The sequence below is a fragment of the Lycium ferocissimum genome, chromosome 4, assembly GCF_029784015.1.
Source record: "Lycium ferocissimum isolate CSIRO_LF1 chromosome 4, AGI_CSIRO_Lferr_CH_V1, whole genome shotgun sequence".
Classification (NCBI taxonomy): Eukaryota; Viridiplantae; Streptophyta; class Magnoliopsida; order Solanales; family Solanaceae; genus Lycium; species Lycium ferocissimum.
Genome location: NC_081345.1, coordinates 49,301,118 through 49,373,206, shown reverse-complemented (window position 1 = coordinate 49,373,206; position 72,089 = coordinate 49,301,118). Strand labels below are relative to the sequence as shown.

The 72,089-nt window shown below is 35.7% G+C and overlaps 4 protein-coding genes across 8 annotated transcripts; all 4 read right to left on the bottom strand.

The window, feature by feature from the left end:
* Positions 1–1,564: 1,564 nt before the first annotated feature.
* Positions 1,565–10,315, bottom strand: LOC132053433 (CBS domain-containing protein CBSX5-like). 2 transcript variants are annotated; one of them, XM_059445465.1, is made up of 3 exons: positions 9,953–10,315; positions 7,873–8,051; positions 1,565–2,600 (listed from the first exon to the last, which is right to left on the bottom strand). In XM_059445465.1, the coding sequence occupies exons 1-3, from the start codon at positions 10,112–10,114 to the stop codon at positions 1,754–1,756; spliced, it is 1,188 nt and encodes a 395-aa protein (XP_059301448.1). In that variant the 5' UTR covers positions 10,115–10,315; the 3' UTR covers positions 1,565–1,753. The 2 variants fall into 2 exon arrangements, with proteins under 2 accessions (XP_059301448.1, XP_059301449.1); XM_059445466.1 differs by having other exon boundaries at positions 7,873–8,048.
* Positions 10,316–22,845: 12,530 nt separating this feature from the next.
* LOC132053432 (snRNA-activating protein complex subunit) lies at positions 22,846–36,557 on the bottom strand. 4 transcript variants are annotated; one of them, XM_059445461.1, is made up of 12 exons: positions 36,406–36,557; positions 33,691–33,856; positions 33,391–33,446; positions 28,578–28,644; positions 28,391–28,446; positions 27,133–27,721; positions 26,187–26,275; positions 25,977–26,067; positions 24,730–24,825; positions 24,211–24,336; positions 23,858–24,118; positions 22,846–23,127 (listed from the first exon to the last, which is right to left on the bottom strand). In XM_059445461.1, exons 2-12 carry the CDS (start codon positions 33,823–33,825, stop codon positions 22,846–22,848), a joined length of 1,848 nt encoding a protein of 615 aa, XP_059301444.1. In that variant the 5' UTR covers positions 33,826–33,856; positions 36,406–36,557. The 4 variants fall into 4 exon arrangements, with proteins under 4 accessions (XP_059301444.1, XP_059301445.1, XP_059301446.1 ...); XM_059445462.1 differs by having other exon boundaries at positions 33,691–33,832; XM_059445463.1 differs by lacking the exon at positions 36,406–36,557 and adding an exon at positions 33,896–34,462 and having other exon boundaries at positions 33,691–33,832.
* Positions 36,558–38,088: 1,531 nt separating this feature from the next.
* On the bottom strand, positions 38,089–44,856 carry LOC132053430 (uncharacterized). The gene is made up of 12 exons (XM_059445459.1): positions 44,546–44,856; positions 42,611–42,695; positions 41,466–41,596; positions 41,273–41,375; positions 41,068–41,082; positions 40,498–40,643; positions 40,163–40,358; positions 40,020–40,094; positions 39,735–39,851; positions 39,366–39,410; positions 38,888–38,986; positions 38,089–38,340 (listed from the first exon to the last, which is right to left on the bottom strand). Exons 1-12 carry the CDS (start codon positions 44,854–44,856, stop codon positions 38,320–38,322), a joined length of 1,344 nt encoding a protein of 447 aa, XP_059301442.1. The 3' UTR covers positions 38,089–38,319.
* A 19,573-nt stretch (positions 44,857–64,429) lies between these two features.
* LOC132053429 (triose phosphate/phosphate translocator, chloroplastic) lies at positions 64,430–69,578 on the bottom strand. The gene is made up of 12 exons (XM_059445458.1): positions 69,165–69,578; positions 68,489–68,551; positions 68,311–68,376; positions 68,084–68,162; positions 67,023–67,143; positions 66,846–66,941; positions 66,323–66,435; positions 66,162–66,239; positions 65,944–66,060; positions 65,706–65,805; positions 65,517–65,617; positions 64,430–64,742 (listed from the first exon to the last, which is right to left on the bottom strand). Exons 1-12 carry the CDS (start codon positions 69,470–69,472, stop codon positions 64,725–64,727), a joined length of 1,260 nt encoding a protein of 419 aa, XP_059301441.1. The 5' UTR covers positions 69,473–69,578; the 3' UTR covers positions 64,430–64,724.
* Between the last annotated feature and the right edge of the window lie 2,511 nt (positions 69,579–72,089).

Below are 72,089 nucleotides of genomic sequence, written 5' to 3'. Positions count from 1 at the left end.
TACTAAAAAAATTGAAATAATATAACCTGATTCAAAAGGTTGATAACTTGATTTGAGAATACTTATTTGGTGCTTCAATATACCTCTTGCATTATTTGGTGCCCGAGAAAAAAACAAAAATAGCCAATTCATACGTTGTAGCTCGTGTCTTTCACAGCAATATAATCAAAGACTCTCTTGAAGAAACAAAGAAGAATATAAAAACGTTGAAGTATACTAAAGTTTAGAGAAAGGTTAAAAGTAGATTGAGTATTGTAGAGAAACCAATCAGAGGCCTTCTTTTTCATCAATATACTAAATATAGATTGAGTATTTATATACTATACGTTACTTACTGATTTAGGGGCCTTATTTTCTGTCAATTAATTAACTATTTGACTAAAAGTACTTAAAATACTTTATAATTTTTCAAAAACATAAATATATATTGATGAAAAATGGGGCCCCCTAAAATGAAAGGCCTTAAGCGGCTTAGAGGCTGCCCCTCATCCAGTAATGCCAGTCCCAGAACAGAGGAAGCCAAGATTGGAGGCATTTGATGTTTTAGTATCTGAGATTCCCTCTAAAGATGGATATAAAAGATATCCTGGTCTAAATATTTCTGTCTTTTTGATTTGCTGTTATTGTTCGTTTGTCCAGCAGGTTAATATGGCTGTTTATCGCCTACACCATTTGGAATAAGCCATAACAAAAACACATTTCACTTACAGGCGGATTCAGGTTTTAAAGTTTATGAGTACTAAATTTTTGTAGGTTATGAAGTTTATCATATATATTAAGCATATTTCTCAACAAATATACAGGATTTGGATCAAAACTATTAAGTTTTGTCTCGTACTTCCAGCTCCACCCCTAAATTTCCGCTAACGTATACTTAAATGTTAATTGTGATGTGTTGGTTTCATCATAAGTTACCTCATAAGTTAAAAAAAAAAAGTTTACGGAAACGAAATATACTACATGAAAGTTTACGTGCACTTCGACTAATTTAGGGTCACTTTGTCCGGTTCACAAGCACAAGTAGTCAAGGTAATCTTATCCACCAAGATTGGATCAGATGGACACACCAAATGTGTAACTAGGACTCGAATCTAGGATCTGTTTTTTTTAAAGTTGCCTGCAAGTGTTTGTACTCACTTTGGGGTCCAGATTAGTCCCGATTCACTCCGTGTGAGGCTCAAGAAGCACTCCCTACCAGAAACTTTTTCTAGTCCTAGAGCCCGAAGCTGAAGACTCCTATACTTTAATCACTACGTTTTTTTCTTCAAGTAGTTACTCCTAATTTTAATCACTAGGCTATCCCCTTGGGACTAGTACAATAAAATTCCTCGTTTCATCAATTCACTTTTTAATTGAAGTGTAGTTTACAGTGAAATGTTGCAACCGAAAACAGTATTTTCCTGTCCAAAAATTAGCTCTCCAAACAAGGCCAGTAAGTTAGGATTTCTTTTGTTATTAACAACATTAAATAGCTTCTGTCTTTCTTAGTGGACCAGTTAGTCCAATCAAAACTTAGTTTTATAGTGTTTTAATACTAGATTTATTGTACTGTGGAGATGGTCCATTGCAAAGCCATAAAATTGAAATATAGAGCTTCCCCTATGAGAATAACCAATAGACAAAACGACCATTGAGAACAACATATACAAGATTAAGTTCCAAAACTAACAACTACTTAAACACAACTTTTTCACTCACCACCCAAAAAGCCTGCCGTTCGTGCAAAATTTGTTAGTACTTCACTGAATTCTCCTTACATGGTTAAAGGCCTCACATTTGCAAGGCTCCTGAAAACTTTCAGAATTCCTTTAAAGGTTACGCATCCAATCAAAGTGTTATCCTCATCCATGACCCAAACGGAACTTGCACGATGTGCAAGTGCTTGAATCAGCACAGCCACCAATGAACTCCCGGGATAACAGGTGATCGCCTCTGACCTTCTAGCTGAAGAATATCGTCCTGAACCATTAATTCTGCAAACCCCTAACTCGTCATCAGAAGAACAACTAGAAGCTGAGGATGATGATGATGATGACGAAGACAAAGAAAACTCTTCATCCATTAGTTCCAATACTGCGCCAAGCTTTTTCTCTTGCAACCTCACCTTCACGAGCTCGACCAAGTCCTCTGGAGGACCACCACAGTCAATGTAAGCCATCAGATCACCAGCTGAAAGGGTCACGATTGCTGCTGCTGTGGTTTCATCACAGTAGGCAAGAGTGGAGGGGGAGATTTCACCAATTAATCTGTTGTGATCATCAACAACTGCCACTGAAGTTTGCTCAACGTGTGCGAGAGCAAGGGAATCTAAGGCAGAGATTGCAGGGTCATGGTAACGAATAGTCATGACGTTACAATCTATCATGTTGAGCGATTCAATTGAAAAAGTGGGCATAGGGGAGAAGACTCCAATGGAGTTGAGAAGGAAGCGGACAACATCTTCCTGCGTTAGCCAACAGTATTCAACTCCGCCGCGATGCTTGCAACTCAGGGGGGATGATTTACTCAGCGTTTTCCTTGAATTTGTGCTAATGTAATTTTGGATTGGTATAACTAGATTATGGGTGCCTTCAAGAATGTAATCTATTGCCTCCAGCAAGCTGAACAAACAAGATAAAAAGTTTGAGAAGAGAATCAATAACATGGAAACAACAAAAATAACCAGAATAAGACGTCCGGCAAAGCTTTAAATAGATGAAGAATGCAGCTACAGAGACATGGCAAGACTCAGTAAGGTGCTGCATACCTCTCAAAGTTCCGAAAGTTGTTCAAGAAAGAGTAACCAAACATATATACATACTTGATCCTAGACCTAGTGAACAAGTAGAACTAAAGCTTTGTAGAAGGACAAGAAATGATTACGTTGCAGCACCCACAGACAATTTGTGTAGCTAATGAGAAAAAGTTGGATGAAATGGGGTCGGGACTGGGGATATGATGAAAAAGAAAAGGTCAGAACAGATCGGGTTAGTAAAAAAAAGATTCATCTACAACAACATATCCAGTATAATCCCACCAGGTGGGTTCTGGGGAGGGTACTGTACGCAGACCTTACCCCTATCTTGTGAAGGTAAGGAGGCTGTTTTGATAGACCCTCAGCTCAAGAAGAGATAAAAAGGATTCATCTACCCAACTAAAAAATAGTTTTCTGTTTAGCATAGTAAGATTAATACGCGACCCTAACAAGTTTGTGATTGAGTGAATAATGCTGTTGATATTGTCTATTTGAAGTGTATTATTCGCACATTTAATGAAAATAATCATTCAAAGAAGTCCTCTTTCCTCCATTCCTCGGACGCTGCAGCTAAATTGGCGAGGGCCGAAAATGTAGCACTTTTTCCTCTCATTGAAAGTTAAAATTTATGTGAGCACTATAAGGACATCCTCCCAAATTTTGTTCTTTCCTCTGATTAGAATGAACATTGAACCATCTCAAAAGTAGAACGAACATTGAGTCATTAATATCCATGGCCCTCACCAAAATATAACCTTAATTTGTAAATCTCCCTTGGAACCATATAACCTCGATATTTCTTAATTTCTACGAAACAAATAAATACAAATAGAACATGAGGAATACTCATTCCAAGAAAATTATTAGAAGTGGGCTAAGAAGAGAAACTAAGCAGCTAACACTCATATGCAACATGTGTTTCCCAGGAAGGAAAAAATTGAACTGCAATCACCAGCTAGCATAGAAATTGAAATACTACTACTCTTTTCCCAATTTGTTTGTACATCACAATTTGAGAGTCCATCATTTTTCTTTGACTAAATCTTTTCAAACATTTAAAAAAAAAAAAAAAATTACTTTACAAAAGTGTGATATATAATACTTCTTTCATTTCAATTTATACGACACTTTTTCTTTGTTAAGATGCCGACATTTTTTAATACCTATATAACTTTCACAATTTTCATTAAATTATTCCTCTGTCAAATTGACTTTCAACATTAGTATTCCTTCCTACTATACTATAGAAATAAGCCTCACCTCCCTCCTGGCAGCAGAGAGAAAAGGTTTCAGCTTTTTTGTGGGTTGCATCTCCTAGAACTGAAGTGGCATTCTCCTTTTCACAATATACATTATGAAAATAGGGAGAAATCTTTCTTGCAGTGATACAATTCTTTATGGGTGAGTTTGGTCTGTCCTTTATTTCTTCTCCCACTTTTGAGTTAGCAAAGTAAGGAAAAACCACTAGATCTTAGCTCGTGATGTTTTGTTACACTCTCCATTTCTTTTCCTCACGCGCTTTAGAGATCTTCCTTTCTTCATTACAGTTTCTCCATACTCCGAGTTCACAAAGCAAGAGGAAATAACTCGTACTTTGTGTTCAACATATACCTTCTCACAATTTGGAACAAAATTTTTTTTTGTCTAAATTATGCATATTCTCACAAGAACTCTTTTTCTTTTAAACTGGTAAAGTTTAATTCTCACAAAAAACTCTTTCTGTCACAATTTTCTTTCCCGGGATGATTTAAATGATAGTGCTAATCAAAGAGCCAGATTCCAAAGTGGATTGATTTCATCCTTCCAGAGAAAGGATGTCAATCCCTTTATTGTCAAGATAAAGAATAGAGTTGTAGATGAGAGATAAGTGGAGTACAAACTTGTGACTCAAGTACATTCTTGTCATCTTCAGTTCTCTTTTTATCAGAATTGAAGTTTCCACCTTTATATGCAAACTGTGAAAAGAGATCATCAATATTATTGGTTACTTCATTATCACCATGATTAACCGCTACCGAAGCAACAGTAATACATCCCTTATCTAAATCACCAGATTTTTATTATCCTTCTCATTAATATCTTTGTTCGTCATGTCTTTAAATTTGGTATTAGATGGACCAATCAGGATGGGTTTTGCATCCATTTCTCTCTTATTTGCAACTCTATTCTCTGTCTTGACAATAAAGGCATTGACATCCTTTCTCTTGAAGGATCAAATTAATCCAAAAGACTTCGGAATCTGGCTCTTTGATTGGAACTGAGAATCATTTAAACCATCTTGGGAGAGAATGTTGTGGACCTAAAGCATAAAGCTGTGATCAGACCCTATGTATGTCAGAATCTGATGCATGAAAAGATGATTGAGACCAAAAGAGTTTTGTGTTTCAAAAAGTGAGAAGGTAAATAATGTACATGTTGAACACAAAGCAGGAGTTGTTTCCTCTTACTTTGCGAACTCGGAATACAGCGATAACAGAGAAATGGAAGGGAAGTTTATCCTGATAAGTCCATCTAATACCAAATTTGCAGACATGACAAGTAAAGATATTAACGAGAAGGATAATAAAAATCTGGTGATTTAGATGAGGGATGTATTACTGTTACTTCGATATCGGTTAATCATGGTGATAATGAAGTAACCAATAGTATTGATTATCTCTTTTCACGGTTTGCATATAAAGGTGAAAACTTCAATGCTGATAAAAAGAGAACTGAAGATGACAAGAATGTACATAAGTCACAGGTTTGTACTCCATTTCTCTCTTATGCACAACTCCATTCTTTGTCTTGACAATAAACGGATTGACATCCTTTCTCTGAAAGGATGAAATCAATCCAAAAGACTTCGGAATCTGGCTCTTTGATTAGAAGTGCCAATCATTTAAATCATACTGGGCAAGAAAATTGCGGACCTAAAGCTGGTAAAACTGTGTGCAGACCCTATGCACAGAGGCGGATCTACATGGTGTGGTTGGGGGCACGTGCACCCGTTAACTTTGGGAAAAACTCTGCATATATTTGTATATACCTTGAAGAACTACCATATATCTTAAGAGGACCGCTCAAGCATATCTGTTGAAGTGGGTCAGCATGCCCCTTAACTCCTTGAGTGTAAGCGCGTGACCCAAGTTCGAGTCCAGACTACTACATTTTTCTTAAGCTGACAGTTAAAAAAAAAAAGGAACAATACGTAGTGCTGGCAAGTTCCGAATAGAGAACCTAACGTGTATAACTTGACACCAAACCACCAGGCCAGCGAGCGAGCTCTAAACAATTATGCCATTTCATTTATATTTATTTTACATCGGTTCTATGGGTGTTTAACAAAATTTTCAAATGATGCGGTGTTGCAGGACATTGTGATTAGAGACGGACCCGGGATTTGAAGTGGATGCTTCAACTAACGTGCATCTTCCTTTGATGGTGCTCCCGTCGTCTTAAAATCCTGAGTCCGCCTCTGTGTGCAAGTCAAAATCTAATGGATGAAAAGATGATTGAAACAAAAGAGCTTGTGTTCCAAATTTTGAGAAGGTAAATGATGCATGTGTTAAACACAAAGTACAAGTTGTTTTCTCTTATGTTGTGAGCTCAGAATATGGAGAAACTGAAATGAAGAAAGGAAGGTCTCTAAAACGTGTGAGGAAAAAAATAGAGAATGCAACAAAACATTGCGAGCCAACGTTGGAGTAGTTCCCCTTACTTTGCTAACTCGACCTCAAAGAATTGTATCACTGAAAGAAAGATTTCTCCCAATTTTCATAATGCATATTGAGAAAAAAAGAATACAGCGATCAGTGGTGCTAGGAGGTGGAACACATACAATAAAGCTAAAAGAAGTTCTTTGATGTCCAGTCAACTCGACATTCCTTTTTTTTTTTGTCCAAGACGGAAAGATCATTGAATTGAATATGATGAGAACAGGACTCAAAAATATGGATAGAACGACACGACAAAACAAAGATCTATCATTAATTAAACGAAAAAGGGCCAAAAATTGAACTATTGAAAAAAAAAAAAACCCTCACTATGGTTTTTTGTCCAAAAATGTTTATGAACTATTGGAAATGGGATAAAAATGTCGTCGCCCTTAGCAAATTGGATGGGGACATGACTGGGCCAGTTTGTTAACGACAAAGACATTTTTGTCCTATTTCTAATATTTGAGACATTTATAGACCAAATTTCTAATAGTTTGAGACATTTTTGGACCAGAAATCAAACAGAAGGCATTTTTGTTCTCTTTCCAATAGTTCAAGAACATTTTTTTTTATAACCACGGTGTTCGCCCCAGCTTGTGCGAACCTCGACTAATTCGATGGATATCTGTCACCTTCCACTGGCAATAAGTATCAGGTAACTCTGTGTCTCTATCCATCAAGGTTAGAACAGATGGGAAGAAATAACCTGGATATGTTGTTGTTGTTGTTTGTACCTCAGGGTGCTCAACTCACTTTATTGACCACTAGGCCACACGCTTGGGTACAATAGTTCAGGAGCATTTTTTCGCTTATTTCCTTAATTTATTGTCGTTTGATTCTTGCTACTATATGTTGTTTCTTGTACCTTGAGTATCGTATTTATCTGTGGTAGCCACTGCTTCTTTTTTCTCAGATTGCTTTATCAGGGTTTTTTTTTGCTTTCGTTAGTTGCATTTTCATATTGCGTTGAGCTATTTGTGCCTATCTGACCTTTTCTTATCATGTTTTTTCTTGAGCCGAGGGTCTTCCGGAAACAACCTCCTTATCTTTCGAGGTAGGGGTAAAGTCTGCGTACACTTTACCCTCCCCGGACCCTACATTGTGGGATTTCACTGGGTATGTTGTTGTTGTTGTTCCTTAAATTAATACTTCATCTGTTCAATTTGCTTGTCCAACTTTCTTTTTTAATCCGTTTAAACAAAAAAAGAATGCGTCTTTACTTCGACAACTCTTTAAATTCAACTTTTCATAGGGCATGTTAAGACCAAAAGATTAAAGAGTATTTTGGTAGGTTCTACATATTTTTGATTTAAGACCACGAGGTTCAAAAGTCTTTCTTACTTTCTTAAACTTTGTGCCAAGTCAAAACCAGACAAACAAATTAAAACATAGGGATTAACCAAATAAGGTATCAAAATTCAAAGGAAAAGTATCACAAACCTCGAATTGGGCGCTAAATGCCTCACAATATGATTCTCTTTAGGCAAAATCTGTGAAACCGATGTCTCGAGAGCTTTCGAAGGATCATCCAAATTCTCACTTTTACATAGAAAACAAATCACATCAACCATGCAAATCTTCCCAACACAAAGGCACTCACAATTACCTTCCAGAACCTCCTGTTGGGAAACAAAGGTAAAAAACACAAGAGGAAATTAGTTAAAAGGGTTTTTACAAAATGGAGAGTTACAGGACACTCATATCACCCTCTGTATACATGGGGATTCTGCAATAATTCATTTGTTATATTTTGTATAGAGTGTTTAATCAAAATACAATAATAAATGTTACTATTTAGTAGCAAAATAATAGCACTAGAAAATTAAAATATTACTAAATAATATTTTTGAGTAAATATGCTTGAGTGGGCACTATCTTAAGCAACTATAATACTCCCTTCAGATATAAAAAAAAAAAAAAAAAAAAAAGAAAAAAAAGAAGAAGAGTCTTCTTAGCCTTTTTTTCTTGAATAAAAAATAAAATTTACTTAGCAAATCAAAAAAGAATTAACCTTATTTTTTCATATTTACCCCTATTAAGTGTTATCTGATCAAATCTCAATGCCTATTTAATAAGGGATAGTTTAGTCAAATTATCTGTTTTTATTTAGAAGTTAATATTTTCTTAAGGGGTGTACAAATGGCTAAGTGGATTTTTTTTTTTTTTTTTAATCCAGAGGGAGTAACAATATGAAATGTTTTTCAAGATTAAACTAGATCTATTACAGGAATCAACAAAATTAAATATTATCGGTAAGTTTCAGAATTAGAAAGAAAAAGAGAAAACAAATGAGATCGTGAAGAACCGGAAAGAGATGGGAAAACTTTCCGATATCTTTTGCTCTAAAAGAAGTGCCTATTTATAGGCTGAAAAATACACTCATCTACTCTCTCTAGGGGTCGTTTGGTACGGAATTAAGTTATTCTGGTATTATAGTCCTGGAATTAAAAATCTTAAACCAATTTATCTCATAGGAGGTGGGATAAAATAATACTAAATTTGATGGGATAAGATATCCTAAGATCACAGTTTGGGATAAATTTTATACATCGCTTGATTGAAGGTATAAATTTATCCTGGAATAACCTTCAACCACACAAGATAAATTTTACCCCAAACTTAATCTTGGGATATCCACCTTATCCTGAGTACCAAACCACTCCTAAATCCCTTGACTAGACATAGTTTCAGAAGGAAAATAAGACTTTTGAAATTTGTGGTCTAAAGCAAGTTATATATACTTGTGTAGCTGTAAATTATTTTATTAGAGTCAAAATATGTATTTTAAAGTTAAATTATTACTCCCTCCGTCCCATTTTATATGAGAGTGTTTGACGGGATACAAAGTTTAAGAAATAAAGTACTCCCTTCGTCCCAAATTATGTGGCACTTTTCGAGAGTCAATTTGGCTAAACTTTGAAGCTAAATTGAATTAGATTAACTCGATATTTTAACATTAAAATTTATATATTTGAAAATTACATGAAAAGTATTATAAATTACAACTTTTCTCACATCAATTTAATGAAAAAATACATCTTAAAATGATGGCCAAAATTCATACAGTTTAAATCTCGGGAAGAGAAAAATGCTACATAAATTGAAACAGAAGGAGTAATACTTTTAAAATTTGCAGTTTAAAACATATGATAGAAATTTCCGTTGCTGGAAATGAATCATTAAGGTTAAAAAAGTAAATTTAAAGTTATATTGTTACTCCCTCTGCTCAATTTATGTGATACACTTTTCTTTTTAGATTATTAAAAAAATAATACATTTTTATATTTAAAAATAATTTAACTTAAAATTTTCCTTTTATAGCTAATGAAGATTTAAAATGGCACAAACATTTGTGACTTATTTTAGACCATAAATTTCAATAGTTTCTTTCTTTCTTCAATTCAGTGCATAATCAAATATCACATAAATTGAGACGGAGGGACGTCTTCCTAGACTGACTAAAAAAAAGAAAGAATGTTATAACTTGCCACCATAAAGTTATATAAATGTCACTTGCCACCTTTTTGGAATGGTCACAGCTCCACACGCTCACATGAGGCTCGCCGGATTTTTTCAAAGCCGTTAACGCCTCCGCTACGGTGGCTGACGCCGGCAATGGCTTTAACGCCGGCTTACCTACGCACAAATCTGACACATTCCGATTAAGAAAAGTAACCGCCATGTAATAATGAGAAATAATCACAGGTATTTTTGGATTTTTGAATATGAATATAATGTATTGGAAGTAGATGAAGAAGAAGAATTATATGAAATTGTTTATATGTAAATGAATATATAGAGATAAAGGAGACGGCGGAGATGTAACGGAGAATTTTTTCCGTGACCGCCGTACACGGAAGAGACCCGGTGGTGCTTTTTTGGAAATGAGGATTAGGAAGAAAATGATGGCAAAAAGTTATATTTATAGTGGTGATTTATTACTGTGAGTGGTGATTAATTAGGATAACTTTTTCTCCACACATTTTTCTTTTCTGATACTCCGTATTTGGATGTTTGGTTCAGAAATTTAACGTTGGGACGATATTTGGTAGGAAGCTTTAAAAAACAAATTTAAAGTTGGAAAAGAATATACTTTCTCCGATTCAATTTAAGTGTCGTAATTTGACTAGACAAGTAGTTTAAGAAATAAAGAGAGGCTTTTGAATTTTGTGTCTTAAATTAAAAATGTATTCTGTAAATCTTGTGGTTGTAAACTTGCTATATATAATGTTGAAATTGAAAAACTTACAAAATATAGAAAGAGAGACTCTTTTCCGGTCATACCAAAAAGTAAAGTAAGACGCTTAAATTGAAACAGAGGGAGTATAAATGTCAAAGTTATATTTATGAGTAAAAATTATTACTCCTATATTTGAAATATTTTCCAAACAAACTTTTAATGTTTAGCTAGTATTTCAATTTACGAAGTTCATTATTTATAAATAGCGATGGTCATTGACTTAAAAAGTTCTTTTTTTGATTTCTCATACGGTGTTCGATATTTGCATAGGAGTTTCACTAAATTTGAATTCGCATTGCGAGGATCAAATTTCCATACCCAGGATTCAAATTGACTTAAGTAAGTCATGGCCAGATACTCGAGATTCGAAAAACTTATTTAAATTTGTGAACAGTAAATAATTAAGAGTCATAATAGTAAATAATTAAGTCAAATGTTCAAATGTATGTGGATTCAGAGTCATTATGTGATTGAAACATAAAAAACACACTTAATAATTAAGATTCAAACATAAAAACAAACGGATTTAATGGTTGAGACTTAAATGATTAAAATTAAGATCTTCATTATCATTAAGTGCAAACAAATACTCCCTCCGGATAAAAGAGCGTCCACTTATCAAATCAAGAAAGAATTAATCTTATTTTTCTAGATTTGTCCCTATTAAGTATTATGTGATCAAATTCTAATGCCTATTTAATTAGGGGCAGTTTAGTCAAATTACCTATTTTTGTCCAGGAGTTAGTATTTTCTTAAGGAATGTGCAAATCACTAAGTGGACACTCTTTTTGATCCTCTTTTTGATCCGGAGGAAGTAAGACTTAGTAAACTATATATAAAAAGAAGAAGAAATGTTCGTACTTTTTCTATGAAAGGCTCTATCTTCATATGCAATTAAGTAATAATTCAACAATGACGTTAGTATCTTACATAATTTATTTACATTTCATGTTCTAATTGGTAAATTTTCCACATGTATGCCTTGTTTCTTTTTTCGAACTCCTATACAGAGGAGTCAGATCTTGATGCAAGCTTCTTTCCATGGCTGTTATAAAATTAGACGAAGCTTTATTTGCATAGTTGGTTGTAGCTCGTCAATTTTAACCCTCGTCAATCCTCAATTTTTTGTATACTGACAATGAATATAACTTAAACTCTTAAAAAGTTTAACCAACATATCTACATTACATAGTTCAACGCACAATAGGATTCTTACTATTTTGTTAATGACAGGTAAATACTAAAATGCGTAATCATATGATTTGATCAAGCCTTTATTTATTTTTTTGGTGGACACGTGGCATCTATTTAGATGCCCATTGAACATTACTGGAGGATGTGGTACTGGAGGTGATCCGGACCCCAAATAACTATATAAGGGTTCTTTGGCACTAGAAATCCACTCCGATGATAACAATTACGGATAAGTTTGATACGACGAGAACTCTTTTCTAGTGTTTGATTGCCATAAAATATTTTTCTAAAAATGACTGAAACAAACTAGAATTCTCAACACAAATACTCAAGTATTATATAATCATTGATAGCCAGATTACAAGTGCAACACTTAAACTACTGAATTAGAAATAACAAGTAACTTAGAATAGAAATAAGAATGGGGATGAGAAGTTAGAACTCAGAGAAAGGAGATGAGAGAATACAGGTAGAGTGTTTTAAAAGGCGTTTTCGGGGCGAGCCTTGGGGCGGGGCGTATCAAAAATGCCCCGGGGCGATGGGTCGAGGCGAAAGTCTCCAAAGGCGTACGCCCAGCAATTCGGGGCGTACGCCCGGGCGTTTGGGGCGAGTTTTTTTTATTGGGGCGTAAGCCCAGAAAACTTCTTCAAACTAAAACGAAATTTGTTAAATAAGTCCTTAATATAATGCCCAAATTCTCAAAAGTCAACATGTAATTACTCAAATGTTTTAAAAAGCGAAACATTAAATTTAAAAATCAAAACATTTTTTTATTGCTAGAATGCCTAATATATATTCTTTTCCAATTATTTATCTTGTCTTCTACTATCTCAAAAAAATAACGAGCAGTCACTTGTACTTGTAAGTAGCATACAATAGATTGTTCTAATTGATATTTTTTGTGGGGGTGGAGCATATATATATATATATGCTCCACCCCAGAAAAAAAAATAAAAAAATTAGAACAATCTCTCTCTCTCTATCTATCTATCTATCTATCTATCTATCTATCTATATATATATATATATATATCGGAATATTTTAAGTTGGTTGCGAAGAATTATGGACAAGGTTATCTCTCGGCGTTGTTTTACGACGAATGGGTTATGATTTTGTTGGAAGGAAGCATTAAGGAAAAATTTGGGACTAAGAATACATTATGGAAAAATAATTTTATGAAATGGCCAAGGTGTCCATGTTGGCCAATTAATTTAAGCCATTAAAAGAGGTAGGTGATAATCTTATATTGCAAGACATCCATATGTGGGCAAGGTTTGACCAAGTCAAGAAGTCATTCATCCTTTATTCCATAAAGAAATTTCTAGAAAATTTAAGATAATTGGAGAAAATAAAGAGGGGCATAACCGGCCACCTCTCTCTTATATATATATATATATATATATATGTGGACATGTGATGAAAAGAAAAGAAGACAAGTATTCATCTTCTATTACTCTAGAAACATGAAGAAAAATGAAGAACAAAAAAGAAGGAGAGCACACGGCTAAGGGGGCTGGCCGAACCAGCCCCATGGAATGATCATGGAAAATTCTTTTCTTCTTGTCTCCCTACTAAATGGAGGGTCCTCTATCTTATGGAGTAGTTGTTGGAAGAAGTAAATCATTGTCTTGCCATGTATAACTTAGCCGAAGAGAGTGAAGAAGGTAAGAGGGAAGGTATGATTCAATTCTCTTTTGCATGTTTTGTGGATGTTTGGACGTTTATAATGCATGGAAATGAATAAAAATCATGAAAATATGGATGTTGAAGTTGAGCCACAAATGTTGATGTTGGCCGTGCATATGTATTGCATGTCTAGGAGTGATGAATGAATTCTAATTGGCATGTTGGTTGTTGTGGTGTGTTGAAATAAATGGAAATCATGAATCCTTGAATGGTGATGTTTGGGTGTGGTGTTATGTGTGTAGCCGTGGGGGCTGTTTTGGAGGGAGTTGGATGAACAAATTTTATGTTGTATTTTGGTAGTTGTTTGTTGCGGATTATGTAATAAAAATGAAGGTTTAATGACTTATGTTGAAGTTGTAGTGTTGTGGGCTGATTTGAAGCTTAATGTGATTCCAATATGTTTTCTTATATTTATGAAGGTAATGTGGTGATGTATGGAATTGTTGATGTAGTATGAGAATTGGAAAGAAAGAAACGCGCTATTGTCGTATTCATTAAGTTGGAAGATTTCGGGTTGCCTAGCATATTCTTTGAATTGTCTTGAAATATTAGGCGGATTGCTTAGAATGCACTATGAATTGACTATGGATGTTGTTATTATGATTATTGGTTTAGTTGTTGTTGATATTAGCCGAGTTGAATCCTCGGGGTTGATGGATATATAGGGGAGGTGCTGTCGAAATTTCCGTAGAAAAAGTGATGGCTTGGAATGAGACTCTTCAATGCTTATGGCTAATGCTTGATGCCTATTGATGTGTGGTAGATCTTGAGAAGCCGAGGCGCAAATTGGATTAGTTCCGAGGGCGGCCAAGGTATGTAAAGCTCACCTTTCTTTCTTTGGCATGTCTTAGTACTATTAGGCTATGACCCGAGCTTTGGGGTAATTCCACTCTTAGAATCCGAGCTTAGGTATGTACTTTGTTCGTTCGTAAGATCTACTCTTTAATGGGACCAAAATAGGACTTTCATGTTTTCAAAAGATTGAATTTTCAAAGTTTTTATAAAGAATTTTGACTAAAAATGGTCCCGAACTTCAAACGTCCGTAACTTTTGCATACGAGCTCGGATCGCCCCGAAACATAATAGGTAACTTCATAAGGCATAACTTTCCCCTACCTACCCTAGTCGGGCTCGGACGGGGGTCGACACCCGTCCGTGGGGCCCGCGACCCTTCTAGGCCTATTCTGGATGACCTTCGGAAAATGTAAATTTCGTTTTCTTTTGAACTTTCGCATATGGATCTCTTACTTACTTAATGATTTACGATTATGATTTTATGCATATGTATGCTCACGACTCCTCTCGTGCTCATGGTTACACCTCCTTTACCGAGTCCCGGGCCGGTTATGCTTCGTGCGCATTATGATAAATTCCGGTGTGATGTCGTGTTACGGTTCTCGAGCTCCTCCCCGCAGGCCGGGTTCCGTTTGGTGTGATCTTTGTGTTATGGTGTGATGGCTGGCTATGATGTGTTATGGGGATATGTCGGGTTACGGAGATATGAAATCTTCGGTGTGATCGTGGCGTGGCGCCAACGACGAGCGTGCGACCACCGTTCTAAGAGCCGTGCATGATTTGCATTTTAACTACATATTTTGATACTTTGCATATTATGTCTATCTTACGTATTTTGTTCCTATGGTTCGTATTTATCGCTTTACATACTCGTACATATTCGCATCGACCCCTTTCTTCGGGGTGCGTTTCATCGTAGCAGTACACCCGGGTGAGCTAAAGGTACTACCAGGATGTTCCGACGGGTTTGGCGAGCTCCACTTGTTTCGGAAAGTCTTTCGCCGAGTCGAGTTTGTGTGTGTTATGACATCCGAGTCATGTTAGAGACTTTGCGACATGGTCATGTGCATCGATGTCGGTTGTGAGCGGCTCTATAAGCCGTCGTTTTGTTATATGTGATATTACAGATTTTGTACGTTCGCAAGTTTGTGTTTGATTTGAAAGTATGTATTTATGATTCGGTTAAAGGCCCAATGTGAGTACGAGTATTACGATAGTCTGAGGGTTCGCTCGGCCCTGGATGAATATATGTGTATGAATGCGTATGGTAGTTCATTTGTGAAGGTATCAGTGGATATGTGTGCCCCAACAACCTATGCTACGATAAAGAAGGCCTCAACCGAGCAAGGTGGTACCGAAACGAACGGTGGTAAGAAAACAAACGGTACGGTACCGTATAGATAGCTTTCGCCATCTTCGCTATAGGGTAAAGTAGAAAAGTCTTAGTGCTATGATGTTAGAAAGAGAAAATGAGTGAATAGGTGGGAAATAAAGAGATCAAATATCCGAAAGAAGTGAAAGATAAGGAAACATGACTGGGCAAGACCTCCAGAAAAGGGAATAACTGAAAAAACACAGGATTATTTGGGATGAAGTTGTAAGCATGGGTGCGTAAAAAGAATAAAGTATAGTAATATGAAACGAAGGAAAGGTGTGTGAGGATTGAAAACCGATTTAAATAAGTGGAGCTAACGGAATAGCGACCATGACAAGGAATATGAAGTAAGAGAAAGGGGCGACTGGGTCTTGTGATGATGTTAGGAGATCCCGGTTTTTGAAAGGTATATAAGGAAATAAATGGGCAGTTACTCTAGCACGGTTGTTTCGGGTGTGGAGGAACCCTCTTAAAAGGTGAATTAAGAATAGGACCGATTTGTATACTAGAAGGGATATTTTGTGGTGCAAGTTTGATCGCAAAACAACAAGAAAGGAGAAGATACCAATTGTAAGGATTTTGTGCTAAGAACAAGAGTGGCGAAATGCTTAAAAGTACGGTATACGTCGTTAACGCAGTGCACGGTTAAGAGAAAAAAATTCAAATGAGTAAGCAAACTAGATGTACGAAAGGGCCAATGGATGGAAAGATATGGGAATGCCGTCAAGAAGGATGGTATCGACGGAAAAATGAAAAGAACACTTACGGTAAGAAATTTTGCTATGTTGTGCACGGAGTGGAAAAGAGAGCTGAATGGCGTATACGAGGAGCCCCTTAAAAAGCGGGGGAGACCTATTATAGGTAAGGGGATCATCATATTCTCAAGTACCAGAAAGGAAACCCATAACATGGAATGCGGATTCGTGTGAGGATTTAGGGACTTGATAATGAGGAAAGTCGGATAAAGGATATGGAATGAGCATGAAGGAGAAAGGGCCACAATAAAAGGAACCCCTCATGCAAAGGCTACGAGGCTTCATAAGACATTGAACATTCGAGGACGAATGTTCTAAAGGGGGAGGATGTTATAGCCCGTATATTGTACGTTTGGAAATTCCAAGGTCGTCGTGGAAAGTTATGGCGAGACCATTTTCAAAAATTATTTTAATGGACGAGTTGTTATAAATATTATTTATGACTATTATTAGTATGTAAATATTGTGAAAGGTTAAGGGCAAAAAGAGAAATTCGTAAAAGGAGTCGTGGAAATAGTGCGGAAGGCTAGGGGCAACATGGTAATATTAAAGAAAGTCGAGGGGCAAAACGGTAATTTCTCAAGGTGTTCAAGAAGATTCAAGAGAAGGGCCATGTGTTCATATTTCTTTTAGTGAAAGCCATGCAAAAATGCACATGCAAAAATATGGAAAAAAGATGACAAAGTGAGAAAATTCTAGAAAATAAAAGAAAGGGAAAAGAAAAGAAAAAATCTAGAGAGGGGGCATGTGCCCCTCACATGCTTGCAAGGCTATATATATATACAAAGGGTGGTCATCTTTTTAAATTAAGAGAGTGGAGAGAAAAAGAGAGAGCAAAGAAAGAACAAAAAAAAAAAGAGAAAGAGAGAGGGTGTTCGGCCACGGGAGGCCGAACTTGGACCAAGAGAGAGGATCAAGAGAAAAATATTTCCTCCTAGTTATTCTACCTAATGGAAGGTCCTCTACAACATGGGGTGAGTGTTGAATCAAGAAGAAGGCTCTTTGATGTCATATACAAACTTTAACCAAGAGAGAAGTTGAATGGAAAAGGTAAGAACCAATTTCCTTTTAAGTGTTATGAATGTTTGGTGTATGTATAGGTTGAAGAAATGGATGAAACATATGAAAATATGTGTGTTGCATGTTGGCCGAATATATGTGTTGAGTTGGAGTGAAGTGATGAATTAATATCATTTAGTAATTTGATTGTTGAGTTATGGATATAGTGTAGTCGTGTATTGTGTTGCATGGATTGGTAGTGGTGATGTGTGGTGTTGCATGGGAAGAATGGATTGATCCTATGTAGAATGTTGTTTGTTGTCGTAATTTATGAAAAGATGAGAATTCAAGAAAATATGCACGTAGTACATGTAGCATGTTGGTTGTTATTGAAATGCCAGGAAATAAGTGAAAAATTCATGGAAGTATGTAAAAAGTGTGTGGTGGCCGTGTGGCCCTTGTTTGGTGTAAGAGAAAATGAATCAATTCTATTTGACATTTTGATTGTAAGGTTGTTGTTGTATTGTAAAGGGATGGATGAAAATGTATAAAAACATGTAAGAAGTGATTATGGTCGAAATGGGTGCTTTGGTAAGTTAGTGTCAATTAATGTAATTCGACATTCTAGATGTTGTCGTTATGGATTATGTGACGTTGAATGAAGAATGTAGTTGAAGTTAATGGATATAGATAATAATGAAATGTATGGTTGTTGTTAAATTTGAAGGTTTCGGGTGAAGTAGTATGCCGATTGATTCGACGGAATATTATGCGAATTGAATTAAATTGAATTGAATTGAATTAAATTGAAAATTGAAGGGTTGCTAGAATAATTGTGGCATTGTTGTTGGTTTGGCCGGGTTGAATTCCTGGATTATTGTTGATTAAAAATTTGGCCGAGTTAGAATCTCGGGGTTGGTATATTTACAGGGGAGGTGCTGCCGAAATTCCGGTAGAATATAAGTGAATTTAATTGAAAAGTTAGAACAAGTGAGAAACAATGGATTAAATGATTATGTGAATTCTTTTGTATGTAGATTGACAAGTTTGGACAAATAAGCATAACTAGTTGGTCGCGGCACAGGTATGTAAGGCTTACCCTTTATTCCTTTTGGCATGTCTTAGTACTACTAGGCTATGACCCGGTCTCTGGAAATTCCACTCTTAGAATCCGAGCTTAAGTATGTACTTTGTTCGTTCCTTAAGATCTACTCTTTGATTGGACCAAAATAAGACTTTCACGTTTTCAAAAGATTGAATTTCAAAGGTTTTATAAAGAATTTTGACTACAAAAGGGTCCCGAACTTCAAACGTCCGTAACTTTTGCATACGAGCTCGGAATGCCCCAAAACATATTAGGTAAGTTTATCAGACATAACTTTCCCCTAACTATCGTAGTCGGGCTCGGATGGGGGTCGGAACCCGTCCGTGGGGCCCGCGGCTTTTCTACGATACCCTTAATGACTTTTGGAAAAAAAAATTTATTACTATTTTCGTCTTGACTTCCGCATATGGACTTCTTACTTATTTGATGATTTACGATTATGATTTTATGCATATGGTTACTCACGACTCTGCTCGTGCTATATATATATATTACTTATTTATAGTTTTCTTCAATTTTTTACGCTATTTCACATATTTAAAAGTATTTATTATAATTATATCATTTTATAAAATACTAAAAATTAAAACCCCACGGGGCTTACGCCCGTACCTCGAAGACTTACGCCCCCATGGGCGCACGTAAAACGCCCGGCCCTTACGCCTCGCCTTTTAAAACACCGATGTGCACCGACCTATTCGCATAACCGTTGTTTCTAACTTCTAGTCCCTTTTAACAATGGGTAATTGGGCCTAGATCCCGAACCAATCTTTGTGAAAGCCTTCTGGTCCAAATGCTTCTTCTTGGCCCAATAACTGTTTGTGTGAAATCCCTGCACCCCTTGGGCCTGGGCTGATTCATAACAATACTCCAGCCCTCAATAAAAACCTTGTCCTCAAGGTTCGAGTTAAGAAATCTTACAACTAAAATTATAGATAAGGTAGTTGTAGCTATATCGACTTCCACGATGGCAACGGCCACTGATTGGCATGTACATTTGCATACCAAAAAGAAACCAGCGGTCCGATATTTGCTAGTAACAAAAATGTGTATAATGATGTTCATAGTAGGGACCCCAATTATTCTAAAAAACATAGTCGTATCCTGTTAGACCATAGCACCTCTTTGATGTAGAAGCATAGTTCCCATGGCAGCCCTTTTTCTCCAGTAGTTCAACATTTAGGTTCATTGTGGTAAAATGTACATTTGATTTCCTACGCAACGTGCTTAGACGTCCCACCATAGTCTCGACTACTCCATTAGTTGCAGGGTGAAACTCTAGAGTGCCCAACATTCTTAAACAAACCATGGAGTCGATATTGCTATTGCCTCCCATTTTTCTCCACAACTCACCCTGAAGGACTTGTGTAATTCCTTCTGTGTGAATTTTGCCAGCAGCACCGAGAACAACATCATAACGTAGGGCAATGGCTAATGCATCAGCAAAGACGTCAATGGATGGCCTTGTCCAATAATCATTATGCACTTCAAGTTTAATAAATTCAACCATCTTCACCGAACACTGTTAAGTCGTGTTGCTGTTGAAACGCGCTTCTAACTACAGTCAAAAGCAGCGAACTAAAGCATAACAGTCCACAAATATCAAGCTCTGCATCTGACACAACACAGCTAGAGACTGAATAACAGGAAGTAATTTGATATTCCTCACGCATTGGTCCAAACAAGAGTGATCTAATAAACTTCGGCTGCAACGTATCTGAAACATCTCTTTTCAGTGCTAGTACTAATCCAGAGTCATTTTCTGGTGAGTGCAAGCCAAAACAATAAGGCTTTGCAGCTTCAACTTGAGAATCATCACTTTCACCTTTAAATACCTTTACTATTATGTCACTAGTCTCCAAACCCACAATTTCAATTTCAATGATTTCATTGGTCTTGTAGAAAGAGAAAATAAGAGTCATGAAGGAAAAAAGGAAGTCCAAGATTACCCATGTTATGAAGTTCCAATGCACAGGCATTAAGCAAGGCATACCACTCATGTTCATGTACCAAATCCCGGTATTGATAAAAGAGCACAAGCAATTCTATTTGCCTCTCCTTATTATGATTATGCTTTTCCAAGTGATTATAAAGGAGACTAAAAAATGGTGAAGTAGCAATGACCAAAGCAAAATCACATAGAAAAATAAAAAGCTGGATATACCATTGTTGTCCGGGATCCCACACTTTAGTCATTGAGGTAGAAGTCACATACTCGAGATGACCTCTTAGAGTTGAGGTCTTGGAATTTATCCCTGGAGCCGTGATAATGGGGTGTCCATGACAACACAACTCAGTTATAGTTTGATTGAAAAGAGACCGGAGACGTGGAATCTGAGAGTTGATAACAGACTCCAAATGTTTCGACAAAACTTTCGCAAGATGTTTTGAATCCATCATGTGAGCAAGCTTCTGTAAGATTGGGCAAAAAACCTCTGGAACCAACTCCTTTTTGGCATTTGTAGCTTCCTTGCATAGGCTGGTAGCGGCCAACTTATGGTGGACCGCAATCTCTGAGTCCTGAACTTGCAGTTTCACATCCCTCTGGTCCTCGTATATCCAATCTTCGGGAGCAGATTTCATCAGTGTTAATGGCAGCCTAAGGTCGAGCAACTTAGTCGCACATAGACAGGAACTAACGTCGAACACTTGGTCTTCAGTAATCGCTGAAATTTCCTGTGCTGAATTGACAGCTTCCATGCTATGCTTACGAACGAGACCCTCATGATCACCAGCACAAGAGCATAAGTGTTTATTACATTGGAAAGTATCAGTCGCTTCGTCAAACATGTAGTCGAACACCTGATCATCCGCAACAATGGGAGATTCCTCTACCAACTCCACGACCTCGACTGAATTTTTATTTCCGACTTTATGGGTTTCCATGTCTTCAAGAATGTCAATGGCATCATTATGTCCATCAAAATCGCCAGCCAAAGAATCTATGTGGACAAATTTCTCGGGGAATTTATCAAAAATCATGCTCTTCGCAGAAGTGCCAACTATTAAACATTTAATCTTCTCTGAAATTTCTGCCAACCCAGCAATCATTTTAGTGATTGCATCCTTAGGAATAATTGCATCTCTCTGAGAAGATGTATCGGACATTTGGCGGGCAGGATCATAATCCCAAGTAGAGACGAAGGCGTTTGCGGTTGAACGTGGAGCACAGCAAGAACGTTGTTGAAATCGCAGAAGCAATTTCTCTGTGAAATGCTTCCAATCATAAAATTGATCATTTCGATAGATCCATCGGAACCATGCTAAAGCATCGCCATCCAAGTAAAATGATGCGAGAGGCAACTTACAGGCTTCAGTGATGGAGTAGAACTGAAAATAGCGTTCAACTTGTAAGATCCATGCTTCTGGGTTAGAACCACTGAAATGGGGGTAGCTCTATTGCAACAACTTTGGGAGAGATCGCCAGAACGTCGATAGATGATAGGCAAGCCCGAGTCATGGAATCCGAATCGATGAAAGCAACAATGAAACAAACTAGAATTCTCAACACAAATACTCAAGTATTATATAATCATTGATAGCCAAATTACAAGTGCAACACTTAAACTACTGAATTAGAAATAACCAGTAACTTAGAATAGAAATAAGAATGGGGATGAGAAGTTAGAACTCAGAGGAAGGAGATGAGAGAATACAGATACCTGAACTATTCGCATAACCATTCTTTCTAACTTCTAGTCCCTTTTAACAATGGGTAATTGGGCCTGGATCCAAACCAATCTTTGTGAAAGCCTTCTGGTCCAAATGTTTCTTCTTGGCCCAATAACTGTTTGTGTGAAATCCCTGCACACCTTGGGCCCGGGCTGATTCATAACAATGACATCCTCACCTTTAAGTGGAAGTTATTTTCCTCTACAATTATCTCAATTCTTAACTTCATATAGTAATTGATTGTTCTCAATCAGTAGTTTTCAAAAATTTCATCAGAATACCAATGTGTTTATATTAATATCACTTACAGAAGTTTTTTTTTTTTTTTTTTTTTTTTTGGAAAATATTTTCCACTGCCCAACGGAACCCCAGAAAGTAATTTTTCAAGTTTCTTTTGAAAAAAGACTTGTCAAACAAAACACACCCTACCAGTAAATTTGTGGCGAAATGCGTATAAAACACATTATAAGAAGGGTAACCAAACAAGTAAAACTGACAAGCATAGAGAATTTTCAGAACTGCAATGAAAACATTTTTTTTCCCCAGTTAAAAAAAGACAACTATATAAACTTCTGTTGTTCTGGTTACATTCTACTCATGGAGATATTCGAACACAGAGAAATCATCATAAAGCAGAGTCCCCTCAACATAATGGAGCATGTAATAGCAAAGGTCACAAAAGTAGCAAGGATTTTCAGCAGCCCATTTATCATCAACAGTCACCTTAACTGCTCTATAAATTTTGCAAACAGAGCATTTCTGGAACCTCAATTTTGGCTGATAGGTTATCAATGGATACGCGGCTCGGTTCTGTACGTCCTCTGGATGTATCAGCCTCATGTCTCTTATTACAACTTGATGCTTGCAGTCCCCCTTTATATCATGCAAACACAGACACAAAGCCATTAACAATTTATATATAGCACAGTTCATGCTAAAAACGAACGAGTAAAGCAAATGCAAGTAGCACACACGATAAAATAAGAGGTATATGCTATAGCCTATATGTCAACCTCCAAATGCACCCGTCTGAACAAGCGACAGTGTAGTAATTGAAGGTGTTGAAAGATACAAGGTGAACCTTAAATCACATAGAGATTAATTGTCTCAAAAATCTATAGCTTCTCGAAATCAACGTGAACTTAACTAAGAACATAACATAACGGAAGCAAAGAATCATTTATAGGTGAAACCAACCACTTACGATTAGAGCTATTGTTGTTACATTAAACATTATGTCCTGGTAGAGATAAGTGTGAGATTCAATGAACTTCTATTTTTAGAAAACTTCCCATTCACCTTAAAAGACAAATTATTTGTCACCATTGTAAGGATATGGGTCCGAAGAGAGGAATAAATACAGAGGATTCATATAGCCGATACCACTAGATTAGGATTGAGGCACACGATTGTTGAAATAGAAAATACCTTTCTCTATTAATAGTTGGCTAGACTTGATGGATGACTGGAACTGTATGTGTATACTCTTTGTATTTATCTTAAGACTTCCGTGGTGAAGCATTAATGAACAGTGATTTGAATTAAAAACGAACAGATCCCCTGAGCAACAGAAAAATAAAACAAACTGAACAAGAAATATTACCTGATGACAGTAAAGATATCCAGCACCAAGTCGAAATCTTAAGTCACAGAAACGAATTTTTTGCATTTCAATGGCCTTGAAATGGGGCAATTGTGGTCCCATTTTACTGCCAAAAAGTGCCTTTTGTTTCTGTGGCAGTTCACCGGAGGCGATAGATTCCCATTTTTCCAGTGCCTCACTCTTAGATTCTTGAAGCCAATCAAGTATTGGCTTACTATAGTCTGTAGCAGAAGGATCCCTGAAATCATTGCAAAAGACATCCTACGGAAAATATTTAGGTTGGTCATAAGAATATATTAAACAGACGAAAATTGCTATTTATCATTAGAAAGCAAATTTTGCTAGACCATTACCTCCACAAGGAAATAGCCCGAAGGATCATTTTTGTCTGTTTTTTTCATTATCTCATCAGTAATGCAATAAATCCTATCTCTCATTTCCGTCAAAAATTGCCGCCCAAGGACCAGAAATTCTTGAGTCTACAGATATATATCATCATAGTCAGTTTTAACAATATATTAGACTATAAAGTTACATGAGTATTACTAAAAAAGCAGTAACAATAGGAAGATCTTTGATCATCTTTAACAAGGTTATTTCAATACTATGACAGCAGGTCAGAATAGCTAAAACAGGCAAAGTACATAATTTAAAACTGATAAGGCTCTAAATAAGCTATAACCTAGCAAAATAGCCTTCTATTTCATCACCCAGATAAGGTCTCAAACATAATGTTTACAGAGAATTTAAATATGACTACTATAAAGAACGAAGATGAAAGAGGTGGCAGCTAACAAAAATAGATAAAGGCAATGTTGCTAAACATCAGTTCATCAGTGCTTCAAAGATAGCAAGAAAGAGCATGTTCATACTTTTGTCCATGTCCTTTTGTAATGATAAATCTCAACACAGAGGATAACTTCTGGAAACTGCACTGGAATATGTTCACAAGTATTTGCTGCTCTCACCTGGCATAAAAAGACCAAGAACGAAATCAACAAACCATCATCTGTTTAGAACTAAGATGGCAGAAATTTTGGGGACTAAACTAAAGGAAGTGTTATGTACATCTAATTCATATCACAGCTGTCAACTGCAAAGCAACACTAGAAAGGTCATGACGCCATCACAGCATATACTACAGATTTACAATGTATGCAAGTGTAATGTATTGGCTTACATGAAATTACTTTAGCCAGATATCACCTATATGGATCTTTTCTTCCAATGTGCCAATCTTTAGCTAAGTCTACACTGATTCCAAGAAATTGTAGGTCTTTCGACACAACTTCTTCTATGTGATTTTAAGTCTACATCATTCCCTTTTAACACCTTCACTCACCACAATTCACACCTATAGATCGATTCATCTGTATGTTGATGCAGGAAAAGACCAAACCATCTCATGCGTGCTACTTGCACCTTCTTGCGAATGTAGTCATTTTTTTTCTTCTCTAATTTATTATATAAATTTGACCATTTCCTCAACTTTAATGGTTAGTAGTTAAAAGGAGGGGATGAAAAAACCAGTTCTTTTTTTCAGTGATCGGAAAAAGCAATTTTCCTTCATAATACATTATATACAAATTACCGGTAAAACTAATAAGAGTTATAATTCATTAAACCCCCTACCTCGCCCCCACCGCCCATCCCTCACCCCATACCCAAGAAAATGAGAGCACAGAAAGACGCTCTCAGAGCAAAGATTTTTTTTTTTTTTCAAAATAAAACTCAAGGAAAGAAAAAGTACCCAGTCCAGAAATGGGATTTTTCACGTACGGATGGACAGAATGTTGATCTACCACGGCAAGCCAGACTTTTGCAGTCATAGAAGGGAAGGAGAGTTTGATGGTTACGTAGTTCTATCATGGCATTCGGAAATAATGGAATATTGAAATTTGCAGTGAGATTATATGGTGGAAGGAAAACTGATCAATTATATCTCTTAAGCGACCAGGCAAAAGATAGAATGAGTCAATGGTTTTTTTTTTTTTTTTTTTTTTTAACAGCCGAAACAAGCCTTAAACTAACTTTAGCCTTGCTCAGACCTTTTAAATTCTAGACTCATCTAAAACTAGGACATACAGTAAATAAGAATCAAGGGTCTTAGAAGCACTACCTTTGTTCCCAAACTTACTGACTTGAGAGATGTCATCCTAGCATCCCTACTGGAGGATTTTGAGGCAGAGTGGCTGCTGCTGCAACTACCACTGAAAAAATATAAAAAAGATAGCTAAGATGAAGAACACAAGAGGACACAAAACAATGGATATAACAGGTTAGTTTAGTCATAAATAAAAACATATCAACTAGAAATGATGATCTGTACTTGAAAGAGTGCAATCTTGCTGCTGCTTTCTCTTCCTCTTGTTTTTCTTTAACTTTTGCAAGTTGTTCCACCTTTGGTATATAGTGGTCCTACAAAATGCAAGAACATCAACTTATTATTTGGAAAAAAAACACTTAAATTAAAAACACAAGGAGAAAGAAAATGGCAGAAAATGAGCAACCACTATTATGTCAATGAGAAAAAAAATATATAAGATGTGACTAAATGAACTGGCAGCTTTTATAAGCCAAATTATGTTCAACATTTTCTTTTCTCCTGCATACTTTTACACAATTCAATTTTTTTTTTTTTCTTTTTTTGAGAAAAGGTCAATGTATCCTGATCAAATATTACATTCTCCTGTTTTAAAAAGGTATTGCTAGACTTGGGAGATCACTCATTTTCAACCTGTTGGAACTTAAGCTGTATGAGCAACTAGGACTAATAGGAGTATCGGACAATAAAAGTAGATTTCTTTCAGTTTTGGAGGCTTTTTTCAGTGATTAACTGGAGGAGCTCCTGTTCATGGTTCATCACTTCTAAAGTATGTGTTGTGGAGAATTCACCTTTCAGTTTCCATACTTCCACTACTTTGATATCTATGATAAACGCCTTTGAGTCTAATATGGAAAGTGAATTCTTAAGGGATTAAAAAGGTGAAAATAAGCCTGAACATTTGATTTACTCTTAAATACATCTTAACCTAGATCATCAATATAAAACAAAATGCTAGATTACTCATCCAAGTGATCTAATAGTCCCAGTTAACGCATAGTATACACTATATAACTCTCAACCATATCCATGATAGGATAGGACACCAACTCTAATTAGTAGGTGAGAGGACACAAAACTCTTTTAACTAAAAACTAAACAAAGACTTCAACACAACAGAAAATAGAGTGCTAGAACAGATATATATAACAGAAGAAGGTCAGTAGCATACATCAACAGCATTCTTATGATGTTTCTTCCCCCGTTTCCTCTTGTTGGACTTGCCCTTATCTGAACCTCTGTTGTTGCAGGCCCCAGGAGGGACGTGGTTTGAGGGATCATGTATAGTAGAAGAGTCCACTTCTCTTTCAACAGCATTCTTCTGATGAACATTCTTCCCCTGTTTCCTTTTGTTGGACTTGCTTTTATCTGAACCTTTGTTGTTGCAGGCCCCAGGAGGGACGTGGTTTGAGGAATCATGTTTAGTAGAAGAGTCCACTTCTCTTTCAACAGCATTCTTCCCACGTTTCCTTTTGTTGGACTTGCTTTTATCTGAACCTATGTTGTTGCAGGCCCCAGGAGGGACTTGGTTTGAGGGATCATGTTTAGTAGAAGAGTCCACTTCTCTTTCAACAGCATTCTTCTGATGAACATTCTTCCCCCGTTTCCTTTTGTAGGACTTGCTTTTATCTGAATCTTTGTCGTTGCAGGTCCCAGGAAGGACGTGGTTTGAGGGATCATGGATTGTAGAGGAGTCCACTTCTCTTTCTGACCTTTCAAATGAAGCAAGTTCCGTATCCGATTTCCCATTATCTGTTCTACTGTTTTTAGTAAGAAAGGGGATTTGAAAAAAATAGAACTAAGCAAATGAGTGTGGACCATATGCAAAACGGCAAACTAGCACATACACAAACAAATGGAATGAACAGCTAAATATGGTTTTATCAGGTGTAAGTGGTGTTGGGAACTATCATTTGACATCAAGAGAGACTTGAAGATATTACTGTTTTGTAAACAAATCAAAAAAAAAAAAAAACTCTCAGTGACTCTAATATATAGAATGTCCAAACCTCAAAGAATAATTCTTCCATCCAGTTTCCTACAGATATATACAGAATAATTTTTAAATATCATCATGCTTATTAAAATACTACTTTTGCAAGTCAATTCAATTTCTACACAACTTGCTAGTCCCTTTTTTGCGTTCCTTTATTTATTTCCTTAATCAATAAACATTCATTTCCAAAAGCTGTTTGACTTGCTTTATTATTAAAAGAGCAAAGATCTTCACATGCATAGCTCCCTAGAACAGAAGGAAATAGATAACCACTCATTCCAACTTCCAACCTAATCAAGTATCTAGAGGTACATAAGTAGAATTGGACACAAATCATAGAATTGTGGAAATACCATCTAACCCGAATGGAAGAAACAAAGACCACAAAAAAACAGTAAAATAGGTCTTGGTGTAGAATATTCATTTAACTAACCTTGTACCGAGGTGCTCTGTCAAAGTTTGTGAAGAGTCTTTGGCCAACTCGTCATCCTGTCATCATTAGATGAAGATCCCTTTTATTTTCTTTTGTAAGTGAAAATTTGTAAGCTAACCTTTTTTCTAATAAGTGAAAATTTGTAAACTAACTGTTATAATGACTTCCTATATTTAAAAAATGTCACCTTAAATGCTTCTTCAAAGGCTTGAGCCACCAATTCCTCTTCACTGATAATTTTAAGCTCTTCAACCCTGCAACACAATCAATGACCAGAGTCAGTCCATTATGCGGAAAATACAAGTAGACTGTTCAAAACCTAAGAAATATAATCCATACAGAAGTCCAGCCTACCAAAGTTAAAATTTGAAGAGTCAATGTAATAACTAATAAGCACTACCTCTCTTTTATATGTACTACTGCGTATTTGGGTTTACACATGGTGTTCATTGATCTGGAAAAGGCGTCAGATAAAGTCCCTAGGGAGGTCCTGTGGAGATGTTTGGAGTCTAAAGGTGTACCTGTGACTTACATTGGGGTAATTAAGGACATGTAACATGGAGCCAAGACCCCGGTTAGAATAGTGGGGACTCAGAACACAACCCAGTGATGATGGGGTTGCACCAGGGATTAGCCCTGATATCGACGAGGTTAGGGAGATCCCAAATTTAGAATTAAAATATTAGAAGTGTGGAAGCAAATATAAAAAAAGAATCTGAAAACTAGAAAATAAAAGATAGGGGAAATTCGAAGGAACAATCCAAGAACGTAACTTCTGAAGTCTTGACAGGATCCAAGTAACAACATATAGATTTATAAGAAGAAATCTAATGCCTTTACTTGAGATAACGAATCAAAAACAATATATTCGGATCTTGACCGCTTTGTGAGTAACTTAAGACAACAATTAGTATTAGAACTAATCGGCTTCGAAAGAATACCAGAAAGAAATCAAAGAAGTTATCTTACTAACTTGAACTAGTGTTGAAAGATAAATCCCAAAATAATGCCACAAAGGTTCAAAAGAACTCTCAATATATTATATTCTTCAAAATCTGAATTACAATGAAGGACAAGCACCCCTTTATATAGTATAAAGAAGGGAGTTGGTCAAGACTTCAATAAGTGGGAATTATTTACCCTAGAAGCATGGAAGACTACCCACACTTAAACCAATGCAAGTCAACATACACATAGACCAATGCAGGTCAACATAGATTAAAATAATTATTAAATATATATTCTAGAAATTAAATTTTGGGTTGCTGGAAATTTCTCCTTTTTGGAGCAGATTGGGGCCTCATTCCATCTCATCTTGAACTTTAATTTGGGCCTCAAAATAGGTGTAAGACTTGAGGAAAGTAGGTGTAAGACTTGAGGAAAATATCTGGATTGGGCTGGAGCTCTTCTTCCATCACAAGACACTTTTTAATTGCTAATTGCAGCCCATTGAGCTTGTCTTGAAATTTCCTTGTTTGAGATCTTGTTATGGGTCTTCTTGGAACTTCCAAATCTTTCATAGGTGCAAGAATATGTGATTATGAAGGATTGGCCAAGTCGGATAGTAGTCACGTGGTACTATCAAAATTGTGCATGTATGCTAGTAAAGAAACTTACCTCCAATGGGAATATTACATGGAGCATATATTTGCTTGTAACAATTATTGGGAGATAGAGAAATTGGAGTTTGCCACAAGGGCCTTGTCCCAGAAATTACGAAAATTAGTCGATGATTATAGTAACCCTCATTGGGTGAAATTTAATCAACTACTTTTGACTTGGGGTGATTTAAAAGAGGAATTCAAGCGCATTCATTCTATAACACAGTCTCAAGATGAAGTTAACTCCAAAAGTCCTATTCGTTCCAATAAGATGGTGAAGTATGTTATCTTCCAAGAGGGGGAGTCAAGTTGTGAACAAGAGAGTGACTCTTCGTCATGTGTAACTTCTCTTACACAAATAGAAGTTCCTAAACCTCCAGAAAAAAGAGAAGATGAGAGAATAAAAGAATTGAGTGAAAAGGAAAATGGTAAGGAAGAGAGATACAAAATTGAAAGGAGTAAGGAAATGCAAAATGACAAATCCAAAGAGGAAAAAGGGAAACTATACCCAAGAGGAGATGGTTCATTTGAAGTCCTTGAAAGGATTGGAGACAATGCTGATAAACTTGATATTTCTAGTGAATATCAAGTTAGTGCTACCTTCAATGTTTCTAATCTTTCCTTATTTGATGCAGGTTTGAATTCGAGGACGAATTCTCTTCAAGAAGAGGGGAATGATAGCATCCATGTCAGCTCAGAATCATTGAAGGACATGGATGAAGATTTGAAAGTTCCAAGAAGACCCATGATGAGATCTCAAACAAGGATATTTCAAGACAAGCTCAATGGGCTACAATTAACAATTAAAAAGTGTCTTGTGATGGAAGAAGAGCTCCAGCCCAATCCAGATATTTTCCTCAAGTCTTACACCTATTTTGAGGCCCAAAGTCCAAGATGAGATGGAATGAGGCCCAAATCTGCTCCAAAAAAGAGAAATTTCCAGCAGCCCAAATCAGCCCAAAATATAATTTCTAGAATATATATTCAATAGTTGTTTTAATCTATGTTGACCTGCATTGGTCCATGTGTATGTTGACTTGCATTGGTCTAAGTGTGGGTAGTCTTCTATGCTTCTAGGGAATATAATTCCCATTTATTGAAGCCTTGACCAGCTCCCTTCTTTATACTATATAAAGGGGTGCTTGTCCTTCATTGTAATTTAGATTTTAAAGAATATAATATAGTTGAGAGTTTTTTTGAACCTTTGTGGCAGATTACTTTGGATTTATCTTTCGACCTAGCTAGTTCATAGTTCAAGGTAGTAAGATAACTTCTTTTTGATATCTTTGGTTTCTTCTTGGTATTCTTAGAAGGCGATTAGTATACATACTAATTTTTGTCTAATGTTACTCAGGAAGCAGTCAAGATCCGAATTCAAAGTTTGATTCGTTTCTCAAGTAAAGGTGTTTGGTTCATCCAATAACCAATTCGTTGTTACTTATATCTTTTCAATCTTTAGAACTTGCGTTCTTGGAACTATTTTCTTTGAATTTCCCATTTCTTTATTTTTCTAGTTTTTCAAATTCTTTTCTATATTTGCTTCCGCACTTCTAGTATTTTAATTCTAAACTTGGGGTCTCCCTAACCTCGTCGTTATCAAGCCCTTTCCTATTCGCCTTAGTGATGGACGAACTGACACGGCATATTCAAGGTTAGGTGCCGTGGTGTATGCTATTCGCAGATGACATAGCACCGATCGACGAGACACGTGATGGAGTTAGCGATAGGCTGAAAGTTTGGCGAAAGATCCTAGAGTCTAAAGGTTTCAGGTTAAGCAAGACTAAGACAGAGGAGTGTAAAGTTTTTTTTTTTTAATAAGGTAAGGTTTAAGTATCTAAAGTTTAAGTTCAGTGATGTGACGCATGAGGCGGAAGTGGAAGTGAAGATCAATGCACGAGTCCTATCCAAGAAAGGTAGTTTCAAGTATCTTGGGTCCATAATACAAGGAGATAGGGAGATTGATGATGATGTCGCTCATCGTACTGGGGCAGGGAGGGTGAAATGAAGGCTCACATCCGAGGTACTGTGCGATAAAAATGTGCAGCCAAGCTTAAAGTTAAATTCTACAGAGTGGTGGTTAGACCGACCTTGTTGTATGGGGCAGAGTGTTGGCCAGTCAAAAACACCCACGTTCAGAAGATGAGTGTAGCGGAGATGAGGATGCTCAGATAGATATGTGCATACTAGGGGGGATATGATTAGGAACGAAGTTATATGGGGCAAGGTGGAAGTGGCCCCCGTGGCCGACAAAATGACGACAGCGAGACTAAGATGGTTCAGGCATGTGAAGAGGAGGTGTGTGGATGCGTCAGTAAGAAAGTGTGAGAGGTTGGCTATGACAGGAGTTAGGAGAGGTAGAGGTAGGCCGAAAAAGAACTAGGGAGCTTCAACTTATTGAGGACATGACCCTAAATAGAAAGGCGTGGAGGTCGAGAATTAGGCCAGAAGGATAGTAGGTAGCCGAGTGGTACCCTTATTAGTACTATTAGTTAGTAATTGCATAGTTTCTTTTCTTCAAATGTGTATTGCTATATGTTGCCTCATTTGCTTTTTATCTCACTATTTTGTTGTCATATTTTTCTTCATACCATGCTTCACATCCTTGTCTTTTCTTTTGTGCAAAGGGTCTATCAGAAACAACCTTTGTACCCCACAAAGATAAGGGTAAGGTCTACGTCCATCCTACCCTCCCAAAACCCCACTTGTGCTTGTGGGAATACACTGGGTATGTTGTTGTTGTTGTTGTTTGTACAGCTTATTTGGGTAGTAGGGAGTAGATGCAGATATGTGATTAAAAACATAATCAATTTTTATTTTCTTTAAAGTACATTCGCTGAAGTAAAGAAAAAATAACAACTATAACAATATATTAATACTTAAAAATAGTAATAACGATATTCAGCTGCCAAAATAAAACTGGATGACAAGTTAGCAGCTGTCACAAATAACTTAAAGACGAAAAATAATTTACAAACAACCTACTAACAAGGTGTTATTGATAAATATAAATGATCCCAAAACTACTCTACACAAAATAGAAGCAATGAGACAATCCCCTCAGTCACAGTTATCTTATGATACCTCCTGTCTGAATACAAACTTCGAGTCAGCAGAACATTTTAAAACCCAAACCCTGGAAAGTGAAAAGAATCTGTCCATGCAATAAAAACCCAAAGACTCACAAATATTCCAGGAAATCATGTTTTAATTTTCACTCTGAAATCTATCACATAGTAAACCAAAAAAACTTGCCGTATTGCATCTCAAACAAATGAATTGATCACCATCTAAAATTAATTAAAGGATATGCAAGAGAAAGTATGTGGAAGGTCATATGATCCACTTCACTTTTCTCTGCTTTTCTAGTATTGAAGAGGAGCAGAAAAGAGGAACACTTACGATATCTCAGCATCAAACATTTCCAGTGAATCAGAGGACAACTCTGCCTTGAGGCGCTGCATAACAAAATTGAGATCCTTAAAATACTGACCATAAGCAAAGTTTCATAAATGGTGAAATCCATAATGGACTTTTTATCTTCTTTCTTTCATGTTTTAATTTTGTTTATTCGGGGTCCAGGGGAGCTCTGTATATGAACTCCTGATACAAATATGTTTTCACACGACCATGGAATCTATAAAAGGTATAAAACCTTCAAACATGAGTGTCATCATTAGCTAAAGGTAAACAGCTTCATACCTCAAGTTCATGGAAGATGCTGATCTCAAAGTCAGCAACCCTGGTGAGCGGACCAACCATATCAGATATGTAAATAGGACCACCACGAGGAACGGAAACATAGTTTTCATCTGCTGAAGCCTCCGGGTTCGACATCAAGAACCTATGTAACAGTTAAGAGCTGAAGCTGGAAACGAGAAAGAACAGTTAAGCATATAGTGGTAACCTCAATTCTCAGATCATGAGACCTTATGTGTCTTCGTCCAGGAACAGAGAAAAGAGGACGTCAGAAAACTAAACACTCAATTTAGGCATAAATAGACATGTATTGTCTTCTGAACATTCATGCAAAACCATGTAAGGGAGAGGGAGGTCACATTGCAGTCAATGGAAACTGCAAGATTGTGAAACAAGATAAAAATAAAAAAAAATAAACAACCTCAACTTATAATGTCACAACTATTTAAAAAGGGTACAGCAGCCTATTAAAAGAGAGTTCAAAACACCGCCAGTTAAGACGTGAATTTGTGTTTAAGAACTTGGAAATCTTAAAATCTTGATTTCATTACGGCACTAAAGGGGCAGCCCGGTGCACAAAGCATCCGCATTAGCAGGGTCCGAGGGAAGGGTCGCGCCCAAGGGGTCTGCTCTAGACAGCCTGCCCTAATGCAACGGGTCGAACCCGTGACCTATAAGTCACACGGAGACAACTTTACAGTTGCTCCAATGCTCCCCTTCAATTTCATTACAACACTATTCCAAAAAATAATTCTGATAGAAACGTTCTTTTGAATTACGATAGTGTTTAGGATGGCGAAAGGCGTGGCGTGGCGTGGCGTGGCGACAAGGGCTTGCCTCACGCCTCATGGCGTGGCGAGCGCCTTTTAGAATTGAGGCGAGAATTAACACAAAAAATTAAAATATTAAATATGCATATATAAATACCCAAAAACTCAAATACTCTACAAAATACTAGCAAATGTTTCAATTGAAAAACTAAAAGTAGATAGTTGATGGTTGATACTAAAGTCTAAAAGTCTCCAACTAACAATAAAAGGCAAAAATTCATATAACTTAAATAAATATCAATACAAAAATGAAAAAAAAAAATGCCTAGTTCTGATGAAAAAGTCACCGGCCGGCTGCCAGAAATAGTCAGCCAAGCCGGAAGCAAGAAGAAAGAGAAGAAGAAGAAGAAGAAGAAGAAGAAGAAGAAGAAGAAGAAGAAGAAGAAGAAGAAGGAGGAAAAATTAGAAGAAGACCTTACCTGAAAAGACCTTGCCTGAAAGTTGCTCTCTTGTATTTTGATGAAAACCCTAGGAAAAAGAAGAAGAAGAAGAAGACGCAGAAACCCTAGGAAAAAAGAAGAAGAAGACACAACTGCTATAGATATTAAAAGATGAAAACCATAGTAAATATTAATATTTTGCTCTTTTATTGTGTTTTGTTTTAAAATCAGCCAATTTTTTAAAAAAATAAAAAGGCGAGGCAACAGCTCGCCTTGTCGCCTTAGTCGCCATTGCCGCCATAGCCTCGCCTTTTGATAATTGCCATGCCTTGGCTGCCTTAGGCGAGGAAGGCTCGCCTCGCCTCACGCCTTTGGCGACGAGGCGAACGCCTTTCACAACACTTTACGAAAAACAAAAAGTAGTTTTCCAAGCAATTAGACATATGATACATCAAATAAATACAACTTATTAAGAAAATCAAGAGAGTTAGCCAGTCTTCTGATGAAACATTTATTGATATAAGATTAAAATGCTGAATTCAAGATAAACAATTGAGAGTTGAAACCCAAAAGGAAACAAATTTCTCCACTAGCAGGGGCTGACCCACACAGGCACCGTGGGTGCTCACGGTGCTTGAGCACCCATTACTCCGAATGGGGAAGGCGTACGTCTATATAGAAAATTGTCAAGAACCGCATAAAGATTAAAGCTTACAGAAAAGTTCGCTGGGTGCTTTGGTTTAAAAGGCGGGCGGGAGAGTACTGAACCTTCTATGGCGGGAGTTCGATCCTACATACAAACTTTCTTTCCTTTTTTTTTTTCCTTACCCCAAAGCAGTAGGAATAACCTTGAATTTACTAAGTGAACTCTTCAACTGAATCCTGTACACCTTATCTGCCCCTTTCACTTGTTGAAGACAAGAATAACTCCTCCCTCTGTAGCACTTTTTCTTTCCTTTTCTTATTTTCCCTTTATTTACTTCTAACATCCCTCGACGAAACACTCGTGTATGTGAAGAATAACCATCAAAATTACTCCTTTTATGCCACTGACTAGAAACTAAAAATGACTTCCTTAAAATTAGATTGCCCAAAATGTCTTCACGGTTGTAAAACATGAACATTAGGACTAGGGCACATACAATATTGAACACCCCACGAAGTCTTTTAATGAAAAAACCATTAGATTTCTCCATTTGCCAACAGATATTTCAAATTACCCAAGAACCATAATCCCCAGTTTTCAATTAAAATCTACTCTAACTCAGCAAAAGCAACTAAAAGTCTTCGAATTGCGTATACAATAACAAAAATAGCTCAAAAACAGATATGGGCATACTTACACCATATATATTCCTAAAACACAAGAAAACAACAACCCAAAAGGAAAAAATAAACATACTAGCAGAAAACATAGGAACTCAATACAACAAACATTGGTTTTTTTTTTTTTTTTTTTTTTTTTTTTTTTTGAATTTTGAAAGCTAACAACATAAAAGAGAAAGTACCTTTTTGTTTGTTGCTTCAGGCTTTTTCCATCACCTTCAGATAGACATTCGATTTATGAATAATTAGGGATCTAGCCTCATTTTTCTTCTCTCTCTCGTGGTAACCTATTGGGTTATTTGTGAAATTTTCCCTTTGCTTAAATAAACAGAAGAAATAGAGGGTTACTTTTGAAAAGGAGAGATTATATAGGTTAAACTTAACTGTAGTTGGCAAAGAGAGAGACCCACAAGTTTCAAAACCTATTCTGTTTTTTAGGGCTCGTTTACGAGGAATAAGAGATAATTAATTTCATGATAAATTTGCAATGAGTTTATTTCAAATTTAGTTGCGGTATAATTAATTTTGAGATTAGTAATTTGGGGGGCTTATAGTGTTATTTTATCCTTATGAGAGGGTGAGATAACAATATTGAAATGATTAATTCTGGAATAACTAATTCTAGAATAACTATTCCCCCATGAAACGACCCTATTCAGTTTGAAATTGAAAGAAGAGTGCTTTGGAGAAATAGCAACTGGTGTTCAAGTAAATTAAATGCAAGAAAAAATTAATAGGCATTAAACGAAAGAAAGAGCGAAATACTAAGATTAGCTAATTGTTCTGGTAAAATGCATTGAAGAAAGGAACTCATCTCTTTTAATCAACCTCTCTTATTGGATTGAGAAAAGGCGATCTCAATATGATTTTTCTAAACCAATCTATCGCTAGCATTGAAACGCAATTTTCTATGTTAGTATATTGCATAGTGTAATCAAGTCAAATCCGTCATTCTTATTTATGAATTTCAATTGGATTAATGTGCGCTCGTATAGAATAGAAGCCATTACTTCCTTATTCTCCCGAAATGAGTAACTTTATTTCATTTGCTATTTTGCCATGTCATCCTCGAGGGAAACTCACGCTCTCTATACTTTTCCGATGGATCTGAAGTGCTTAATAATTACTCCCTCTATTCCAAAAAGATTATCCTCTTTTCTTTTTTAATCTATCTCAAAAAAATTATCACCTTTCTATATTTAGAAACAATTTAACTTTATAAAATAATTTACCGCCACACAAATATCTAAAGCTTATTTGGAACCACACATTTCAAAAATCTTCCTTTATTTCTTAAACTTTGTATCAAGTCAAAAGAGAACAATCTTTTTGAGACGGAGGGAGTACTCCATATGTTTTAGTTTTAACCTACATTACGTGCCTAATATAACATTATTTGAAGTGTCTAAATGAAAATATGAGATAATGTCAGGGAGTATTTGACCTAGTATATTTAAATTATTCAAATATCTATCTTTATATGAGAGATTAAACAAGAAAGGATAGCGTGAAAGGGCGATTGGTTAAATGTTCTTGTCAACACCATGTGGCATGAGATGTACAGTCCAGTAATCATCCTAGAGTGATCAACTCCCTTCACGTTATTATGGTCAATTTCATGTATCATGTGCCCTCATAGTTCATTATAGAACTATGCAAGAAAAACATGTCAAAGAGAAAAGACTTGTAACTCAAAACCATGACATGAAGTTAAAAAGTGATAATCAACACACAGAAAAATGAGCTTTCCCAAAAACTGTAGCACCGTTGATAGAGAAAAGGCACAAAACTATACTGACAAAATAACTTGTGCATAGCTAGTGTACACTGCCAATCGATCGAGAAATGTACACTGCCAATCGATCGAGAAAAACACACGTTAATCGTCTGAAGATCGTCTGGATGCCAAGTTCCATTGGGGCCATTGAACATGCTAGTACTCGTCTCTACGTTTGGCATGAAGAGAATCTTTAACAATGAATTGCCTAGATCTTAACTGTGACTTCCAGGTAGTAAAAACTCTCGACCAAAGGTAACTCCAATCTTGGATCATATCAACCCCCTTATTACCTTGCAAACACATCTGGCTCAAGTACCTACTGTGAATCAACAAATACCTGCAAGCATGATGCAGAATAAAATTCCATGCACTTAATCCAAAACACAATTTTAAAACAAAGAGGTAAATGAAAACTGTAATACAAGATTATGGTGTAAGAAGACATCCAACATTTTCTTCGCCTTTTTGAACATATATATGACGACGGATGAAAAAATTTCAGATTTTTCTGGTCAATGGGTTCATACTCTGCACGTATCGAGTGAGTTCTATTTTGGGGGTGCTGTTTTTGGAGTGCGGAGTGCCAAAAGAAGGATGAATAGTTAAGGATGTGCCCATTTATCAATTTGAGTTTCAGACTTCGGTTTTTAGGGATACTAGTTGCCAGCAGACAAAATGTTCTTGTCAACACCATGTGGCATGAGATATACAGTGGCCTGGATCTATACTGAAGGTAGTCCAACAATTAAACAAAAGAAAATGTGTGGACAATCACGTGTTAGACAGGCGCAACCACATTCAACAATAAGAAAAGGTCTACAAAAAGGGAATGTAATGGGAAAGAAGCATTATCCTCCGTAACTGTTTTGGGAGCTGAAACTCACCTCCAACTCCAGCAAAGAATCATATGTTTTCTTCTCACGCGTGTCAAACACGGTAATGCCTGTGATTTTCTGTACCCCATGCTTCACAGCAATCAGGTTCTACATGGGAAAGTGCACCAAAATCATTTTTATGAAGCAAGGAAACCACTGAAGGATCAAATAAACGACTGAAAGATATATTCGGTAATCTCCGTCCCAAAATATGTGGCATCGTTTGACTAGGCACAAAGTTTAAGAAAGAAAGGAAGACTGTTGAAATTTGTGGTCTAAAACAAACCTTAGACATTTGCGTGGCTATAAATCATTTCATTAAGGGTAAAATCGAAATTTTAAAGTTAAATTACTTCTAAATATGGAAAGGTGACATTATTTTGAGACAGACTAAAATGGAAACTATGTCACAAATTAGGACGAAGGGAGTATAAAACTAGCATTTGAGCTATCTATTTTACAAGATTAAATAGAAGATTATCCTCACCAACTCGAATTCTGAAGAGCTAAATGCTTCCACCTGTGCCAAATGCTGTACCCATAGAGAAGTTTAGAATAGACAATAAATAGATACAGATGCAATCATATGTCCAACTGTCAATAGAAACAGATAAGCTGAATTTAGACTCGTAGATGAAGTAGAAATTGTGATAGAGAACTGAATCTGCATATCAAGTGCACAATTAACACTATGACACAACCACAGTGCTGAGCATGAGAGTCCAACAATTAGAAACGAATAAAATGCATGCACCAAACAAGAACAACATAAAAAAGATGGGAATTTCATCAGTTCATCAAATGTGAGAAAGGATAAAGCTATCAGGATAGTGTAGAAGCCATTTCAGTGTCTCACCATTGTTAGAAGACCATTAACCATGATAGCCTTCTCATCTAGTGAGTCACTTTGTGACACCCAAACTTCAAAAGGGCCCAGCACCCTGTCTGTCTGGTTTGCGAGATTCAGACGTACCTACAGAGAAAGTAGCAAATGCAATTAAAATGAATAAACTTTCTCATCCATCCCATTGATAAAAGAAGTATCGTACCAATCCCAAAAACACTAGTTTTTAACAAGAATTCAGCGCACTGTGTAAGGAGTACTGCATTATTTTTAGTGGTTCTATGTACTCAGTCTTACCACAAAAGGTTTCTCCAGCATGATAGTTGATGGCACTTCTACCGCTTTTAGCTCAAGGTCTTTATGAGCAATGGGCTGCAAGGTGGGAAAAGAATACCTTAGGATCACATCAAAACTTCATTATTAGAAATCATTTCACTTACACTTCCAAGAATTTGTTGTGTCTGAAGGCGTCCAGGTTCACCCAAATTTGTACGCCAAGTTATCTGGAGTTTGCCCAAGACATTACTTCCCTCCACCTTCGGCAGTGGAGAGCCATCTGAGGATAACTTCAATTGGTAAAGGAAATTATGGACCCCACCCCCAAATCTTAAGAGAACAGGAGGCTTAAATACATCGCTGGCAGATCAAAATAGATCAGCAAAGTTTAGTCAAGCAAACAAAGGTGAACGCTACACCAACTGGGGAACATATCAAACGTTTAAACCAAAATAAAGCAGCAATTTCCACGGTACAAGAGAAATATCTATCAGTCAACCTCATTGGTTGTTTGCTCTCTGGGTGGTGATCAACACCTCGTAGTACTGTAGTGTTCCAATGCTGAGCTGGCTCAAAATCAACTTGGTCCATATAGAGATTAGATTTTGTATGATTCTCTATGCTAGCCTCCAAAAAAGTGGTTTCCTGTGATAGAAAAAGAGTTTAGTGTCCTAAACAGGAAAAGTATTAGAAATGCAGAAGCTGATATCGCTGCTCCTGGTAAATGATTCTCAAGAGTCAAGATGGTTTGCAATATTAAAATCAAACGCAATCTCGCATTATCCTATTAGCCACAAAAAGCTGCCAAAATGAGTTGAAATAACTGATATTCCGTATAAGCAAATTACATCTAGTGGTGGCAATATATTGCAGATTTTCCAAAGTGGGAAGTATGATGAAGTATGCTGAACATTATCAAAAATTGGCCTGAACAACACATCCCAACCAATGAAATTGAAATAATGAGTGCAAAAACTGACTTTTCTTGACCCATTTTCTTTAAAATTTCGACAGGCCAATATGAATGCAAGATCATGAACTTACACTCAATGAGCTTGAACCAACCTACCTTAACAACGCGGACCTGCAGAAACAAACAAGCAGTTATTATCTTGAAAAGTATGAGCAGACTTGAGAAATAATAAAGAAAGCAAATATGAAATATATTAAAAGAGCAGCAAATATATTAAGAACTGCTCCTAATAAATTGAAATTAAAGCATATATAATCCTGTCACATTAACCATGCAAACAATTTGGGTTTTTGTGATGTACCTTTGTTCTAACAGAAAGTGGATTCGCAACCATAAATTTGAAATATTGTGGAAGATATTTCCGCTCGCCATCATTGTCACTATAAAGAGCAGTGCAGACCAACCTAGAAAGTGAAGCAATTGTATAAATAAACTATCATATTGTTAGAAAGCAGTGCCATCAATACGACCACCAATTTTATGATGAATCTTACGTGTGTGCACCAAGTTCTTTCACATCATGTTCCACAATGAAGTCATATCTCCCTCCAGCACGTATTGATTCAACAGGTGATTTAGAAGTATCTAAAAGAAGTATCCTCTGCCTCTCTGTTTGGATTTCTGCCTGTAGAAAATTAAATATCACTTCTATAAAGCAGTTGTTAGAGTCAAGGATTCTAATTCAAAAAGGTAAGAGAGTGTCTAGCTGATCCTACTTACAAGACCAATATATGAAAAATAAGATCCTAGTATTAACTAATGGATCAAAAAAAGAAAATCCCAGTATTAACTTGGTTCACAATCAAGAGATTTTTGAGATCTAAATTCTCCAGGCAAATCTTATCTCACCTTTTTGACTAAACAATTCCTAAGCTTTACATATTCACCTGACAACTACCTACACCTACAAAAGCTTTATGCCTAGATACACAGTAGCAAAATGGTACTAAGAGAAACTGAAGCTTCATAAGCGATGCTTAAGAGACATTTCAATGTTCCAACACTCACACATAGACTCAATTCTGAGCATTGAGCTAATTCATTTTCTTCAGTGTAAGATACATTTGGAACATACTTTCCAAATATATGAAAGTTTAACTAGCGGCTTTTGATAAGTAGCTTAGTTTAGCCACAAATGATCAATACAAGAGCATAAAGGCCACACATATACAAAATGCAAAAGCCTGTTTCTTCTATATATCTACTCCGTCAAGAATGTCCTCTATGTTTGCACATTTGTAAATATGCGAATGTGACACTAAGACCACAATATTGTGCTGACACTGCTGTTGTTTATTTACTACTTTTCCCACGAAATTTTCTACACGAGAAGCACAACCTTCTTGAAGACGATTCACTAAGTAGAAAACGCTACTCCCATTTGGTTATATTTGTGAATTTTTAACAGCTGGTTTTATTTATGTACTAAAAACTCAAATGGGCTAAATCAGGCTAAGACCTTTTTTAATCTTCATTTAAGACTTGGGAAAAACAGGAATTCAGCTCTGCCACCTGACAAATTTTATACCCGCAGTTGAAATTGTAAGAATCTTGCTTATCAACAGGTTGAATATATTCATAGCATCTCTGCACTATTTACAGTAGCTCCTTATAGTAATCGACTAAGCAAGAAAATCACCTTGATGGTAACATCTCTAACTTCAAAACTGGAGCTGTTATTTATGCTTATATAACTGCAGAACGTCTCTCCCAAATATATCGCCCTGCAAGATCATAAATTGAAAAAGGGGGGGAAACAACAACTAATCACCAACAGGTCCAACATATGAGCAGTCATCACCGTCACTCATCATCTCCTGCTCTAATATGTGTATAGAAATTTAAACAAAAATCTTAAATAACATACACTCCATTTCATAACAGCTCGGCTCGTAATTAAAAATATTTAAATTTGTTAACAAAACTACACTACTACTAAAAAAACCAATTGGACTATCCAAATAGTCATAGTGTCTTATAAATTAAAATGAAAGTAACTATGATTTTAAATTCAGATACATAGTGTAGCAAAATTAAGATAGAGTGCAGCAAATGAAGCTAACTAACCCAAAGGACTGAGGGAGAAAGAGTAGACCAGGCAGGCCAAGAGAATCAGAAGGATACTAAATCTTAATTTTAAAATATTGAGTTAATCTAATCCAATTTAACAAAAGTGCACGGACAGATTTTAAATCTAGATAGAGAGTTTAGCCAAATGTGTAACTTCCCCACATTTAAACCAACCCCCCCCCCCCCCCCCCCCCCAACCCAAAACCCAATTGCAGAAACAGAAATGCAAAACGGACATTTTTTGTATATTTGGCTAACAAATGTAATTATTTTTAGTCGATCGGCCAAATGTGTAACTTGCCCCAAATTTTTACAACCCCCCACCCCACCCCAAACTACCCAATTGAAGACAAGTACATTGCTAGATTTCACAATTGTCAACTAAAAACTTCGGAAATGCAAATTCACGTGTCTTAAGAAGTGCACGGAGTGATTTAGACTCTAAAAATTGCAAAAAGAGCCGGTGTCTACAAAGTAGTAAAGACGATGAAGTGAGCTAGACGCCGTGCAGGTTTTTCCCCTCCTTTTCTTACTTATAGGGATAGTGCTATTTTTTCCCTGAAATGATCAGTTCATATATTGTTTCCGCATACAATATTGAAATAAGATATGCATTATCCATGTGCGAAATCATTGTGAACCACTGGACATGGCCACTCTTTTTATGAGTATAGCAACATTTAGATAGAGCGAGTAGCAAATAAATTCGGAAAAAAAGTAGCAAAATGAAGTCTAACCCGAAGGATTGAGCAACAAGAAGAAGACCAAGATGCTAATTCTTAATTTTAAAATACTGAGTTGATCTAATCCAATTTAACTTCAAATATTAGTCAAACTGACTCACGAAAATTGAAAACTGTCACTTAAGGTATGTCTTACAAAGTGCACGGAGTGATTTTAAATCCAGATAAAAAGTGTAGCAACATTTAACCCCACATGAGAACTTTTCACTTTATTTGAAAATCTAACATTTGGCCAAGAAAAATACAATTTAGAATTTGAAAAACACCTAAAAACCTTGTTTTCACTTTTTTTTTTTTTTTTTTCACTTTCAATACATTCAAACAACCAAATATTCTTTGCAAAAACTATAACCAAACACAACTCCATCTTCAATTCCAACTTCAACTCCAAAATTCCCCACTCCAAAATTCCAAATAAAGTGAAAAACATTTGGTTTTCATGGCCGAGCCTACTTATAAGGACCCGTTTGGCCATAAGAATTATTCACTTTTTTCCGGATTTTTTTTTTCACTTTTTCCAAAAATTAGTGTTCGGCCATGAAAATTCCAAATACAAAACTTCACTTTTTTCACAACCAAAACAAGTACCTTTCAACAAAAAAAAATACTATTTGCAAAAACTATAACCAAACACAACTCCAACTCCAAAATTCCAAAAAAATAGTGAAAAAGTTTTTGGTTTTCATAGCCAAACGCCCACTTAGATATAGCGAGTATCAAATGAATTCGAAAAAAGAGAGTAACAAATGAAGCTTACTAACCCAAAGGACTGAGGAAGAAGGAGTAGTCCAGGCAGACCAAGAGAATCCGACGTATGCTGAAGAAGGTATCTATTCCTATAAGACAGATCCGACGGATCAACCGACGTACTTCCAGCATCAACGGTGGGGACAGTGTCAGCAAGGAGTCGAGGGAGATGAGTAGCAGCGACAGGATCATCGAAGAGGTCTTCCCCAAATAAGAGATCGGAAGGATCGAATCGAAGCGGGGTTTCAACGTGAAGAGAAGGACGGCATAGTCTCATGACACGAAAGGCTAGAGAATGTGGACCTTGCGTACTGCTCATCTTCATTGTTGTTTTGTTCCAATAGATCAAATGATTTCTAAGGGGGGACTTTTGTTTTGATGGAGAAGGAGGTGGAGAAAATGACAGAAATGATACCTTATGTTTGAGTTTAGGTTCAAAATGGTAGTGCTTTTAATATGTATTAAACAGATTTTGATACTTTAAATTAACCAAAAGTCTCAGATTTGATCCGTTAAATTTATCAAAAGTTAATACTTTTAATTTTAATCAAATATTTGACGGAAATTATGAAAAGAAAGAAAATTAACTGGGAATTTATATTTAGAGGCATAATTTTTGTGATTTTTGCTATTTTTTAATTTATTTTTAGAGTTTGATGAAACTTTTTGAGGTGTAATTTCAGCTAATTTTTTTTATTTTTTTTGTGTTTAGTGCAGTTTTTTGTGTTGCATATTTTAAAATTTAATAGAATTTTATTGGTTTTATTGTTAAATTTTTTTTTTTTCCAATGTTTTCGTCTAATCTAAAAATTGTTAAATATTTGACGGGAACTAAAGGTATAACTTTTAGCAAACTTAAAGGACTAAACTAAAAAAAGGACTAAAAATTGTTTAATGCAATACTTAAGGAACTAATTTGCTTCATACTGCTTAGAGAGAACCAGACGGATGCTGAAGAAGGAATCTGTTGCTTTTAACAGATCAAAATGATTTCTAAAGGCGACTTTGCTATGAGGATTGGGGAAGGAGCATACAAATGGTAGTATCAATTGGAGTATGAAATGTTCGTTAAAATGAGCCCCAAATAGACAATATTGTTTACAAAAGAATATTAAATTACAATGCTTTATTAATAAAATATTTTAAAAAAATTATATGGCATATGGTCGATGGTGAAAGCGCGGTGGTGGCTGTTTTGGTTGCCGACCGGGATAGTGTTAGGTGACGGTGGTGATTGTGAGGAGGAGCTAGCGGTGATGATGACTGACAGTAGTAATTAACCATTGTTATTAATTGACTAGAACGCTCTCTATTTGCAATATATTCTAACTCGAAAAATTGTTCGCGCTTCGCGCGGTGATAAAAATATCAGCCAACGCCCTACAATAAAAAGTAAATACACAAACAACTGTATTGTCACAAATCTCTAAGAACTCTAATTAGTAATGCCGAAGGTGATACTCTTTGATCAACTATTTGTTAGTAGATAAATATAGTCATAAAACTATGAGTAACGTTTTTAATTAAATATTCTCATAAGGTTGATCGTTCTTTCCCAAATACTTAAATCCCATTTTAAAGATTTTTAATGTGTAATATCAAAACCTTCACAATTTTACAATAGATTGTATGAAAGTAATATGTATTTGTTATGCTTTTCAAGTAGCAAGTGCCTCGCAAAATCTCTCGTTAAACTTGAGCCAATGACGGATCCAAAATTTTATAGTCGTGGGTGCTCACTTCCTTTAACATAAAGTTGATACCAATCACATAGTATAAGTGCATCCGAACTCGACAATGAAAGTTAATAAGAAACCTACGATTAATATATCCTTACTAAAAGAAGACTTCTAGTGTGTTGTACTTATACCCAAAATCTCTAGCTTTAGTGTGTGCTCGGTACGAATAAAAATATTTTTAGAAAAATAAGTGAATATCTTATTTATAAAAATACTAATCTTATTACGTTATTTGTTTTTTTCAATTTTTGTTCTGCGATCGACCAAGAAGCTGGAGAAGCCAAGAAGGGTTTCTTTGGTGTTTTCTTTCTAGAAACCTACTAATGTTTTTATGATTTAGTTAGTGAATGAAATATAAAATAGGAAAAGTGAATAAACAATAAAGAAGCAATAAGTGTGAAAAAGGTATAAAAAGAAGAGTCAATGTTATTAAACATAAAAGAAGAAGTTTCAGTTTGCGTTATTTCTATTTAAAAAACGTTGCAGCATGGTTCCGAACCCTCGCTAGAAGGCACCAGCTCAAGCTTCAACTTCAGAACCAAAGCACCCATCAGACGTTTTGGTCAATGGGTGAGCACGATTGCAATATATCCAATTTTCAGTATTTTCTATATACATATACAAAGTTTCCGACGGGTTCAATGGGTGCTGGAGCACCTGAAATCTATATGTGGGCCCATGACTTGAGCAAATCATCAAAGTTGAAGTCATTTTACCCAACTTCATACATTTTGCTGCACATTTGTTAGCATCATTGATTTGTTTCAAATATCATTTTTAGAACATTCATTTATCAACTACTTCCGGTGCTTTCATTTAGCACTTATACATAAATCTAAACTAAACTAATTAATTTTCCTTTCAAGAACATCAAATGTAAAAATTAGTCAACATGAATTTTATTCCCATTAGATTGAGAAACAGAAATAACTTCATGATTCTTTTTACATCCTATATAAAATTATTTGACGACCCGTAAAGAAATTATTTCAGTTTAAATATTAAACTACACATTTAATTAACTTATATAATTGAAATTGAAAATTAAAAGATAGAAGATTAAGGAAGCTGATGAAACGTACAAGTTCAAAAACATATATTGGACTACAACCACCTAAGTTCTAGACTAAAGAAGTTCAAGAAGAGTGGAGAATATTGAATGGAAACCCATATAATAATGATAAATGCAACAATTACCTCATGTGATATATGTGATTCCTGAAAAGAAAAAGAAAAAAGTGTAAGATTACCATTTCTTAATGGACCTCCATATATTACAATCTATAAATTTACACATTTATTTGCCATAAGTAAATGATAGAATTGTCATCCTTATTTTCCCCACTGTCCTTCCCCCTCCTCAACTCCCTTGGCCGCTGCTAAATTTATGACTTTACCTCTTTGATGGCGTGCTGCATTGTCAGTTTTTTTTTTTTTTTGGAATAAGAGAAAAATTGTATGAATTAACTTTGTGGGTTGTCATGTCACTGATAGACTGAAAAATTCTAATTAATCCACTTCAGAAAATATGTTGAACTAAAAAATCATCAATTTATCTTAAAATTTAGCACAGCCGTGGCTCATATGGGAGAGAACGTTCTAATTTCAGAAACGTGACTAAAAAATTCAATTTTTTTGAAAAATTTCAATTAATGTTCGATAAAAAATTACGATCACAAGAACAATATAACAGAGCTTCCGCCATTTCCTTCAAGAAAAGATGTTAAATAAAAAGTCAGCTATACACAATCCCCGACATGCGCACACACAGAGGCGGAGCCAGGATTCAAAGCTTGTGGGTTCGGGTTCTAATTTTTTAAAGTTATTGGGTTCTTAATTAATAATCTGTACATATTTGACAAAAATTTTACTACAAATATATGGTTCAGACAAAAATCTGGGTTCGGCCAAACCCACACCCGAAGGCCTGGCTCCGCCCCTGCGCACACATATACACACTGACACACATACATGTAAAATCTATATGTGTAGGTTGAACCCATCGGGAGGGCACATGTGGTTGACAATATTTTTCACTTAGACACCTAAACTTAGGGATGTTCCTATTGAGCACCTACGTTGTCCGGAATTTGTTCCAACTAGACACTTTTCCCTGAATCAACCGAATTTGCGTGCAATACACTCTCTGCTGGCGTGACAAATGACGAATAAAATGAGGACATGTGTCTTTTTGAGTTTAAAAAAAAAAACTATTTTAAAATCTATTTAACAAACAAAATAAAAATTAACATTCTAAAAAAGAAAACAAAAATTAATCTACACGCAATTAGAAAAAGAGAAAGAACACATTGAAAATTCTGGAAATCAATAGTTGCTCTTGGTGTTCTTCACCATCTTCATGTGTGTTCGTGTTCCAGCAACGATTTTAATTCAAATTTTCAAGAGAAACCCCTCCACATCTGTTATAACTCTAGTTAAAAATTTCCCACGAAGATCAAAGACAAACCCAACATTAATTTGTCAAATTTTTTATCAAATCAAGTAACCCATTTTAAATCTTCAAGCTTTCCAAAGACCTTGATGCAAGTCGAGTTGCCTCAAGGACATGTAGAGAACTGTCCCGGGGATTCCAAGTGTGGATGATAGCATGGGAGGACGGATTGGAGATGGAAGAGCATCGAAGTGGCTAAATTAGTAAAGGAAGGATATGATTGCAAAAGAGGTCACTTCCTAAATTCAAGACTTTCATCTCCACAAGGCTAGCCAAACAAGGTCCTTGTCTCATTAAGGGCATTTATGTAATAATGTAGTTGTTTATGGGATTTCTAATTTTCACAGTACTCAAAATTAGTAAAAAATTCCCTTGTTATTAGCTTTTGTGTCGTTGACACTGGGATTAAGGATGCAATTTTCAAAGGCATTGTCATGTTTTCCAAATCACTGAGCAACTAGTATGAGCCTGAAATAGTTCAAAACATTAGAATAATTACATTTGTAAACTGGAAATAGATCTTCTTCTTGTTAAACTTGTGTAATCAGATATGCCTCTCACACCAATTGTTCAACAGAATGCCGAATCCGTTAACTTCTTTGTGCATATGGCTATAATTGTTGTTGCCCAGATAAGCATGTACATATCAATTGCAATGGTGGAAATGGTGGTGGAGAGACAAAGAAAAAAGAAGAAGAAGACAATAAAAAAGATAAAAAAGAAAAAAATCTATTTCTATTTTTTTTTGGCTCTTCACGCACCTATATTGGGTGAAATTCACTCTATGTGTCAACTCAGCAAAAAGTGTCTAATTAGAATAATTTTGGGTAGCGTAAGTGCCCAATAGGAACATCCCTAGGTTTAGGTGTCTAAGTGAAAAATGTTGTCAACCACAGATGTCTCCCGATAGGTTCAGCCTATTATGAAACAACAGTGACAACAATAGCCATCAAAACTAAAAGCATAAGCAGAAATAAAAAAAATGTCATGAGATCAATTAACCTTAGTATTAAGAAAAATCATGAGTGCAAAATGGAGAACTAGTTTTTTACTAATATATATGTTAACATGAAAGAAAAATGAAATGGGCAAAATGGATGGGTGGAGAGAGGTGATCAAGATAGGTAGAATCATAGAGCAATAAAGAGGGACACTTTTTTGTATTAGGAAAGGCAGATAAGTGTGGTAAGTATTCAGTATATACAAATAAAACAAAGAAGGTACGTAAATATTCAGTAATTCCAAAAGGAAAAAAAGTATACGCTGCAGTGAAGCCAAAACTTACCCAAAAGCTTAAACTTTACATCTTCTTAATGAAAAAGAGATTGTATTAGAAATACGAATGGATAGAGGATAAGCATTGTCAGGAGCATGATGGGGGTGTTTGTCAGTTTCACCTCTACTAATATACAAGTTCTTTACGTTTTGCATTACTGTATGTATGTTAATGTGATATAAATATGCATTGTTACGAAAGATTGTAATGGTCCATAAATATGGATTATGAAAGGTTGTAACGGTAACAACCATTCTTGACTATTTTTTCATTAATTTATGAATACTATATTAAATATTAATCAGAAAAATGAGATAAGAAGTTTAAAAAATGAGAAAAAAGGTAAATATGATCCTTGACCAAAGACAGGTGCCACATCATCTCTTCTATGCCTAGCTTTACTATATATATATATATATATAGATTTCCAACTCACACTCTGATTTAATACAAGAACAATGCCAGACATGGTCATGAGAAGTTGAAATGGTGGAAAAATGCTATTTGAAATTGAAAGCTATCATTTCTATAGCCCTTATTTGTAGGGATAGAAGGGGGAATTAATATTATAGTGAAATGTAGTCATGGATATGGTTTTCATCATTAATATTCAGCTGAAAACTGAAGTTGTCATCATCAATTTTGGTGGGACGGACATGATTTCTTTACCCTTCATCAAAAGATTCGAGTTTGAATTTGAGATTGGAAAAATCTTGATAAGGTGCGCTTCCTCTTTAATGGGATTTAAGAAACATGAATCCAAACTAATCATAGCCTCAAAGCAACTACTGAATGCTGGATGAAAAATCAAACAACAATGAAAAAGAAAAGAGTTCCACTATCAGAAAATCACTAATTTATGACGAAAATTTCCGATGGAATCCGTCGGAATTTGGTTTATTGATCATGTTGCCAATGAATTTCCCGTCAAAAAAAACCATTATCGACAAGTCAAATATATTCCGATAGACCATCCCTTGGAAATTTGTGATTTTCTGGTAATTGTTGGCCGCTTACATGAAACCATGCTTTCCTGCAAAGCCAATATGTTAATATGTATACGAGGACAATATAATATTGCATGTGTCAAGAAATGATCGTAACTAGAGTACTAGACACAATTGACACTTGTGGACACTTTTAGAATAGGACTGTAGCAGCCAAAACAATCGTCATTTCACCGTTGAAGGCAATGACCAATTGGAATACTATGTGTTATGCACAAGTTTGAAATTTATGGATGATAAGGATCTAGCTAGCTATTATAGCTAGACCCTTTGGGCTATCAGTCATTCTGAGTATTATAGAGGATCGATCACTTGTCCCTAAAAATGGGTTTGATAATTAGTTATTTTGGGGTAATACTGTGAAAAACAATTTGGGGTAATATAATGAAAATTCTATGATTAAAATTCCCTTTATCGCTTAATGTTTAGGTTATGAAATGGCAAATAATACCTTACTTATGCGTGTATATATATCTTGGACGCGATAGATTATTTTTACATAGACTCGCTCTCTAGCTCTTAAATAGCTAGTCATACGAGCATGTGTGTGTTTATATGTGCATGCATATGTACTTTTTCTTAATTATGCTTTAATTATAATTGATAACGTATAATATAAATGGTAAATTATATAGTATCTCTTTTCAAGTTAAACATATACTGATAAATGATAAGTATAATATCAATTTTCAACTTAAACATATAGCCGTCGATATGATAATTCCTACATCTATTTAAAGATCGTTTAACATATTGCATATTGTACATAGCATTATTCCAGTCGTTATGTTTATATATATTTTTTATTAGATATATATACGTCACGGGGTATACACATTGAATATATCTGGCTTTTCACTCTTTTCCTCTCACATAATTTAGATGGAGGAGATAACACTCAAGACTTTCTACGAGATGGTATTCTCTTCTCTTATCATTTATCCCTATCTGGATTAGGTGGTCCTTAACTTCTCATGAGACATAGTTTTGCCCGAGCTTTCTTTGGCATACACAAATATCTAAGCTGAAAATTGCAGCAAAGTAGTAATTTATTTATGGTAAATGATGGTAAGATATCTGGGCCTTTATTTCGACTATCTTACTTCAGATATATTTGCCGCTTGCATTGTACTATCACATACACCCAGAAACTCCGTCTAACCATACTGTCTCCCAACAACACATATTTTGGATAACTTTGTCCTATTAAGATTAGATTGATGGGAATAAATCACCTATCTTTTTGGTCTATATTCGGATTTAAACCCTACACACCGACAACAATTTCTTTTATAAAAAGAAGGTTGTACCAACAATGGCCACGAGGAACCACGTTATTGACAACTATTTTTCACCCTATATAAAAGCATAATATCACAGTATCCAACTTTGTACATATCAAACTTTACCATCTAATGGCATCAGCATATCATTCATCACCGACCAATCCCTTCACCTTGTACAATAATGGTACCAAAGGGACTAAATTACAAACTTGTGGGGCTACATGTAGAGTTAAGAGACCCAGGGCCGGTGGGGGTACGCTTTCTTTTAATTGCTTATTGGCCCCATTACTATTTCAATAGACTTACATTTGTCAAGCATGGACGGTTTGTCTAATAATTTAGCATATGAAAGATCACCTTGACTCACGCTTACCCAACAAATGGAACGCACTATTGACGGTTGACATTTTGCCACGTCCGCTTTTCCTGAGACGTAGTCAGAGTCAGAAATTTCGTTAAGAGTATCAAGAGGTGTTTATATATATATATATATATATATATATATATATATATATAGTAGGAGTAATATTTAACTTATATATAGTATGATTTATTTCCAATGGAGGATGTTCAATTGACGATCATTCGCCAGACTATACCTCACCTTACAATTAAGCTAGTACACAAACACGGGTTTAAATTTAAGATCATAGGATTTTGATAAGGCTTTACTTCCATTTGTACAGGATATGGTTCGTATTCATTGATAAATCAATTTTGATTCTCTATTAACCAATAATGTGGAACTATTAACATGGTCAAAATAAACTGTTTGAAATCTAGAGTCTAGGTGTTATGTTGTAGAATACCACAAGTTTGATAGAATCATCAAGTTTGACTAATTACGTACACGCAAGAGGTCTTTTTTTCCAAGTTCTTTTGACATGATTATATTCCCTTAAATGACCTGTGTATTTTACTTAAAAAAAAAAAAAAAAAAACACCTAAGGGTGTGGCCTACTGGTCAATGAAGTGGGTTGAACATCATGAGGTTTCAAGTTCAAATCTCAGCAGAGACAAAATACTTAAGTGATTTCTTCTCATCTATTCTAGCCTTGCATTCATTATTCATACCAAGCTATGTAATTTAACCTTAAAAGTCATAAATTAAATTAGAAATGGTCATATAGGATAAGAATTTTTATGTAAAAGACACATTTCACACATTTTCAGGATAAATACTTGTCGGTATTGGGGTATTTACACTAAATTATGTAAAATTAATATAGTTAAGTGATTTAATAAGGTCAAAGTATAATATGTAAGTTACTATAAGTGAGTATATAAAGTGTTTGCTACAATTTTCTATAGTTGATATCAACATTCCACCCAACAGACACGAGTATCAATCAAAAGTCAAAACTCTCTGGGACCATAGCAGTTGTTCTCAAGTGAAGTGATAGAGCTACAATTTTCTCCAGTACCCTTAGGACCCGTTTGGCCATACGAATTTTTCACTTTTTTCCGGAGAACGTTTTCACTTTATTTGAAAATCTAAAGTTTGGCCATGGAAATTTCAAATTGGAATTTGAAAAACACCTAAAATCTGTTTTCACTTTTTTCACTTTCAATACATTCAAACAACCAAATATTCTTTGCAAAAACTATAACCAAACACAACTCCATCTTCACCTCCAACTTCAAAATTCCAAATAAAGTGAAAAATATTTGATTTTCATGGCCAAATGCCTACTTATTATTGTTGTTGTTTGCCTTCTACATATTGATGTATAGGAATAGATTTAACTTTCATAAGTGTAAAAGAACTTTTACAACTATTAACTCATCTAATTAAATCATATTGCAAGTAATCTCCATAAAAATGGGATTACTAATATTAAAAATAAGACAAATTATCTATTATAACAGGTCAAAAAGTATTTTGATAATGTAACATAAAATAGATTATTAAACCCCTCTACAAGTATATACGAACACAAATATTCAAAAAATTTCAGTAACTAAACAAAAAGAAGGAAAAAAAACTGCCACTCGATAGAAATTCTACTGCAAGACGGTCATCTCAATCCTTCTACAATGATGACTTGACCAACGACACATGTCCTTGGGAGCCAAAGGCCCCTACGCCTGGTTGGCAAGCGGATGGCCGGTGCCTGCTTTGCTTCTAGCCCGAATTGTGATATAGAGGTGTTCAGTCATAATCTAGAGCACGTAGCTTCGTGCCACTAACTTTTCAACCAATCGTGTGAATGATCACCTTCCTAATTAAGAATGATTTTTAATTGTATGCTCTGTGTAGAAAATATTAACACAGTCAACTCATTTATAAGATAAATATAGGTAAAAATCTTGATAAGCATTACTTAGTAATCCAATAAAAAAGATACCTGACTTACTATCATAGGTTTAAATCAACCGATAGTATAGAAAAATCTAATAATGTTAGAGCCCGTTTGGATTGGCTTATAAGTTGCTGAAAAGCAGTTATAAGTCGTTTCGCCTTTTTTGAGTGTTTATTACTAAATTATAAGCAATTTTGTGCTTAAAATAAGCCCAAAAAAATAATTGAGCCTGTTTGGCTTAACTTATCTAAAGCAGCTTTTTTTTTTTAAGCCCATTCAAACAGGCTCTTAGTATATATAACTTAAATCTCATAGGACCTTGACCACCCTCATATTATATCTTCTACACAGCACACCTCCTCCCAAACAAAAAAATACAATACTCATAATATTCTTCAGGTTCATATCTCTTTTTGCACCAAGATCAATAGGCTATATAGCAACTACATCATTTTCTAATCATCAATTCTTGGTATTTGGTTTATATATAATTGTAGATTAATTATGAGGCTGAGCACTAAACCAACAGAGTCCTTGAAGTGTCCAAGGTGTGAATCAACAAATACAAAATTTTGTTACTACAACAATTACAACAAGTCACAGCCTCGCCATTTTTGTAAAGCCTGTAAAAGGCATTGGACTCAAGGTGGCCTTCTTCGTAACGTCCCTGTCGGCGGCAGCCGGAAAAATAAGTGGCCGCTTAAGATCACATCAATAAGCCACAAAATTTTCAAACCGCCGTGCCGTGCCCCAACAACAAGTGACATCACAAGGGAAAAGGGTGATTCTCAAATGGTTGTTGTTCAGAGTCAGGAAAATTATGATCAAAATATTCCCTTGGTCACTAGTAAAATTGATGAAGAGAAAAATATATTTGAAAATTTCCCTTTATCTTCACTACCATATGATACAATTGACACCTCTAAAGGGTCGATTGGTACAATTCCATGTTCAAATATTTATAATTACATGGGAAATCTTGATCATAGTACCATGGACGAGTACTCAACTATTACATGGCAAGGTCCAAGAACAAGTAGTGTCAATGATAATTTATCAAATTATTGGAATTGGAATGGTATCGAGGCATTGGTTTCAGCTGATGATTTTAATATTGCATGGGATGACACGGAGATCAAACCATAAGAAAAGAGAAACGTGGATTCACTAGGAAAGTTTGTTTATAGGAAAGTTTAGGGGCGAAGCGCACGGATATGCGATTTTGATGCCGCCATTTAACTTGTGCCCACTTTTTAACGTTTTTGCACATGTATCCACTTTGGACAACTTCAAATATACTAGATTCAAGTTTATATTGCACAAGTTTGAGACATATGTGTGATCGAAGTTCGTGCACATATGTGTAATGAACTTGCATTTGTGCCTCATCGTCTTGCTATTTTTGCCTCCTTCAGGCGCATATGGCTGAAGTTTATCCCTTTTTGCTTGAGCTTCAACATGACTGAAGTTTATAATATAGTCATTTTTGGCTGACTTCAACCATTTTTTTGCTTGAACTTTAGCCGTATGTCGCTCAAGTTCAGTCAATTTTGTCTAACTTCAATCATTTATGTCTGAAAGTTCATGCATATATAATTGAAGGTCAAGCAAATATGACTGAAATGAGGCAAAAATGATTGAACTTCAGTCATAGATTTATGGTTGAAGTTCAAGCAAAGATGATTTAAGTCCGAACATTTTTGTCTGAACTTCACTCATATGTAACTTCAAATATTTATCTGAAGTTTGGTTTTGTCAAACCTAACTTTACACACCGTATAACCGAAATGGATATGTATACAAAAAATTTAAAAAGGTGGGCATAAGTTAAATAATGATATTAGAACAGGCTGTCCCATGAAATTTCTAAGTTTAAGAGTTTGCCTTATGGGCAATTCATGCTTGTTCTTTTGTCTGTTAACTTAGTAGTGCACTAGTACTTAACCTAGACGTAGTTATTTAGTTACAAAGTATGTATCACAGATTTACCTGCTTATACGTAAGTATGAATTGAATTAGGTTTCTGTACTATTTTTGAGCTGTTTTTTTGTTTTTGTTTTTGGTATTCTTTGATTTCCAGTTAATTACCCCCTTCGTAAATGACCACACTAAGTTTACAAGGTTGTTTGAGGGTTGTCTTTTTTCGGTTCATGCATTCTGAAAGGAAATTAGGAACATGACACGAATTTCAGCAAAAACGTTAACAAAAAACACTATATGTGATTTCTTCTTGTCTGGTTAAATTTTGATATACTGAATTATCCGATAATCTTACTGCTGCTATAATGTAGCGTCAAGCATGCTATTTGGATTGAAAAGGAGTAAAACAAGAAGACTAAAAGGAAATAAAGGAGAAATTCTGATCTTCAATATAGATAATGCTCACAATTTACATAATGAGAGATAAATACTACGCCATTGGATCAATTAATTTCTTCCTTAGTTGCCCAGTGCTCCTTACGACAATCTTGCCATCAGTCCTGATGAGACCATTTTGTAAAATTGTATTAGGTATTGCTTTCCTATCCACTGCCAATTGAGTTAAAATTTGTTGGGCTTCTTCATCTCCTTGGTAGTTTAACATTACATCAGTTGCCCACTTTGGTTGTGTGACGGTATGACCAATGCACCTCATCTATTCTCTTCAAATTTTCGAGATAATGTGTCTGCGCTACGACATTTTCAACCCCTTTCTTGTAGTGTACCTCGTAGCTTAATCCTATAAACTTCGAAATCCCTTTATATTGAGAGTTATGGAGATCCTTTGGTCTCTTAAGAAGTGCGAATGATTGTTCGCGATGAATTTTGCTAGCAGAAAAAAATAACTGCAATCACAAAACAAATATGAGAAAAAATCATTTTATTGATATTGTGTGAGAACATCTCTGGATGTATCTCTTGATTCTAATTTCCGTGTTGTCCGCATTGATTCAAGGGCCAATGTAGCATTTTTCTCGAATGAAGCATGAACTTCTGTTGATGTGTTGAATCTTCGAAGAACTTTGAACAGCACTTTGGATTGTTCTTGAGGGAAACATAGGTGTGAGCTAGATGGTCTCCAAGTAATTCTAGCGGGCCTTTGACTTGTAGAACATGGATTGGGCTTATCTGGTCAACATGATGGACCAACCCAAAATCCCAAATGCAATTTAGTTTGATTCAGGTCATGTAATTTTGACTTAAATAATTAATCCAACTTTATTAACCAAAATTTGACTTGGTCAACATGTCAATAATTTGGAATTAAATCCAAATCTTGTATGAATTAATTCAATTAAATCTTCGATGTCTAAAATGATGAAATGGGAGGATTGCAAGTAATGCCTCCTTTTTGCATTGCCAGTAATAGGGCGATCAACTCTTTTTCATAAGTGGAAAGGCCCAAATGCTTAGTAGGAGTTTGGACATGCGGTTTCATGTCATGAGATGAAATCAGCATTTGGACATGTGGTTTCATGTTATGAGATGAAATCAGCGTTTGGACATGCGATTTCATCTCCCAAAACATCCAAAAAGGCATGATTTAGGATTTCAAATCATGATTTTAAAATTTTTAAATGTAAAACTTGACCCATAAGTTTATATTTTGTAAACAAAGACTCATAAGTTGGTAGATATTTTTAACAATTACTCCCACCAACCATTTACCAACCTCATTAACTTCTACCAACCGTTATTTATGTTCGTACCATGTGGAAGGATTATATTAAAGAGTAGTTACCTTACTATTCATGTTAAATTTTCCTTTTTATTAAACTAAAGTTTGATCAATCGATGTTGTATTTTTTAGAAAGACCTTCTAGTAGCATATTAATTTTGTTATGAACTATGACTTGCTCATTTGGTAAGATTGTATAAGAATTGAAAAAAGTTTTAATAGTTTTCACAACTTGTGAGGTTTTTATGTCAATAAGAAAAAATACAACTTGAGAAATCCAAATTGCACATCCAAACATGGTTTCATCTCATAATTTCAAATCATATCCAAATGGCTCCTAATGATAAGGAATTGACTGAGAAAAGCAATTGCCTTGCTATTTTGCATTAACACAGCGCCTACTCCTATATCATTGCATCCACTTCCACCACGAATGCAATGGAAACAATCCAGCAGGTCCAACACATGAGCCCTTATCATTGCATTTTTAAGCTCATCAAAGACATGGACAAACTTCTCATTCCAGCTGAAAGCTCCTTTCTTGAGCAATTCTATTAATGGCTTGCTAACAATGGTGAATACTTTGATGAAACGCCTATAATTGCCTTTAAGACCAAGGAAGCAACAAAGTTTCTGTTGGAAAATATGCACAGCGGAAATAATTACAGATTCGTACTGCTTACATGAATAATAGATAACAAATTCGAGCACGTAGAACATACAAACGTGATGAAAATTAATTTGAGACCTCTCGAAGCGTAAGCAAATATCCTTAAGCAAGTCTGACTCCAGCTCTACGGTCTTCTGCAACGATCTCAAATTAATAGCTGAAGTCTCTCAATACTTGGGTGGCTGAGTATTGTTCGAAACTTGTAACTTTCTAGTTTAGGAGGTCCCCTAAATTTATAGGGACTTTTTTCCACGTTTTTACCCAGTCCAAAATTGGACCAATAAACGTTTTTCTTCCTTTTCCACCAAGAAACATGATTCTAAGTCCTAGTTAAATATGGGCACAGTAGGGACCACAAACTAACTACTGAGGCTCCCTATTATCGAAATAATTCAAAATCTGATTTGAATTATTCTTACCATAATAAATTACAAATCACTCCACTAGAAATTTGTAATTGCGCTCCTCCATTTATATTTCAAAATTCTCCATTAAACACTTATGTAATTCTCCATGTTAAGATTACAAATACAAATCAATAAATTAAATTACTGACGAATTTAATTTAATGATTAATTTCCTTTAGAGCACTGCTTAACTTATTTCATGTGCCGGATTCATAAATGCACCGGCCGGGTTTGCACATGAAAACTTATAAGCTTCTCAAAAAGGTGTATCATCAACCTCTATACCGAGACATGGATTCGATCAATTAACTTATTATTTCACCACACCAATATATATTATTATTATCCAATCTATCAGCCATATTGACCCATATCAAGACCTCACCTTTTAATAATCAAATTGACAATTAAGATATACATCTCATAATAGTTATATCAAGATTGATAATATAAGTACATTTAATAGTTTTGAGATTTGCCAGTCAGTCTAAAACATTTATCTCGACTCAGTCCTGCTCAAGACATTCAAAATGGACTAGCACGAGAAATTAGAACTACACCATTCTCGTAAACAAGATAAATTACCTTCAATCTCGTGCTACAATCATTCAGATGGTTTGTCCAATAATTTCCATCTACAATTGTGAACTATAGCTTTTAACTTATAAGAACCAGTGATTTAATCTTCTGTGTATAAGCTTAAACTCTATACACCAAATCATCTACTATATAAGTTGAGGACATATGTATGACAAAATGATCTATTTAATGTAACACAATGTTGAATTGAATAAATAAATAAATAATTATTCTATAAATAATATTATATTTAAACGCATGGTTAATAGTATATCCTAATAGTTCCTTGACTATGATCGAATAGGACCATTGAACCATTGCTTCAATTTTTGAGGGTCAGTGCTTACCCCTTGCTTAGAAATAATATGACCCAAATACTCTACTGGTGCTTCTGCAAAAATGCACTTAGATAATTTGGAAAAAATTGGTAATTTGTTCTCAATACTTGAAAAAAACCACTTTAATATGTTGTACATGATCTTCCCACTTAATACTATAAATAAGGATATCATCGAAGAAAACTAGGACAAATTTCCTTAGATACGGGTTGAACGCTTCATACATTAGGGCTTGGAATGTGGTTTAGGTGTGATTTTACCAAGCTAGCATTTATAGTCTCTGCTCTTGTTAATTTTGAAACTACCGGTAGTACTTGATAGAAATCACCTCCAAAACCATTACTTTTCCACCAAATGATTCATCGACGTCCATTATATTTCTAAAACTCCTATCAACTGTTTCGATCGTCTATCGCTTACATATGCTATTCATCCCATAATATCAGCATTGTTTTTCTTATCAAATTTTCACCACCACTCTACTTTGACATATTTGCGATTGTTGCTTCAGTTGTTTGAAGAGGTATGACAAATATAGAGTGAGTTAAATTTAGAATAATCAATAGACCAAAAGTTCTATTAACCAAAAAAAAAAAGGTTAAGCAGCTTCTGTCTCTGATTCACCTACAATAAGTGTTTTCCCATAGACACACAAACGCCTAAAAATAGTACTACTATATTTTGTGGAATTTAGCTGGCTCACCTGGTTCTCCAAATGAAAATGGAGATGGGCTTTTCAAGGTGTTGTTATGGGAGTAAAGTAATGGAGGTTTCAGAGTGAGCAAGAAGAAACGACTACCTACTATTTGTGGTTATTAGGTTGGGTGGGGGGTTGGGGGGAGGGTTGTGGAGTGAAGATCATTTTTTGTCTTTTTGCTACAACCTAGTTATGCACAGAGAATAAACTTGTTTATTGGGTCGCTTCGACCCGTGTTCTGCTCGATTAAAACCTGGACTGATCACAACCCATGGAAAATTAGGAAGGATTAGGTTAGGGGGAGAGCTGGGTCAAAAGAGGTCTTAAGCCTGAGAGATCGGCTCGGATCATGACCCACCGATGCACCGACCAGATAACTAAAAAAATTTACTTAAAAATATTTGACCAACTCCGGCTGTTTACCAATTCGCAAAATAGTCATTGGCCAACTAGCTAGTCCCATCTTCACCGACTCTCCTTTAGCTAGTCCACCTAGTTGTTGGGACAGCGAGTTGATAGCTTTGATACGACCTTTGCCCTTTCCTACAAGTTGTACGTAGCGCCCGTGTCTATCATGACCTTAATAGGCTTTCCATTTACTCTCAAGTCGACGAACATCAGGGTGTTTTCTTGATCAAGAGGAGGCCCCTCATACGCCTTTGTCTTCTTCTTCTTGGAAGCTGGGCATGGGTCCTTCTTCTTGCTTTTGCCGGCGTTGGTGCCCTGTAAAGCATAAAAAATGGAACAAATAAGTGCGTTGAAGGCACATATTGGTTCCGTCTGGTCAGCATCATCCTTCCCATCATCAAGAGTTTGGTGGGGGTGTTCATTTGTGCCTGTGGACATTCTTTGTTCTAATGCGGCCGCCGTAATGACAACATCTTGAAGGGGGCTTCCTCCCCTGATCATAATTATGAGACAAGCATAGTGCTACTTGAGGAGGGAGTCATGGATTTAGCTGCACCCCGGTCTCCCCCACTTCTGCTAGAACCACCATTTCTAGGTTGGCCCCCTTTGAATCCTCCACAGATAGGTTGTTGAGGTCTATCCGTTCGAGCTTCCACTTAGTAATCACCAAGGCATTTCACAGCCTGGATAGCTCTAGGTAAAGAATCGACCTTCTACCTTTGTAGTTCCATGTGGGCATAGGGTTTCAAGTCTTTCATGAACGTGAAAAGCTTGTCTTTGTCACCTATGTCCCTTATGTTTAGCATGAGCGCGGAGAACCCATGCTTATAATTCCGGACTAACTTCGTCTGACGGAGTTCCAAGAGCTTTCTCTACGCATTGTATTCAAATTTTCAGGAAAGAACTGTAAGCGTATGGCTGCCTTCAGTTCTTCGCGTGTCTGAAGAGCTTTCTCACCAGCCTTGATGGATTACTTCACACGCCACCAGAGTTTAGCATCACCCTGAAGATACATGGCAGCAGTTGCTACCTTCTTTGCTATCTCCAATTCTCCTACAACATCCAAGTACTGCTCGATGTCGAAGATGAAATTCTCTACTTCTTTGGCATTTCGAGCTCCCTGATAGGGCTTTGGTTCCAGAATCTTGAGTTTCTGTGGCACAAGGGCAAGGTTCGCAGCACATCAATATTGTTGCCTCTTCCTTAGAGTAGGCCTTGTAGTGCAGCATTGACAACATTAAGCTGACCAGTCAAGTTGTCGATGATTTATTGCATGACAGTTACCCTATCTGTCTCTTGTGCCCTATGGGCTAAATCCTCGTTCTGACATGTGGCGGCTCTTTGGGCGGCTACGTCGAAGTGGCCATGATGTTTGCAGTGTCCTGCTTAGCTTGCCGCATCTGCGGTCCAGGTCATCAAACCTTTACACTAGGCTGGTTCTTAGTTCAGGGACCGTATTCGTGGGGGGTCGTAATCCATTAATCACTTCCTCAAGAGCCGCAATGCGGTCCCCATGGTTCACTATGGTCAGAAATTATGACAATAGCAATGTGTTCCCTCGTGTGATGTCGAGCCAAGGCTCTAATACTAACTGCTACATGGCGCCTTCCTTAGACTTCTTAGAAAGCGACGTAAGGCTAAGCAACCAATGTCCTTGTAGTTACTATCCGCCAACTGTACGCTAGATGAGACTGTCAATGCCGTACGGGGAAACCAATGTCAAAAGCAATTGAGAGAATAGAATAGAGAATGAGAATGAAAGAAAGCTTGATTGCATCAATGAAGACTATTACAAAGAGAGCGAATGGCGTCGAGGGGGGGGGGGGATACACCAGTACAGAGAAATGTTTGTTTGCTTGATCCCCCTTATATATGCTTTAAAAGAAAAGGCCTAAGTTACGAGATTAGACATAAATAAGCTAGAAAAACATAATGAAAATAAGGAAGTAAAACTACTCTATATTTACATCAAAGGACCTCAACTCCTACAAAGTAAAAGTAGGTCCATTGGCGGCATTTGGAGGGGCCGCAACCTTATCTTCAGCATCAAGGTCTACGGGCGATGCTGCGCGCAGGCGCTGGCACGAGCATTAGGCGCTAAAGCCGGTGGCACTGGCGCGCGGGTGCTGACATTAGGCATGCGTTGGGGCCTGGCCTGCCGAGGGATACTAGCGAGGGTCATCGAGGGGCGACATTGGCATAGGAAACCTTGTCACTCGGAGCGGCCAAGTCCACGGGGCCATCCATGGCGCTAGGCGTTAAGAGGCTTGCCAGGACGCCATGGGGCGTGTCCAAAAGGTCATGGGGCATGGCTGGAAAGCAGCCCATGACAGAGATAATGGTGCAAACATTTCGGATTTCTCAATAATGAAACTACTGATTTGCAATTCAAATTTAAAAATCTGTTAATTTTTTTTTATTTTTTCTTTGGAGAATTGTCCTAAAAGTCCCAAATGGCTTATTATTACGCTGCCACTTGGCAATTTGTGGTGCTTCTTCCTCTCCTTTTAATAACATATATATGTGTATATATATAGATTTCATGTTAAGATCAATTCAACAACTTCTGGAGAAGAAAAGTGAAAGATCATAACTTATTTTGAAACAATTGTGTTTGTATCTCTATCTGCATATTTAAAATTTACAGACTACACGATGTAGCTCTGCGATTTAGAATTTTTTTGAAATGGTAAAGAAGCTTTAGGGAAGATAATCAAATCCAACTGTTTGAATAGTAAATAGAATTAAAATTTGAAACAGAGAGACTAATTGACTGAATATCCTTTTTAACCTATTTAAGTAACTCCCAAAACAAAACGAAGTCCAACAATGGCATCGCCAAACTTGGCCAGAATAGAGGGAGACCGGCATGAAATAAACTTACAAACGACACACCCGAGGTTTACACCAAACTATATTAGTTTATCATGGTTAATGATAAATTTGGGACGAGAATGTGAATTAATTTAACTATAATTATGTTACAACAATTTATGTTGTACTTATTCAGTTGGTGTAAACATCGGGGGTGTAGATAAGTTTTTCGACTCTGTATACGTGAATTCATTGCGTAGGCTGTTCAGAAGAAAATGGTATATTAACATTCGATATCTTCACAGTCCCTTCAAGTCTCTAATGAGTTCATGATGTCTGGCAGTGAAAAATAGAAGTGGTACATTATTATTACAGTAATCACAGATATACAGAATTAGCCGGGATTGACCTTTGAATCAAAATAATTGACTTCAAACTAACTACAGAACTCCAAGAAAAGCAGAGGTTTCCTTTTTTAACTTTATTTGGACAGGGGAAAATAGTGAAATCAACACAAAGTCCATGACAACCGTCTTCCACATACGCGTTTCCTTCATATTCAGGCCGCTTTCTTTTGCTGCAAAAAACCAAGATCATAAGTTGAACAGCAGTGTGAAACAAATTTGTTCAGTTTAAGTAGCTGATATAGTATTAACGAAATAATCTTTAGTAGAAGAGTGAAGTCCACAGTTCTAATTGGTTTCGCAAGGGAGCTAACGATACATGAGACGGGTACATGCCCCAGCACTATCCCATAATGGTAAATAAGCTTGCCAAAATAAACGAAATCTATTCGCTTCAAAGTTAATATTGACAGGCTGAATTTAAAAAGGAAATTCTAATGCTGCAATATAAGTAAAATCATTTCACTGCTATTCATGAATTGGTCAGATACCATCTTCCTCACAAATTCCAACACTTCTTCCATTCTTTTTCTGGATAACTTCTCACAAGTATTGGAAAACATATGAAATGAAATCTCTATATAGTCAAAATGCATACTGAATAATGAACTTCTTTCATGTTGTTAATTTGTCTACCCTTGTTTTCCTTTAATTGTTTTTACACCACCGAATCAAGTGCAACAATTATTTTCAAATAAACATATAGGCAACTTGTGCAATTTCGACGACCTCATTTACCTAACACAAACATAATAACCATCTACAATAATACTTTTACCTAACCATTTTATTAGTAAAGTTATACACCAGATTCCAGGTTCATGAGCAACAAACTAATCTCAAGTGTTAACCAACACCAAATGCTTTCCTTTTAAGGTATTTTCCTTTTTATTAATTTGGAACAATCATTCCCTTTTTAAGGAATCAAAATTTTGTTTTGGGCTCACCCTTTTCTCTTCCTCCATCTTGGCCTTAATGAAGGAGTAGATTGCAACTCCAGCAATTGCAATGCAGGTTCCAATACCGGTCTGTGTTGAAATTCTGTTACCTGTAAGATGCATATTGTTTAAGTTCCTCATCACAATATAAGTAACATGGCATTCTGCTGATTTAACTAAGCAAAGATGTATATTTACCAAAGACAATAATTGAGAATCCAATCACGAACACACGTTTCAACACATTCCCAACTGCGTGTGTAAGAGGTGCCACCCTCTCAAGGGTGTTTGTGGCTACCTGAAAGTGTAAAAGGAAACATAAATGAGAAGATAAGAAAAGCGGGAAATGTTGTAAACAGGCCATTATGAATACATGTACATAATAATCTAGCAGCATTATAATAACTTTAAAGGAAAAATATCTGACTGGGAATACCTGATTGTAGAGGTGATAAAACATTCCCACCCAAAAGAGATCTGTTACAAATTTTGTCATACCAACTTTAGCAATGGCATCATTAAACCCGTACTGGAGTAATTTAGGCCCCTCAATCTGTGACATGGTCAGAAAGAAAAGTATAAGATGAGGAAGAAATGGATTTAGGGGAAAGGGGAAAGAAGATAAAGTGGCTATCCTGATGTTAATGGACTCACAATAACGGCAGGCGGGATACACACGATAAGAGCAATGATTGATATGTAAGCATACACGTTAGTACTATCCATATCAGTCTGCAAAAGAAGCATTCATCAGTGAAAACGTCTTAGATAGATTGAATGGATTAATACTCAGATTAGTTTTACATAGAGTATACCATAGCTTTCTTCGAGTATATACTCCTGTATGTGAAGGAGATGTTAGAAATCATAGCACTAATGAAGCCCAACCAATTGAAAGATAGCTCAGTCAATGAAGCCATCGACACACCTGCATAAAAGATAAATCAAAACATGCTAATCAGTTCTTGTATATGAGAATTTAAGCTTTGCCCCTTCTCTTGTAAATAGAAAAGTAAATGAAAGAGGAGAAAACTTATGAATCTACAGCTTTATTGATCAGCCTGAAAATGATATATTTTCTGGCTATTTGCTCAATTCAAAATAATAAAGAAGGGATAACTACATTTTTGGATCCCTCAAAAGAATAATAGCCAGCAAATCTATAGGTTTTGTACATAAGTATAAAGATACATATAATATAAATATTGTACACACAAAATATACACCATTTATACATAAACAATGTATAGGTTTTGTATGTTTTGGCTAGCGCCTGTAATAAGAACGTGTTTATCACTAAAACCCAAGTGGAACCAGATAGAGAAGAAGAGAGCTAACCGAGGACAACTGGAGCCAATGACAGCCATAGTGCTAAAGGTATCTGTTGCCCGAGAATGAACTGAGACGCAGCAGCGTTGAAGAAAGGCTCAAGAGCTGTACCAAAAAGAAACGGAATTAGACTAGAATACGTGTTATATTATGCAAATTTTTCCGCAGTGATAGGTGGACTGCGACCTTTGATTGTGTGGGTGAATGAGACTGCAACTGCAGCGAATGAGACATTGCTGGTAACATGGCCAAGTGCATGACAGAAAGCAACTGGGGTGAGCAGCTTCAGTTGGGTTGAATCAATAGGCTACAAAGAGAAGTCCAAAACTCATAGCAAATCAGAAAGTTGCATTCTTGTTAAAATTATACAACGATAATGAAAATTCGTAAAGCTAAACATTGTTAGCAACCGTTACTTCAGCTTTATTCAGTAGCTTTATTAATGTGGTGATTTATAAATGATCATTAACCAAGAATCAAAATGTATGTTCCACATTTAGACCAAGAATCAAAATGTGTGTTCCACATTTAGAAATTTCAGCAACCATTGTCTTTCATAGTCAAACTCAAATAAAATTGGAGATCTCCAGCATTTTCTTATCCAGAAGGAAAAGCTGAAAAATCAATCACAAGTCACTTGAAAAAGCTGATTTAATCAACCTTGCTAACTTAATCCATTGACATCCACTATATCCAGAGGCGGATTCAGGATTTAAACTTTAGGGGTTCAACCTTTTAACATTCTTAGCGTATAAACCATTTATTTAAAAGTCATGGGGTTCATGTCTACTATTATTGCAATTTTGATAAATTTTTACACATAAATTTATACTCCGTGTCGAAAGTTTAGGGCTCAATTGAACCCCCACCCAATGTGCTACATACGCCCCTGACTATATCACAAAGGACTTAACTTATATATAATGACATTGTAAAGATTTTTTTTTTTTTTTTATAAGGTAAGATTTATTAAGATAAGTACCCAAGCTGGTACAAAAGGAAACAGGATTCATACAAAGACCAAGCAGAATGACATTGTAAAGATGTTTACGCTAACAACGTATTTTGGCAGGTATTTTCCAGTTTACTAATCCCACTTCTTATTAACGAACGTTTATCCATATTTACATTTGGTAACTCTGAAAATTCTTTTACAATATCAGCATATAAAAGTTAAAACTCAATTACAAGAACTCGGAAGATATTTGATTGAGTGATAATTAGTGGGGAAAAAAAAAAACACTTACAGCTCTTTTTGGGAGGCCTACAGCCCAGCTCAACAAGCAATATACCACCCCAACAGCCAAATGTATAACAGAAACAAAACTGCATATATAATTAAAAATTATCACAATAATTTATAAATAAATAAAAAAGAACAAAAGGATAAAATAATAAAAGATTCCTTATATTACAATCAAACATTGATTACGCTACAGAAAACAACAAAAAACTTCAACATTGGAATACGTACTAAGGATAAGGGAAGTAATTGTAGATCTTCTTGTTGAGGATGTTGAATATCACATTCAGAAAATACCTACAACAATCAAGGTCAAATCAGTCATTTTAAACCACCAAAACCGTTTCACAGTTAATTAAAAAAAATTAAATTACAAAGTAAATAATTCATCGAGGTTCACGTGACATACCACATGAAGAAGAAAAACCCGGTAGTCAGGGTAGCTTTGTTGAAGAACCCGACTTTAGCATCCCTGCGAAGACCAATCAAGTCAAAATTCAAATTTAAAGAAAAAAATTCGCGACGTGACAAACATTTAGACTGAACCTACAAAATGTAGCTATAGTTTCAAAAAAAAATATGAAACATAGCTACTGTATTTATGAGATGTAGCTATCACTGTTAATACAGTGTGCGTTGATACAATTCTTTCTCGCGATTTCAGTTGATACAGTATGTGCTGATAGAGCTGATATCCTCCTGATACAGCTGAGTACCAGGGTGTATGTAGCATTACAGATGGGGTTGAATTGAACTCATAACTTTCGACGCAGAGCATAAATTTTATACGTAAGAAATTATTAAAATTGTATAATAAAGAGTTGAGATGAATCCATAACTTTTAAAATATAATGGGTTAAAACACTAAAAATCTTAAAATGTTGAACCAATAAAACTAAAATACTGGATCCGCCTCTGGCCTGATACAGCTCGAGCTTTCGCCTAGCTACGTTTTGTAAATACGCAAAATTATAACTACATAATTACGCTCTAAACTATAGCTATTTATGAAATTTTGGCCTGTCGGGTTCAGTCAGGTCAAAATGTAAGAACTGAAAATGGACAGAACTGAAAATGGACCTCACCCGGCGGAATCGCTGCTTTCGGCGGGCGAAGAAGCAGCGGAGAAGCAAGGCTTGAGAGATTCTCTTTTTGGAGAAGCTTCAAGAAGTATAGCTGGACGCAATTGCCTTCCCCAAATCAAGTTAGCTCCAGCTCCAGCTCCAGCCCCGCTAATAACAGCTCCGAATGGTTTCGCTGTATTAGCGGGGAAGTTGCTGCTGCCGGAGTTGGCGGCGGCAGTGAAGTTGATCACTGCCGCCGGCTTCCGGAGAAGTGGGAGGCCACCGCGAATAGCGGTTGTGGCACCACTAGTCAATACGCGAGACTCCATTGACAGTGAGAGATAGAAGATTAGTGAGTGCTTGTAAATATGAAGTATACAGAGTTTGTAAGAGAAAAAGGAGCTGTTAAAAATGAAGATGTGGTGTTTTTTTCAGGTGACGAATGAGCGGTTCTCGTATTATTTGGATTTATTTGTCATCTTTCTAAAATATCCTTATTTTCCAATAACTTATTGTTTTCGTCACAAGGAATATTTTTGTATGTATATACTATACTTCATTTGTCTCAATTTATATGATATACTTTCTTTTTTATTCTATTCCAAAAAGAATAATACATTTCTATATTTAGAAATAATTTACTCCCTCCGCTCACTTTTACTTATTCACTATACTAAAAATAAATTTTCACTTTTACTTGTTCATTTTAACATATCAAGAAAAGATAAAACTTTTTTTCTTGTTTTACCCTTAATATTAATTACTCATTAATAAATCATTCTCCAAGTCCAATGAGACTATACACCAATTAATATGAGTATTTTGGTAAAATATATCTATCATTCATTAATTATTAAGGGGCGTACAAAGTCAAAAGTGGACAAGTAAAGTGAACGAAGGGAGTAACTTAAAACTTGCTTTTTACCCTTAATGAAATGATTTACAGCCACAAAAATATCTATGATTGGTTTTAGACCACAAGTTTTAAAAGTTTTCATTTCTTTTTTAAACTACGTGTGTAGTCAAACTAGATACTACATAAATTGAGATAGAGGGAATAGTATATAGTATAAGAAACGGCCCTTCTACCTCCTAAGGTAGGTATAAGATATGCGTACACTCTATCCTCCCCTACTCATATACTGGGTATGTTACTGTTGTTGTTGTACATTAATTTTGTAGAATGGTTTTTTTTTTTTTTTTTTTTTTTGTAATTTAATTTGGAATAGAAAATTCAGATTCTGTGGGCGTGGCTAAGGATTTATTCAGAAGGAATAAAAGATATTTGCCTCCAATTCAGACATAATTATTTTAAGTATTTTGCTATCTTTGCAGTCAAATATCTATTATGAAGGTTAGTTTGGCTATTTTAACTTCTTTTAGTCCGCATATTACTGGTACGCTTGCATTTTTATTTCACATTTTATCGTATAAGCATAACTTATGCAGGTAAGTATTATCTATGAATAAAATAAAAAGGAGCAATTAAACATTGTATTAATTAATGTCGAATTTCAAATGAAGATTAAAACCCAACCAACCATTATATAAACTTTTGCTCAACCTTATGTGAAGATCATAGTATCTTCTATGGCCCAAACAGCCCTAAATAACGTACCAACTCTACAGACTATAGTCTATAGGTAAATAGTAAACACATCAGTTTTTACTTGTTTTTGTCGTCACAGGGATTTCATATCTCAGGACAATGAAGCTCTGTAATAGTTGGTATCTTATTAACATAAGTATCTATTTTATCACAAAATATAAAATAAAATACAAACTAAAATAGTCGTTATAGTACCCTGTTTGTTACGTAAAAGGACAATTATATCATGATGAAGAATATCCATGGTGACAAATATCGATGTTCAAGATAAAAGGATAGCTAGAGAAGAATTGGACAAGGGTATGGGCTATATGATTGGTTTTTCGTGTTGGCAAAATGGAAAAATAGATAATATGAAATATATATTATGGATATTATATCTTTAGCTAGGCTTAAAAAATAGTGGGGTGGGGTCTTATCTTATCCAAGATAGGGATTTGAGAGGCCATAGAAGAAGAGCCTGTCTTGTCCAATACCTCTGTTTTCAATACCCTTATCAACATTTTCTCCATATTCTTGTGATAATATTCATGGCTTTGCTTCATTTTCAACTGTGACAAAAAAGGAGTTGTGGGAGTAAATACTGTTTTACAAATGGCATATATTTGAACTCTCAACAAATTAAAGCACCATCAGTAGAGAATAGACGGTTAACTAATTAAAGTTTCTTAAATATATGTATGGTCATGAAATGCTAAGTGTAGTTTAGGGTAGGGACTAAATGAGTGATAGACTTAGAGACCATTTGGTTGGTGGAAAAAGCGATTAAATATTTAATCACCGTATAAAATTTCGTAATATATGTATATTTATATAATGCAATTAATTAGAAATTAGTAATGCATGAATTATAATGCGGATTAGCAATGCATGTATTGTAATATAAGGATTAGTAGTGGGGTAATTATTTTTTATTAAACATTTAGTTTACCATAGTATATATTGGTATATACAATATATAAATTAACATATATATTTACCTTTCAGAAAAAATTATATAATAAGGGTTAATTTTAATAGTATCTTAATTCATGTGTTATTAATATCCATATCTTATGGGGATTTTTCAAAAATATACAACACCACAACATATTGCATCTAAGTAGCTATTTTTCAGTTTAAACCCATATAGCCAACCTTTTCAGGCATCAGTGATTATACATCCGGTCTTGTATACAGTATGATATACTTACTATAAATAATGAATCAACTTTGTATAAAATTGTATAATAGTCTATAAGAGGAGATTATATACATTTCTACACTTGCACAAAGTTATACACATTAAACTTATGCAAGAAATTGGGTTTCATCTCCTACGAACTTTAATCCACGAA

Coding starts and splice junctions, on each gene's coding strand:
- LOC132053429 (XM_059445458.1), bottom strand. CDS start 69,472: ATGGAGTCTCGCGTATTGACTAGTGGTGCCACAACCGCTATTCGCGGT. Junction 68,377..68,488: donor GGGTTTTTCTTCTTCATGTG/GTATGTCACGTG, acceptor TGATTGTTGTAG/GTATTTTCTGAATGTGATAT. Junction 65,618..65,705: donor ATTCTCAATTATTGTCTTTG/GTAAATATACAT, acceptor TGCATCTTACAG/GTAACAGAATTTCAACACAG.
- LOC132053433 (XM_059445465.1), bottom strand. CDS start 10,114: ATGGCGGTTACTTTTCTTAATCGGAATGTGTCAGATTTGTGCGTAGGT. Junction 8,052..9,952: donor GCTGTGACCATTCCAAAAAG/GTGGCAAGTGAC, acceptor GTTTCCCAACAG/GAGGTTCTGGAAGGTAATTG. Junction 2,601..7,872: donor CATTTAGCGCCCAATTCGAG/GTTTGTGATACT, acceptor TTGTTTGTTCAG/CTTGCTGGAGGCAATAGATT.
- LOC132053432 (XM_059445461.1), bottom strand. CDS start 33,825: ATGTCGAACCCGGAGGCTTCAGCAGATGAAAACTATGTTTCCGTTCCT. Junction 28,447..28,577: donor CCTTTGAAGAAGCATTTAAG/GTGACATTTTTT, acceptor TAATGATGACAG/GATGACGAGTTGGCCAAAGA. Junction 24,337..24,729: donor ACAAAAGGACATGGACAAAA/GTATGAACATGC, acceptor ATATATCTGTAG/ACTCAAGAATTTCTGGTCCT.
- LOC132053430 (XM_059445459.1), bottom strand. CDS start 44,856: ATGAAGATGAGCAGTACGCAAGGTCCACATTCTCTAGCCTTTCGTGTC. Junction 41,597..42,610: donor TTAGAGATGTTACCATCAAG/GTGATTTTCTTG, acceptor AATTTTCTACAG/GCAGAAATCCAAACAGAGAG. Junction 41,376..41,465: donor AAAGAACTTGGTGCACACAC/GTAAGATTCATC, acceptor TTCACTTTCTAG/GTTGGTCTGCACTGCTCTTT.